At 34.5% G+C, this 62,659-nt stretch overlaps 6 protein-coding genes, 1 long non-coding RNA gene and 1 pseudogene across 9 annotated transcripts; 4 read left to right on the top strand and 4 right to left on the bottom strand.

Annotated features, from left to right (window-relative positions):
* Positions 1 to 4,727: 4,727 nt before the first annotated feature.
* On the bottom strand, positions 4,728 to 7,828 carry LOC114419791 (cytochrome c6, chloroplastic-like). The gene is made up of 6 exons (XM_028385573.1): positions 7,522 to 7,828; positions 7,267 to 7,390; positions 6,058 to 6,155; positions 5,923 to 5,954; positions 5,474 to 5,537; positions 4,728 to 5,052 (listed from the first exon to the last, which is right to left on the bottom strand). The coding sequence occupies exons 1-6, from the start codon at positions 7,579 to 7,581 to the stop codon at positions 4,912 to 4,914; spliced, it is 519 nt and encodes a 172-aa protein (XP_028241374.1). The 5' UTR covers positions 7,582 to 7,828; the 3' UTR covers positions 4,728 to 4,911.
* A 1,280-nt stretch (positions 7,829 to 9,108) lies between these two features.
* LOC114419790 (lecithin-cholesterol acyltransferase-like 4) lies at positions 9,109 to 14,988 on the top strand. The gene is made up of 11 exons (XM_028385572.1): positions 9,109 to 9,552; positions 10,332 to 10,423; positions 10,512 to 10,630; positions 11,083 to 11,218; positions 11,334 to 11,385; positions 11,801 to 11,901; positions 12,577 to 12,759; positions 13,177 to 13,334; positions 13,495 to 13,549; positions 14,052 to 14,105; positions 14,224 to 14,988. The coding sequence occupies exons 1-11, from the start codon at positions 9,306 to 9,308 to the stop codon at positions 14,632 to 14,634; spliced, it is 1,608 nt and encodes a 535-aa protein (XP_028241373.1). The 5' UTR covers positions 9,109 to 9,305; the 3' UTR covers positions 14,635 to 14,988.
* A 5,956-nt stretch (positions 14,989 to 20,944) lies between these two features.
* LOC114419788 lies at positions 20,945 to 26,565 on the bottom strand (annotated as a pseudogene).
* A 766-nt stretch (positions 26,566 to 27,331) lies between these two features.
* LOC114420706 lies at positions 27,332 to 28,177 on the top strand. Its single transcript, XM_028386530.1, has one exon. The coding sequence runs from the start codon at positions 27,332 to 27,334 to the stop codon at positions 28,175 to 28,177; it is 846 nt and encodes a 281-aa protein (XP_028242331.1).
* Positions 28,178 to 32,232: 4,055 nt separating this feature from the next.
* Positions 32,233 to 36,207, bottom strand: LOC114419786 (GPI mannosyltransferase 2). 2 transcript variants are annotated; one of them, XM_028385570.1, is made up of 6 exons: positions 35,619 to 36,207; positions 35,147 to 35,342; positions 34,253 to 34,431; positions 33,815 to 34,059; positions 33,176 to 33,348; positions 32,233 to 32,839 (listed from the first exon to the last, which is right to left on the bottom strand). In XM_028385570.1, the coding sequence occupies exons 1-6, from the start codon at positions 36,149 to 36,151 to the stop codon at positions 32,672 to 32,674; spliced, it is 1,494 nt and encodes a 497-aa protein (XP_028241371.1). In that variant the 5' UTR covers positions 36,152 to 36,207; the 3' UTR covers positions 32,233 to 32,671. The 2 variants fall into 2 exon arrangements, with proteins under 2 accessions (XP_028241371.1, XP_028241370.1); XM_028385569.1 differs by having other exon boundaries at positions 33,176 to 33,351; positions 35,619 to 36,206.
* A 655-nt stretch (positions 36,208 to 36,862) lies between these two features.
* On the top strand, positions 36,863 to 42,078 carry LOC114419785. The gene is made up of 3 exons (XR_003668295.1): positions 36,863 to 37,104; positions 39,511 to 39,599; positions 41,898 to 42,078. It is a non-coding gene; the product is annotated as an uncharacterized LOC114419785 (long non-coding RNA).
* Positions 42,079 to 50,795: 8,717 nt separating this feature from the next.
* LOC114419784 (glycine cleavage system H protein 2, mitochondrial-like) lies at positions 50,796 to 53,499 on the top strand. The gene is made up of 3 exons (XM_028385568.1): positions 50,796 to 50,936; positions 52,638 to 52,897; positions 53,123 to 53,499. Exons 1-3 carry the CDS (start codon positions 50,858 to 50,860, stop codon positions 53,249 to 53,251), a joined length of 468 nt encoding a protein of 155 aa, XP_028241369.1. The 5' UTR covers positions 50,796 to 50,857; the 3' UTR covers positions 53,252 to 53,499.
* A 910-nt stretch (positions 53,500 to 54,409) lies between these two features.
* LOC114419783 (UPF0047 protein YjbQ-like) lies at positions 54,410 to 57,395 on the bottom strand. 2 transcript variants are annotated; one of them, XM_028385567.1, is made up of 7 exons: positions 57,127 to 57,387; positions 56,963 to 57,023; positions 56,596 to 56,690; positions 56,459 to 56,492; positions 56,045 to 56,099; positions 55,907 to 55,949; positions 54,410 to 54,691 (listed from the first exon to the last, which is right to left on the bottom strand). In XM_028385567.1, the coding sequence occupies exons 1-7, from the start codon at positions 57,292 to 57,294 to the stop codon at positions 54,620 to 54,622; spliced, it is 528 nt and encodes a 175-aa protein (XP_028241368.1). In that variant the 5' UTR covers positions 57,295 to 57,387; the 3' UTR covers positions 54,410 to 54,619. The 2 variants fall into 2 exon arrangements, with proteins under 2 accessions (XP_028241368.1, XP_028241367.1); XM_028385566.1 differs by lacking the exon at positions 54,410 to 54,691 and adding an exon at positions 55,157 to 55,637 and having other exon boundaries at positions 57,127 to 57,395.
* Between the last annotated feature and the right edge of the window lie 5,264 nt (positions 57,396 to 62,659).

The following is a 62,659-nucleotide window of genomic DNA, read 5'->3' as shown; positions in this document are numbered from 1 at the left end:
ATCTCAATTTAGTGAATAACTGAAATCATACCTTTCATGTCTTCATTGTTAACAAGTTGAACAACTGTAAATTTCAACATTTCGTGCCTACTACTTGTGGGTATGAGAATGAAATATTGCATACTTGGTCCATGGTTGAAGACAGAGCCTTTCCTAGATTTTTCTTTTCAAGGCCTCGCTTTGTTTCAAAGAACAATGGATGGGGGCTTTGAAACGTATCCCTTTCATTTGTTTTGATTATTTGACCATCGTAGTGCACTAACCATTTGACAGATGAGGAAGACATATTGTGTAATAGACAAAGAATAGAGAAACAAATGTGATAAAAGGTTTGTGTTTGCAAAATTGGAAGAAAGTAATAGACAAAGAAGTGTTGTGGGGAACGGTCAAGATTCCACTGACAAAATCAACAGCCTAGATATCACCGCTTGGAGCAACACACGTTCAACGACCAAGATCCCATTGACAAATTGAACGACCTAGATATCACCGATTGAAGCAATGCACGTTCAACAACCAAGATCCCACACACAAAATAAATGGCCTAGATATCACCGAATGAACTATGTTACTGTTAGATTTTTTTCTTTAAATATAATGCATGTATTGTCATCATATACACTAACTCAAAGACTCATTTTCTCGTGTTCTCATATATCCCTCTTTAACTTCTTCTTGACGTTAGCACCAAAGCCTAAACCATGGCATCTATAGCTGCTTCTCTTCTTTGGAAACAACACCTTTATAGATCTGGAGAAGTATGTAATACATTCTATTTAATTGAATGTTAATTATGTTATGATCCAGAAATGGTGATGTTACTATTATTTTGATTTCTTCAAGTAACAAACAACGTAATCCAATCATATGCTCTGGCAATGCCCTCTCTAGATCCTAAAATTGAATATTTGTTGGTTCAAGCTAGGTTTTTAGATGTTCCAAAGCTCGAGTAAGTTAAAATTGACAAAAATTTAGTGATGTTTTGGTTGAAAGGTGGAAACCTGAGTCACACACGTTTCATTTTCCTGTTGGTGAATGCACAATCACCTTGGAAGATGTTGCTTTTCAACTGGGTTTATGCGTTGATCGTAGACCTCACATTGCTTTTCCCCTTACGATTTGACCTCACATTACTTTTTTGAGACGATGTGACTGAACAATACTTTCTACAAGACGATTTGACTAAACATTGATTTTTTCAAATAGCGCAAACCAAACGTAATTAATTAAGACTGAATCTAAACCATTTATATTGTCAGTGCGATCTCAACCGTCGATATTAGTCATGTGAAGACAATAGATCACCTATTATATATAGAGCAAGAGGGTTTAGATGCAACTCAACACCTTTGTCTGATATTCACCCTATCTCATCATCTTCAAATCATTTTTTTTTTTTACAAAGTTTGATTCATCATGGACAATAATCCATGGGAGTTTCTCGACATTGATGACTTAAACCTCCCATCCTTTGTTCACCCTTTTAATCTCTCATCCTCTAGCTCAACAACACTTATTCCTAGTACCACTGGGTCGTACAAGCTGCCATGATGAATCGACAATCTAGGGAGCCACTTCCAACTCAAGAATTCATAATGCCCGCTCACCAAGTAACCCAACGTGAATTTAACAAAAATCCATGGTTATATGCTTTAGATTTTGTTCGATCACAATGTTAGCTACCATAAAACATTTATTGTATTTGATACACCTAAACATTCAATTGATTGTTGAATTCATATACTTGTAGGGTTGGTAAATGTTGACGACACACCTCACAGAACACCGTTAGGGTTCATTAATTATACTTTTGATTGTGTACCTTTAATGGTTTGAGAAGTATTATTTTTTTCCTTTTACATACAAATCATATATATTTATGAGAGGCAAATTCTCAAAAAAGATCATTATCACAATTTATTCCTTTCACTATTTAATATAATTACATACTAAAACACGAATTTTAAATTATTGATTAAATTAGAATAATTATGATTAGGGGTGTTGATGAGTTTGAGTCAATCTGTGATCCAAACCAATCCAATTATATTGGATTGAGTTTCTAAAGTGTTTGTGTAAAACCTGATCCAACCCGATTAAGATCCGATTATGAACGGATTGGATAATAGGTTCTATTTTTTTTTTAACCTGACCCAACCCATACCATATAATTTAATTTATTATTATTATTATTATTATTATTATTATATATATATATATAAATTTATTATTAAATACAAAACGCATGAGTAATTTTTAACTCACATAGTTTATTAAATTATTGATTTAAATCACCCATGATTTTTTTTCTTTTTTAAGTTGTTTTTATCTCAATCTTGATTTTGTTTATATTTTCACATGCTATATCATACTTTATTTCAATCTAAAATAAAAATATTGTATTAAAATTGAAATCATTAATTCTATTAGTCAAATGTTTTCACAATTTGATCTTTTTTTAGTGTATTTTATCTTTATATACTTCAAAAATCATAGACAAAAACAAATTATTGTTTTAAATTAAAAAAATATATAAAAAAAATTAAATATATAGATCCAATCAGCCTAATCCGACCCAATTCGTTTATGATCAGGTTGGGTTGGATCTATAAAAAATCACACAAACCCAACCCAACCCATAAATTTTTTATCGGATTCAATAATAAGTTTACTCAAATCTAATCCAATCTCTCTTATCAATATTCCTATTATGCAATTAATTCAAGTGTTCAATAATGATTAAAAAGTATTGATTGTTGAATATACATGACAAACACCTATTCAAATATCACTTCATTTTTAAGGCTGAATTTCAAAACAAGCATTGGGGGATAAAGAGAAAAGAAGTATCTCTCTCCCATCAATAGTCTCTTGGAAAAAAAATCGAAACTTGACAATCAATAAATAATTTTCGCAACAGCTGTTTCTAGTATATTAAACATTATCAACAATCAGCTTTTTCAGCTTCAATCCCAAAGAAGAATGTAATTAAAAACACAAGTTGCTTTGTCTAGAAATCTATTTTCAAGATTAATTCATCAAATCGCCCATATGCAAAGGTGAAGAAACCCTTGGCTTGAGGGAAATTCCATGATACCAAGCACAAAGTGGCACATGGCAACAAACTATAAAGTGACAACTTGTACCACCCAATGGCTCTTGATTAGTCTAGATTTTTTACCTTTTATCTCTACATTTACGCATGGGAAAAATGAATAGAGATCTAGTTTGTCCCGTTTTGCTTAAAGGGTTGGCTGTTGAGGCTTGGGAGGACCATTGCTCTAGCTGTGGGAATCTTTAATAATATTTTTATATACTTGAAAGGGCTAAAGTAGAGCACAAAAGGTGGAGCTATATATATAGCTATGGCGTGATTTGTGAGCATTATGCAATTTGTTGTTAAATGTTTTGGGGATCTCTGTTCACGTATTTGATTCAATGTGTCATCATCTTACCTAGGGTTTAGTGAGAATCATCCTTCGAAGTCTTAACCCCCACGCTTGGCTCATTTTGACTCGTAACTTTCTGATAGGTGCTTTATCTAAGTCAAAGTTTTGCTTGAGTTGGTGACCAACTAAATGAGACAGTTAATTATCACTAGCCCCTTTTTGCTATATTCTACGAAAAATATATATTTTTATATAGCTTAGTAGACATTAATTGATATGTATGTTTGGGATTACTACCAAAGGGAACTAAGGAAGCAACACCCTTATATGTGACTGTGTGGAGTAGGTTGCCAGGCCGGTAGGCCCAAGACATAAGGAGTTTGTCATTTGGGGCTGGGAAGTAGGCTCATGGACATGCCATGGTCTTCAGGACTGTCTGTCAAACTTAAACATTAGATTTAGAAAAGAAAAAAAAAAGTTTATCACACTTAAAACGTCTTATTTTAATCCGTATAGTTGTAATTTGTTTATCCTTTCAGTTCTCGTCATCTAAAGTTGCCTGTCGCCATTTGAAATGAATATGGATTAAATAACCTTCGTCACGTTCCTTTCTTGTTATATTAGTTGATACTAAATAACGATAATCAAAAGAGTAAAAATTTGTAACTATGAAGATCTAAATGAGATGTTTTAAGCTATATGGATTAAAAAGAAAGTTGTTACAATTATAAGGACAAAAAAATAATTAAATCCAAAAAAAAGGTCAAATTTGTTATAAAATTTTTTACCTGACACTCAAATATACCCTTAAAAACCAAGCATTTCAGTGAATGCTTTGTTTGTACTCATGCAAAACTTTGGGATGAATTCAAATCTATGAATGGTTAGTTTAATTTATATATTTAAAATATTAATAATCACTTTTACGATCAAGCATGTATATCAATTGATGTAATGTTGTTCTATTAAAATTAGTAATTTTATGTTTGAGTCTTGCAAATGTAATTACTTGAAATATTTAGAAGGAGAACTTTATCGTTTAAAATGGTTATACTTTGCTCGAATATAATTGTTTACAAAAAATAGTTATGGTAATCATTTTATTATAAGCATTTTTTAAAGAAAATTTTGAAAAATAGTTTATGCAAAAGAATTTCATCGATCTGCCTTTAGATCTATAATTTGCTCGGATCAGAGGGCCTGGGTACAAGTATACCTCTAGTAGTAGCTAGGGCTTCTGTTTGCCTTAATTTTTAGTAATTTTAAAAGAATCCAAGCCCAAATCCTATCAAAATTTCCATGCCAACATATGTCTTCGCACAAAATAACTCTGTAAGCTCAAAATAACTGCAAATCAAACATTTATATATTAATGAAACGAAAGTTAATAGCATGTTTGGTTCAGCTAAATTCTACATAAATAATCATTTATTTTCCAAAAGTTCCCTAAAAAATTGAAACAAATAAGCAATTGTTTTTTTTCTTAAATAAATTCATTAAATTGAACCAAATATGTATTAAATCATTCTTCTTTAGTCTCTATACTTGGCCACCCTTGATCAGCCTGTAACTTGACAAACTCGGCCAATATCTGGATATCTTCATCTTCCAAACGAGCTCCAAATGTGCACTGACCCCGTGGCATGCACTCTTTACCAAAGCCCTGCAAGCAAGTGTAAGACATTCTTTGACCAAGTATGTAGGAATCGAAAACAAGTACCAGATCCTCCTTAAACAACTGAATTAGATCCCTTTGGTTGACCAAGTAGAATCTAGATATGGGTACGGATTATTTAAACCAGTAAACATAAATGTGAATGATGAAAGACAAAATGCTAAGGCATTAAGTGAAGGAAATTAACAATGTATATGTATGTGCATTTAGTGAAAGTGAAAGGTTAGAGAAGTTAATTTTAACCATACAAAACTATACATAGATGGTCAAGATTGATTTCACTCAAATACTTGATAATCTATTTATGTTTTTATGATTTGAATTAACTAATGTTCTAATGGGTTGTCTATTTCCCTCTTTCCTACATATCCATTTTAATGCAGAGAGCTCATCTTACAAGATAACTTACTGGCATTCGTCCTTTGCCATAATAGGTGACACCATAGATTGCTTCTTCTGTATCAACTCCATTTCTGTTGAGCAACAACATTTGGATTATTTCAAAGATATACCAAAAAGACTCAGAAGTTTGCTACAACTGTTGCTAGAGGCCAACAAACTGTGACTTTCAAATTCACATTTGTTGATACTCTAAAGAACTTGCTAAGCAAGCAATTTACAAGAAAGATATATTGATTTATGCCTTCAATTTAAGCAAGATGAGTTTGCAACTTGCATTGGAAATAGTTGATACTTGATAGATTATTTTCATTCTTCATTAAGTATGAAAGAAATGAGCTCTGAAATTTTTAGTTGCAACTAAGACTTGAAATGTATCCTTTAAAAATTTCAGTGCTTTCTATTCCATATCTTCAATTCACAGCATGAGGGTGCTTAGGTTTAATTTACTCCATTTACCTCTGTAAATCCTTTGCAAATAGAGTTGCCCCCTGTAAGTTAAAATAGTGGAAAAGAAAAAGGAACAAAGAACAAATTAATTTTAGTTTGCAAGGACATAAAGAGATGCATGTCATTCATAAGGGGATGCCCTACCGGTTGTATTATGTTTCCACCTGCATCGTGGCATCCAATACAAGCTTGACGAAACAATGTGGTTCCTCTCTGAATATCTACGGTTTGAGCACTTGAAACTGTAGAGTAGAAGAAGCTAAACATGAACTACATGTCTCTTTCATGTAAAGATTACCTTTAGAATAGCTTATAAGTCTAGAAGTGCTAGTTAGTTAGTATATCAATAATAAACTTTCTTGTCTTACATCTAATTTAAGTGAGACAAGATAAAGTCGAGGAAGCAACCCAGTTGATCTAATAACTGTAAACTGATTCTAGCCAATTGGCACACACAAATATTTAGCAAGCATGTACACATTTTCAGTCTATAACCCTACGCCACTTTGTTATCATTAACAATTAGAAACAAATCAGAATTCTTGATATAGAGCTATTGTAAATCATTCAACCCTTGAGTGCATGTTCTTTGATCGTTTAGCAACATACAATTATGCAAACATGAGAATCCAAGAAAAAGAGAGAAATTGGGATTCGGTAAAGTGGAGTTAATTGAATCAGAAGAAGATTACATCATGAGTTATATTCAAGAGGGAAATCTACTAACCAAGTAATGTCATAACCAATTTCTTTTTTAATCTCTAACCATCTATATCCAATACATTTCTTCCTCTTCAACTGGGATTTTCTCATATACATACAGTTCCAAGGTGCCACATGGTTAAATTACAAATGCAAGATGGGTTTTTAGTCTTTACATAAAAACCTTGCATTACTTCCAGCCTTCTAGGTGTTTTTCAAGATTTAATAGACAAATGTTTTCATACTGTCAATTAATAAAAAATCATTCTTAGCATGACTTTTGTTTTAATTATTATAAAAATTAATAAATTTATTATATATGATAATTTGTGATTATAACCGGATAAATGGTGCATATATTATTTATTCATTGTTCTATTAGAGGTATCTTTCAAGAAGAATCATGCATCTAAGATTTGGTTCTTGCTTTATGTGAAGCTCTCAAGCTTCATATATCATCAAATAAATTATTTTCGTAATTGTTTTGGCATCAATCCACATCGACAAAAAGAAAAAAAAATGATTTTGAAAAGGAGCCGTATAAAACAAGACTAGGTGTATGGCATCATGTTGGCAGTCATGTCATTTGAATCATAAGCAGGGGCATTTTAGTATTTTAAAAAGAGAACATGGATAAGGAGAGGTACTAACCTGGAGTGCTGCAAATTGGAGATAAGACTAGAAAAGCAGCCACAAGAGGAGGAGCCAAGCTCTTGAAAAACTTCACTTCATTCTTCCTTGTAGGAATTGTCTTCTCTTCCCTCATCACATTGTCCTTTTAATCAACAATTCAATACCCAGAATTCTACTTGTCAGTCTCTCTTTTTCTTTTTCTTTTTCTGGCTTAACACATAACACAAAATTCAAAATCACACAGGAAAAGTGAGATAGAGAGAGGAGTTTTACCTTAATAGAGAGGAGGTGAGTGTAATCAGTGAAACCAGAAATCAAAGAAGCAAGTTTCATTTCGTTTCTTCCTATATAATAAAAAGAAAACCTTAAGCCAACTGAAACAGGATATGTCTACAACGTACGAGTCCAGGAGTGGTTGCTTAACTCCAATCCACTCACTAACACATGTGACACGTATACTTATATTTTATATAGACTAGCTGAAACATTGGGGAGGACAAGGAGTTTAAATATGAATAAGTTTCGATCGGGTGACTGTGTAAGGAGTCAAAACTTGTGAGATTATTTTTCAGTCTCACCACATAATCAAAGACTGCAATTATCGCGGTTATATATATATATATATATATATATATATATATATATATATATATATATATATATTGTGCGGTTGGATTTCTTTCATTAGTTTTTATCTTCAAAGAAAAAATTCATTGGGATTTATTGTGTTTAAAGAAAGTAGTAAGTGGTTTGAGGAATAGACGAAGGTTTAGAGAGGTGGCGCATGAGGCGAAAAAAAAATTAGACTAAAGCTGTGTTTGTTTTAGGAAGAGAGGAGAGAAATATGAGATAAATTATATATTTTTTAGGAGAGATTCACACTTTTTATATTTGACTTTAATTCAATTTTTTTTATATCTTTATCACACTCTTAAGAAGTGAAAAGAGAAATAATAAAGTTGTGTTTGGTTAAGAAAAACTAAATAAAATAGATGAAAATAAAAAAGAGAAAATGAAAATAGATGAACAATAAAATGATAGGTAAATATATTTGATTGAAGGGAAATTGGAAAAGAGATAGAGAAACGATGTATTATCTCACCCATATTATATCTATTTGCTGTTCGAACACATTGTAACCCTCCTATCTCATGTCTTTTTTTTATTATTATTATTTATAAGATTCTCCCTGGAATAACCTTCGGAGAGAGGAACTTCCTCCATTTTTTGTTTAATCTCTATTTGAGATTCTACAATGGAGGTATGCATGTCTTTCCCTTACCGTAAGGAGAACAAAACTAGCTATCTTCTCTAAGGCGGATTTCTGTCCCTATAAGAGGGGGAGGAGTGTGAGGAAATAATGTAGAACTAAAAATTAAATTAAAAGATAGGATGTGATAATAGAAGAAAAACGAGTGAGAATAACAAATCTTTTTCCTAAGCAGGCCTTTAGATTTGAGAATGGACAGACTCAAGCCCATAATTAGAAATAGGCAACCAATTTTTCTTCATCTTGTACACTATTTGCTTGAAGTCAACGATCTAAGAGCCAATTATGAACCTATCCAAACTAATAAGATAACATATATTCCCCATTTATTTGCTTAAACACGTTTATAGCGTAAAATGCTTAATTACTCAATTATTATGGATACTAGTATTTTTCAATCAATTCCCCTGTATCTACTAAATTAAGAAACCGATATGTTATGATTACAAAATTTCAAGAAAAACCAAGTTTATTGATGTAAAAAATAAAAATTACCAACTATATCCACAACTTCCTATTTTTCACATTTTACCTTGGTAAATAGTAAGAAATTATTCGGATGAGGAAAGTTGGTGGCCACAATAAAATCCTCACAAGTGGCAAATAATTAACTTTGTCCATTCCACGTTATCGTCTCTTCCTCAAACTCTGAACCTTCCGTGCAGCGCAGAGCTTTGCTGGCATACCCACCGTGACGAAATTAACCTCTCTACGTAACAGCACACAGCGATTTCCCCAAATCATCGAAACCCTAACTCGCGATTCCCAATCGAAACCCTAACTCGGGATGGCGATTTTGCTGGGCGAAATTCTTCAATCGCTGGAGCTGTGGCTGAAGCTGATCAAGAACCCGCAGCCGCAGCCCTACGTAAACCCTAATCTGGACCCCGTTTTGCTGGTGCCCGGTGTCGGTGGCTCGATGCTGCACGCCGTTGACGAAACCGACGGAAGCCATGAACGCGTCTGGGTTCGCTTCCTCAACGCCGAGTACACGCTGAAGACCAAGCTTTGGTCGCGTTACGATCCTTCCACCGGTAGGACCTAGTTTTCGTTTTACGAAATTAAATAAAGCACGTTGAAAGCTGAAACTCGTGCTATTTTGTTGTTCGTTGATGCTGTCAATGTTCTGAAGATGTTTTCGGATTGAAGAAAAATAAAATTGATATCGAATTAAGTGAAATTGTAGGTTTACATGGTAAAAAGTTAAAATTACAAATTGTTCGTTGCATTTTTTTCCTTGCTTTGCAACAACTTATTAAATAACTAATGATTGAAGTTAGGCAGGGAGCAAACCTTGTGATAATAGCTAATTAATAGTTTATTACATTGAAAGCTTATTTCTTTTGATAAGCTTCGCCGATCACCATGGAAGTTATTAACTGCATGTTTGGTTTACTGTTTATCAGTATTTGATGCACGTGGAGCAAAAGCTACAAATAGTAGTTTCTGTGTTTTAGTTTTACGCTATTGGCATGAAAATGCCACTTGACTCACAAATTTGATGTGCAAACAAACACCAGCTAAGTAAAAGAGCTTATAGGAGCCACTTTCTTAAAGCTTAAAAGTAAATACCTTCAAATTTTAACTTAAGTGCTTGTATGATAAGTCCAAACAAGCTCTGTAGAAGCTATTCCAAATGGCCCTGGATTTGTATTCTTATGTCTTTAATGCTCGTGCTGTATCGAAGCATATGTGCCTGCCTAGTTTATTTCTTTCTTTACTGAAATAATTTGTGTTTTGTGCTGAAGAGTGTGCTGTAAGAAACTTTGAATTTGGTGATCATAACATACCCAATAATCTATTTTGAAACCAGGAAAAACCGAGTCCATGGATCCAAATTCAACAATTATTGTTCCTGAAGATAGGCATGGACTCCATGCAATTGACATTTTGGACCCTGACTTGGTATGCTTGTTTTAAACTGAGTTGCTTGAATTGCAATGCAAATAGCCAAGCAATTTATTCATGAATCCTGTATAATTCTTTTGAGCAGATGTTTGGAAGTGATTCTGTGTATTATTTCCATGACATGATCGTTGAAATGCGTAAGTGGGGGTTTGAAGAGGGAAAGACGCTTTTTGGTTTTGGATACGATTTTCGCCAAAGTAACAGGTACCTAATTAATTTAAAGCTGGAGCAATTTTACAAATCATGGAAAAGGAGTCATTTGCCTTCTCATCGCTAATCCATAATAGTGAAATTAAAAATTTCAAACACCCTACTCTTCAAATATCTACATGTTATGGGATTATTTTATGTCATCTTTCGGCAAGGAAAAACTGATTCTATATTTTTTTTAATAATGAAATTGATTTGTAAAAATTATGCAGAGTATTTTCATAGTTTGTTGTTATTATTATGAAATGATAAGTTTTCTGAGGAAGCTATCAGCTGATTGATGTAATTGTGCAAATGAATTTAATCTGATTGATGTCTCTCCAGTGTATCTTTTGGCTATTGCTTGGTGGTATGATTTCCCACAATCCTAAGGATAAGTTCTCTAAAAAGTATTTAACCAAATGAAAGATATTTTTTTTTACAATTGCTCTGTTTATTTCATTTAGGTTGAAGGAAACAATGGATCGGTTAGCTGCAAAGTTAGAATCAATTTATAATGCTGCAGGAGGGAAGAAGATAAATATTATAACTCATTCTATGGGTGGTCTTTTGGTGAAATGTTTCATGTGCCTGCAAAGCGATGTAACACATCTGTTAAGCTTCTTATATCAGTTTTATTTTATTTTGTAGTTTCAATTTATGGTTTATACACTTCAATCTTGGAATTTATCTACTGCTGAAACATGTCTTTTTTCAGATTTTTGAGAAATATGTTAAGAATTGGGTTGCAATTTGTGCACCATTCCAGGGTAAGTAATTCTATTCTGTATTTATAAGAAGTATGGAATTATAATTAAGGATATCTGATGAATGATTCTTTTAGCTTTTCAATGCAATTTATAATGATGGGTCTGTTAAAAATTTGTTTTCCTTCTTTAATATATTTGAAGAAGCCAATATCATGTTATCTACATAGGCTAAAATAGTTGATGGAAAAAAAATGTGCATAAAAAGCATGATCTTCAAATATCAAAAGAGAAGTGTTAGATCACTCACTGTCATTTCACTTGATGTTGACCAAAATATGATTTGGACTTAATAGTATGCTTTTGTTGCCTTCATATATCATCTGTATTGTTTTAGCTACTTAGAGGTCCCTTAATTTTTTGTTTTACCATGGAAAAGTACATAATGGTGTAGTTGTGCTCGCTCATTGTTCTGCAGGTGCACCGGGAACCATCTATTCTACCTTTTTAAATGGAATGTCATTTGTGGAAGGATGGGAACAAAACTTTTATATTTCCAAATGGAGCATGCACCAGTTGGTACATATCAGTTATTTTTGTCTTCTGGATTTGTGTTTTGAATTTGTTTATCTATAGTTTCCTAATACAAAACTTTATATTTGTGTTTTGAGTTTGTTTCCTAACTGTCTCAGCAATTTACCCTTACCTTTCAGTGAAGGCAACTGACAACTAGTGCAGATAGATTAAGTGTTTATTCACCAGTCTGAAGAAATAGAAAACTACTGATGACAAGATCTTCCCTAAACCAAAGTCAAAAACTTAAATTGCTTAACTAATTGTCACACTTCACAATTATGCTTTTGAACCCTATGGTTATACCAGAAGAAAAAAGAATTCAGTGACATAATACAAAATAATAAAAAATAGTTTTGACTGCTATTATTCATAGTTTTATAAAAAGTTATTTTATTATTGGATTACACTTTCATCTTGTAAGATCTTTTAATATAGACTACATGATTTGGATTTTCCAGTGTATGTATTGTTGGATGGTGTGTTCTCTATTTCTATTGTTTGTGCTACTTCCCTGTGTTTTGATTATTTAAAGAATAATCTTGTGTTTTTTTTTTTTGTATGCATGCATCCTTTTTTTATTCATGTTGTTCTCTCTCTCTCTCCCTCCCTTTCAATTTTTGGTATTTAGATATTTTGATATTGTAGAATTGTTTATTGAAGCTTGTTTCAATGTCACAGCTGATTGAATGTCCATCAATATACGAACTTATGGGTTGTCCTAATTCTCATTGGCAACATATTCCTGTTCTGGAATTGTGGCGTGAGAGACGTGATTCTGATGGGAAATCACATATTGTTCTGGAGTCATATCCACCATGTGATAGCATCGAGGTTTTGAAGCAAGCTCTTTTAAATAACACAGTGAGTTACCAGTGTTAACTTTCTCAGCATGCAAATTAATGGAACTTGTTTAAATTTGAGTATCACTAACATTAACATGAAATTGAATGTGTTATAGTTTTAAATTCTATACTAACAATGATTAATGGATAATTTGAAATGGAAGAAATCGTAATATAAAGATGCTTTGTCTTTTTCATATTTAGAGCTGAACTTGGAACTTGAACATAGTCTCTACTCTCTTTAAGCAAATCTTACTGTGTTTTTTTTTTTTGTGGGGCGGTGGAGTGGAGTGGAGGATTTCTTGCTTTCACATGCCTATTAATGCTGGTTAATTGGGGGGGAGAAGAGTGCAAGTATTTCTATTCAATATCTACTCATCTTGGATGTTTATTGGGCAGCTTAATTAGATTGGTATGATATCTATCTGATATCCAGGTTAATTATAATGGTGTGGATTTGCCCCTGCCCTTCAACTTGGAGATCTTGAAATGGGCAAACAAAACATGGGAGATTCTGTCTTCTGCCAAACTTCCCTCACAAGTTAAATTTTACAACATTTATGGGACCAGTCTTGACACACCTCATAGTGTTTGGTAATGCCTCTATCAATTCTTTGGATGTACCATGGTTACCCTAGAAATGGTATTCTGTGAAGTGTATTAACAATGGACTATTGGATGCAAGTAGGTATTTATAATTCTTTTGGAAATATGTGACCACTGACCATCACTTTACATAACTATTATTCTGCAGCTTTGGAAGTGGGGACAAGCCTGTCACAGATCTGCAACAGCTATGTTATTTCCAGGTCAATACATTTGTGATTGTGTTAAATATGTTTCTTGATTCATGTTACGTATCAAAGGAGAGGGATGGCCATATGCTATGGTGCACGGCTGCATGCAATATTGATTCCCCAAGTTTACAATACAGTTTTCTTTCTTTATACTTGCATAGAATAAAAGTCTGGGCAGTTTTCCGTCTGCATTTTGTTTGTATTTATTTTAGTATTTATTGATTGAATTAGTCAATAAACTGTGTTGATTAATAGAATTAGTAAATGTAAATAATTTCTTTTTGACGGATGCACCACATTTCTCTTTTCCTCCACTTTATATTATTGTTTCAAAATATTTAATTCTATTATTGACAGTGTCTTTTCTCTCTAGTGTAATATCATTGAAGAATAGTTTTAATTGAACATGTTTGATGCTAAATCTGCTTAAATTATTTGCCCCCTCAAGTCATCATTTGGTTACTTTTCTTTGTTTTGGTTGCCAATGCTTACTTTTATCTTTCTTAATATTCAGGCCAAATACGTATGTGTTGATGGAGATGGAACAGTTCCTATAGAATCGGCAAAGGTTTGTTAATTTCCGTATACACGAGTTTTCTTGGTATTGTGTCAATGAAGTAGCATTAGTGTTGGTAGTAATGATTGGGTTAAAGCCCAAAATGTATTTTGATTAAACCTAAATGCAGGCTGATGGTCTCAATGCGGAGGCAAGGGTTGGTGTGCCTGGTGAACATCAGCGTATCCTTCGTGAGCCTCACGTATTCCGGCTTCTCAAGCACTGGCTGAAGGCTGGAGAACCTGATCCCTTTTACAACCCTGTCAATGATTATGTGATTCTACCTACTGCTTTTGAAATGGAGAGGCATAAAGAGAAGGGTGTAGAAGTAGCATCCCTTAAAGAGGAATGGGAAATTATTTCTAAAGTCCAAGATGACCAAAGCTGCACAGCAGATAAAGTGTGCTCCATATCAGTTTCACAAGAAGGAGCCAATCAATCTTATTCCGAGGCGCATGCTACTGTCATTGTTCACCCAAACAATGAGGGTAAACAACACGTTCAACTGAATGCTTTGGCTGTTTCAGTTGACGCCTCATGAATCACATTCTGTTGAAGTATTCGTAACGTGGAGGGAATACTTTCTGTCTTTGGAAAAAGCTAGGGTTCATGGTAACCCACCTTTTTTCCAATCCAGCTGTATAGTTACTTTAACGTTTGCCAATTTGGAACACGTGAATGGATGTCTGGAGCCGTAAAGGGCAAACCAAACACTCACTATATTGTTGATTATGGTTGACATCTCTTGTATATAATGATATTCGTTTGATGTTGCGGTGCCATATCCCTCCCGATTTGTGTATGATATGCGAAGCGTATGTATCAGTTATGAAAATGAATACCATCGTTCTGGCATTCTTGTATATAATGATATTCATTTGATGTTGCTGTGCCATATTCCTCCCTGTTTTATGTTTGATATATGTGAAGCGTATGTATCAGTTATGAAAATCAAATATCATTTTTCTGACATTCTTAACCACGTTAAGAGTGGTATGCTATGTACAAAGTTACTCATTAGACATACTTATACATCTTTTACGTTTTTCTCCTGTATGTTTCTATTTTTTTGTTTTTTGTTTTCAAGGGAATTGCCGTTGCATCAACGAGTCATATAATCATAAATTAAAATAAAATGAAGTACTATTGCATCAAAGAGGAAAACGAGGACCAGCAATGACAAAGAACTTGTTTCCCATGAGTCAGGTTTGTGTCTTAGGAACTAAAAAAAAGACTATTGGGACATTATTTTTTTCTCCTTTAAATGAGGTTGCTTCCTTTATCTTTTACACTGGAATAGGCGGAAAGGTTGCTTGTTTTCTTTCTTTTCGTCTTTTAGATAGATGTCACTGTTAGAAAATAAAATAATAAATGAGAAGAAAATATAAAGCCTTAAATGATAAAATAACAATAGCAATGTAATTTTAGAATATGACAAAACATGAATCAATAATGCAATATAACATAATAAGTATAAAAGAAAATAATTTAAGAGATAAATTTTTAATTAGCTTAGGTTGAAACACGCAAGCGTTATTCTTAGAGAGAAAACATTCCCATTGCACTGATAGGAAAATTTGATTGCGCTCCTCTCTCAAGATAGACAATCCATTGGTTTTGAGATCGTGTGCAACAAATGAATCTCCTAACCTTCTCAACACCAATCTTTTTGCTCTCAAACAAAAAATATTTTTTTATAAAAAAAGAAAGAGAAGAAATTTAGAGAAAAAAAAAATTGGTTTGTCTTGTTGTGTACCCTTGGTTAAAGGAAGAAAGATATATATAGACACAACCCATAATCCGGTTAAGTAACGTTAAAAAAAAAAAAATACAGCATCTTGTATAATGAATGACATAATTAATAGATCCTTTTAAGTATCTAAAAACCCTTTCTAAGGCAATCCAATGAGAATGATCAGGATTATTAGTATACCTTCCTAATCTATCAATTGTATATGCAATGTTAGGCCTAGAAAAATTTGTCAAATTCTACAAAGAACCAATAATTTGAAAATATTTATGAGAATAAATTCATTTACTCAATTTGTTCTTTAGCCTAATGAATGAGCCATAATGCGTAGAAAAAGGTTTCACATCAAAATAATTAAACTTCTTCAATAACTTTTTAACATAATGTGATTGGGTTAAAATCATGTCATCATCTTTTTTTACAAGCTTAATACCCAAAATCACATCTACAGGACCAAGGTCCTTCATATCAAAATTACTAGACAAGAAAGACCTTACATCATTTATGAAATGCATATTATTACCAAATATCAATATGTCATCCACATACATACATAAAATGACACATCCACTATAATCAAATTGTTTCACATACACACATTTATCACTATTATTGATTTGAAAATCATATGAAAGAACAACTTGATCAAACTTTTTGTGCCATTGCTTTGGAGCTTGTTTCAAATCATATAAAGATTTAACAAGTTTGCAAACTTTCTTTTCCATACCTGGTTCTACAAAGCCTTTGGGCTAGCTCATATAAATGTTTTCTTTTAATTCACCATTAAAAAAATAGTTTTTACATTCATTTGATGAATTTCCAAATTAAAAATACAAGCAAGTGCAATTAAAACTCTAATAATAGTAATTTTAGAAATAGGAGAATATGTATCAAAGAAATCTACATCTTATATTTGCTTACAACCAATCACAACAAGTCTTGCCTTAAATTTTTCTATCATCCATCAGTTTTTAATTTCTTTCGAAAAACCCACTTACAACCTTATACTTTTACAATCAGGGGGGAGATCAATAAGAAACCAAGTTTTGTTAGTTTTAAGATAACTCATTTAATCATTAATAGTTTCTTTCCAAAAATGTGCATCAATAGACCTCATGGTCTCACCATAAGTTTTAGGATCATCTTCAAGTAGAAAAGAGCAAAATTCAGAATCAAAATCCTTAACTTTTTTAGATCTTTTACTCCTCTTAGGTTAAAAAACAATGTCCTTATTAACATTACTACAAGATGATAAATTAGAACAAGAAGTATCACAAACAGATTTAGACAATTAATTTTCCAAGGAAAAACATTTTTTAAAAAAAGTGGTATCTCTAGATTCCATAATAGTATCATTAGAAATTTCGGACACTTTTGAATTAATAACTAAGAATCTATAAGTAAAACTATGGAAATAATATCCAACAAAAACAATCAACAATGTTTTGTCCAATTTTTCTTTTCTTATCAATAGGGATGTTAACCTTTGTCAGACACCCTCACATTTTAAGATATTTCAAATTTGGTTTGCTTTTTCTCCATAGCTCATAAGAGGTTTTTTCAAAAAAATTATAAGGTACCATATTAAGAATATAACATACAGAATATAAAGTTTCATCTAAGTATTCATTTTATTGTTTTGTGTGTTGTATATTCACATGTTTATTTTTTTTAGCAAGGAGTTACATATATAGAGACAACCGGTCACCAATGTATAGCAACAAAATACTTACAACAATAACATTAAACAATAGAAAATAATAATCAAACAAAAAGTTTCCTAATTTTAAAGACTTGTAACGTTCACAAAGGAATTTGACCAAGTAAAAGATAACTTCCTAAAATATATAAATAGAAGTAATGAGATGTTTTTTAGTTTTTGACATAAACTAATTCTAAAAGCATTTTATCTTTACAAAACATAATTGATAAAAAAAAGTATTTTAATTTTAAAATTTAAATTATAAGAAAATATTTTCCAACAATCTTCCACTAATCTAAAATTTAAAGAAATGAAATAATATAATAAAAACATTTTTAATAGAGCATAATACATTGTATTTTCATCCATTAATTTTTTAGATTACTAGAAATGGACTCAATCATATCCATGACAGACATTTTTTATAAAACAAAATGCTAAAAATGAAATAATATAATAAAAATATTTTTAATAGAGCATAATACATTGTGTTTTCATCTATTAATTTTTTAGACTTACTAGAAATGGACTCAACCATATCCATGAAAGACATTTTTGATAATACAGAATGCTACTGTATAATAGACTATACAAGAAGAAAATAGATTTTCTCTCTAAAACTGTTAGAAAATAAAATAAATAAATGAGAAGAAAATACAAAGTCTTAAACTAAATAATAAAAAATAACAGCAGCAAAGTAACTTCAAAATATGATAGAACATGAATAATCAATGTAATATAGCATACAATAAACACAAAGGAAAATAATTTAAGGGAGAAATTTTAAATTAGTTTGGATCCTTAGATAGAAAATGCGCCCATGGTATGAAAATCTGATTGCACTCCTCTCCCAAGATACGACAACTCATTGGTTCCGATCGCGTGTAACGAAAGGATTCTCAAACCTTCTGAACACCAATGTTCTTCCTCTCAAACAAAAAATAATTTTTTTTATAAGAAAAGAAAGAGAAGAAATTTAGAGAAAAAACAAATTGTGTTGTCTTCTTGTGTACCCTAGCTAAAGGAGGAGAAAAATATATATACACGACCCAACACGATTTATAATTAACGTAAAAAAAAAAACTGCAGCACCTTGACATATAACAACAACAGTAATTCACATATTTTCTGTTTAAATGCAAATATTTTTATTTTATTTTTATTTCATAAAATTACATAATCATATTATTTAAGGTAATTATAATCAATACTCTTTTGTCCCTAATTATAAGACATAATTGACTAATTTATGCTTATAAAAAAGTCAGTTAACTTAATTATTAGTATTTAATTTATAATACTTTTTTAAATTTATTTTTAACTTTATTCATAGGAGGGAGAAAGAAATATCTTAGGTTATTTTAGTAAAAACATAATTAATGTATAAAAAAGATAAAATGAATTCTTATAATAAGGAAAAAAATTGTTGAACATGTGTGTTATAAATAGGGATAGAGGAAGTATAATTTTTATTTGAACATTTAAATTGATAGCTTGGGTATATATCTATTTTAAACGAATTAATAACACATTCTGATTCAAGTTTATGATAGAACCTGCAAGATTTATTCTAATTTTAGGATCCAACACATATAACGGTGTTAACAATGCATATTTAAAAATTATATATATAAATTATGTATAACAGTACAAATGGCAATTATTTATATTTGATAACATAATTTAATGAATATTTAAAGCTTGCCAATAAGCATCAAAGATCTTATTCATTTGCGAGAGATCACCGTAATTGGGTGCAAGAAGCTCCAGGCTCTACCAGAGCTCCCACCATGCCTGCAATCATTCTGTGTAGCTGACTGCAGATCACTTGAGATTGTTCAAAGTTCAAAGACTGTCTTAATAGAAATAGATATGCATACTATTACTATTGCATAAACTTGAATCAAAATTCACTCAACAGTATCATTGCAGATGCACCCTTTGAGGAAGCTTATACTTCTTTGCAAGAAGGAACACCTCTAGGTCCTCTCATTTCTATTTGTTTGCCAGGAACTGCAATCCCAGACTGGTTCAGCTACCAATCAACAAATTCTTCAGTGGACATGGAAATTCCTCAACAGTGGTTCAATGATTCAAAGTTCTTAGGTTTTTCTCTGTGCCTTGTAATTGGTGGCTTCCAACAAAACAGTTATGAAGGGTATGATCCAGATGTCAAGTTTTATCACTTTGTGAAGTCTGTCTTTAACTCTGACCCCAGTGTTCCCTTTCTTGGTCATTGCACAACTGTAATGCAGGTGCCATGAGGTTTTAATTCAGATCATATGCTTATGCTACTATCCCACTTTTAATGCCTCCATTCTGCAAGATTTCAAGGATATAGGCTTGTACTTTGATGCCAACAACTTAAGGCTCAGAATCATCTTTAAATTTAAGGGTCCATATCAACGGTTGGACATTGTAAAGAAGTGTGGGGTCAGACCTCTGTTGATTGCTAATACTGAAAGGCTTCACATGGAAGTGAACTACAACCTGAATAGAAGGGAGTATGAAAGTGAAACTGAGATTTTGATGAAATATATTATAGCTGTGAGAAGAAAAAGAACCACGAGTACAACCTGAAGCAAAGGAAAAGATTTGTATCCAGTGGTTGCTGAGTAAGAGATCCCTGAAACCGTAGGTACGTCACTCTAAAATCTGCTTCCATACTTATTTTTTATGCATCCATAATCCATTAGCACTGTGAATCCAATAGCCTAGCAACTCCTGATCATATTGAGGGAAGAAGAAAAAAGTACAACTTGAAACTTTTTCCGATAATTATAATCATTCATAATGTCTCGAATGAAAAAATGAATGATACTTTCTTTAAATTCAACTGAACAAAAATCCACTAATTCTAGAACATTTTATATGCAAAGTGTAACACTTTGAATTAACAGATAATTTACTAATTTTTCAGGAGAACTTTGAGGATTCCAGTGATGATCCAGTAAACTGGTCTTATTCCTTGAAGAGGTCCAAAATGGTTTGTAGCCCAAAGATCCGATGATGAGATTCAAACTTAAGACCTAATAATTAATTCAAGTAACGTTAACCATTACGCCAACCTAGTTATGGACTAAACAGTCAAATAACGTTAACTGGATACATACCTTATTATTAAATAATGTTGATTCAAGTCTCGCTTAAAAAATTGAGTTCATTCTCTTTTTAGTGGAACCAACGTGAAATCACCTAATAATAGAGTTTCTCTTCAAAAAAGTAGTCTTGCTTTGTTTCTAACAAGCTACAGAGAAAACGACAGTTCCGATGTCTTGAAGAGTAATGCGCAAATATCAAATGAAGAAATTAATAGTTTAGAGAAGAAAAAAAAAGTGAAGAAATTAATAATAACATACTCTGTTTCTTCACTGACAAATAAAAAGAATCACATACTCATTGTAATTGCACCAAAAACTGTGCAGTGATGACCAATGCATCTCTAATAAATACTATATGGTTAGTTATAATAGTAATACATGATATCATTAGATAACGCTAGTTTTGCTTTACAAAGTTTTCAGTATATCCTAGCTCTCTTTTAGTAGTGGACTTCAACCCAGTATTTCACAAGCTTACTATAAAATTGTACCACTACAAGAACAAGAACCTGCCGATGTCTTCTGGACTGCAATCTGAATGAAATCTCAAGACAAAATTGGTGGAAGATGGCATCCATGGTAATTCTGAGCATTGGATAAAAGCATAATTCAAAAGCTTAGACACGAGGCTATCTGGTTCAGGGATGAGAGAAAATGTCACACTGTTCCAGAAATGAAATGTCAACGAATTGTGCAGGATATTTTCAAGCAGCACATCTTGTAGAGCTTTCTGAGTCTCTGTTGATGGTGCAATGAAGGATCTGTATACAGTTTTTTTTTTATCAGCCAAAATATTTATATTAATGAAGTACCAAAGGTACTAGAAGTACAATATATAACTCAGAAAAGGTCCAGAAACAAATAAAATTTTCACTGGACCAGAACTGATTTTATAGACAAAATAACACAAGCTCTGCTCTGATGAGCTATGTTGCTCTATATAGAAACCCTATCCTGATATTGGAAGATCACTGATTATAGTGGGTAGTGAAATCCTTCTCCAAATTAGTGAGCCACGACCATAATAAGAAGACTGCGTCATCAAGAATTCTGTTGGCATTGAGAGTACCATTGGAGAAGATCATATTATTTCTTTGCATCCAAATGGTCCATGTCAATGCAGCCCACCACCATTTCCATCTGTGAGACCTCATGTCGGCTGTCACTCCATGTATATGTTGGAGAAAGTGTTGCCTTGGGTGATTTGGGAAAAGCACCCATGATGTTCACCCAAGACAAAGACTCCCACCACAATGGAGTTATCTTACTGCAATGAAAGAACAGATGAGCTGCAGTCTCCTCCACGGATCTGCAAAATGGGCACGTTGAGTCGTCTACCTCTATATGTCTCTCCACAAGTTTGATTTGGTTGGTAGCCTGTCTCTAATTAGCCTCCATGCAAATATGGCGATTTTAGGCGGAAGCTTAAGGTTCCACAACTCCTTGAAAGCTCCATCCTGGTGCTCACTAGAGACCTCCCCCCAAGGCACACTATAAGCAGATTTGGCTGTATACTGCCCACTTGGCTCTGCCTTCCACACCCACTGGTCATCACTGTGAGGTTGGATTCTGAAGCGCTCTAGTTCCGTTAGGAATGAGACTGCCATACCCATCTCACTATCAAATAACGGTCTCCTCCACCAAAGGTCCCATTCCCACCCTGTATCTCTGAAAGCCCCTATTTGCTGTATAATTTGGTTTTGCTGGGAAGAAATGATATACAGCCTAGGATATCTTTGTAGTAACGTGTCCTCCCCTCCCAACCATGTATCCTCCCAAAATTTAAACTTATCCCCACTGCCAACCTTCCATAATATTGTATTACTCATTGTCACTCCATGTTGCGGATGTTGAAACATGAGCTTTAAGTCCCTCCACCATATGGATTGTCCCCTTTCACTGGTATCTTCACTCAGGTCCCTCCATCCCCCATATTTCGACTCCAATACCTTGACTCACAACTCCCCCGGACACTGAAATAAATTCCATTTCCATTTACCCAACAATGATAGGTTAAATGAGCTAATGTCTTTAACTCCCATACCCCTATCTTCCTTTGGCATGCACACAGTCTCTCATTTGACCCAGGCTATTTTGTTTTGCCCTTGGTCACCACCCTATAGGAAACTTCTCTGAAGGTTCACTAGCTTGTCCACCACCTTTTTGGGCACCCTGCGATTTGATTTGGTCTTAAGTGATGTATCAGCATTTTTGTTTGATGGTGACTATCACTGGAGCCAAGTTTCTCTAAATAAGTCGGCCCATTCTACCAACAGTGGTTTCTTCCCAATTATTGGTGTTGAGGCAGTGTCTATTATTTCAGGTAAGGTACACAAGCACAAAAAAGTAAACAAAAAAGTGAGGCAGTGTCACTCTGCAAATTAGACTCAAGCAATAAGGCCAACCAGTGAAAAGTGCCAACACATGTATTTCTAATCTAACCTACGTCATAATTTTATTCACAAATCAATTGAGACAAATGTCAATTTACCTTGTTATGTTCTGAGAACTAACAGGGATGAAGATATAAGAGGGTTCTACTTTCAACTCCAAGTGCTTAACAGATTTATTCTCCTCTCCCAAATATTTTCGATCAACCCTTGTCAATGGATCAACACCATTTCCTCTCAAACTGGTATCATCATATGTCATGTTGAACTCTTCCAAACACTCCTTTATGAACAAACTGCATAGAACAGATAGTCAATCTCAAAGAAAGTCCAACACTGCACAGAACAAATTAATTGAACTTGCACCTATGTATCACTCTATCATTCAAATTGATTATGAAAAGGCATGGCAACACACAACATTTCAACCAGAATGTCCATAATTTAATTTTTTTTTAAAATATAGTCATGATATTTCAAATGTATGCATATTTGTAATGAAATTTGCATACAGAATATTACTTTCTGGGCGTCTGCTACTGTTAGGCCTGTGGGTTAAGAGATGAGGCATTCAGTACATCATTGTATTTTGTGAGGATTAACCAAGCAAGTGCTCCATTGTAAAAGGGAAAGCCCTTGGAGGAGAGTTTTCTCCCTTGTTCTCTTCAATTTCAATCAAATCTATCAATAAAATTATCCTTCTTTCTCCATTTCCATAGGGGTCCCAACATTTTGGTTTCCAAGCTTATGCACTGGAGGAGACACATGCTGTTGGAATCCCAAACAAAAAAAGGACAGCCTCCCAATAAATGGGACATTGACAAAGAAAGTATAAAGTTGTGTGCATCTCCATACGACAGTTATAGTGACAACAACAAAATTGAACAGGATAAAAATGTGCACTTTATGCTTACTCATGCATAACAAAATAGTCATGTTCCCAAGAAATACACTAATGGAATGTAAAACCAAATTAAACACAATGGATATTATGGAAAACATATCCAACTACAAGAACCAAGTCTTATCCCATTAAGTGGGTTCGACTACAAGTATAGTTGTGTGCATCTCCATATGACAGTTGTAGTGACAACAGCAAAATTGAACAGGATAAAAATGTCCAGGTTATGCTTACTCATGCATAACAAAACACTCACGTTCTCAAGAAATTCTCTAATAAATATAAAACCGACTTAAACACAATGGATATTATGGAAAGCATATCCAACTACAAGAACCAAGTCTTATCCCATTAAGTGGGTTCGACTACAAGAACAAACTATCGCGATTGGGTTTCATAAAAAGTGATGCAAGAGAATAAACAACAAAAAAAACTATTTTTTATGGCAAGAAAACATAGTCAGCCCACCACAGAACAGAATTTGGACATCCATGACCCCATTTTAATGAGTTCCTTTAAAATCATGTTTCCAAAATGAATGGAAAGATAGAAAGCATGCTAACAATACCTGTGTCTTGGAAAAGACATCACAGCACCATTCAAAGCACTTCCAGCACCATGACCCTCCATACCAACAGAATTAATAAAAAAAATTAATTGGCTTCAACACTATGATATCTGAATCTAGATAGATCCCACCATACCTAACAAAACAGAAGAAAATGTCAATGCAATAATTTTGATCCTTAACACTTTTTCCCACAAAAAAAATAATCAGAAACAGTCAGCTCACAACTTTATCCAATAGATACACAGCAAAATGAAGTAAATACTACAAACTATCAGCATGTTGAATACATCACCAAATTACTATACTAATCCACCTAAGCAATCACCACTAACTACACAAAACAACCAAGAAAACTTACTTGTACAGAGCAGCAAGGTGGATAAGCTCACTGTAATGAGTCGAACAGAACCCTGTCTTCTTCCATTCAAACCACACAGTAGCAAAAATGTGAGCAGGCATATCCTTCAGCAGCTCATCAAGCATTGGCGTAGCAACAGCCACTTTGTACCTTAAAATCGCAACAGCCACTTTGTACCTTAAAATCGCAATTCCTCAATCCTCAGCAACCAACATTCAAACAACGCAGTAACTTGCGCAACAAGGAAGCAAAATCTAGACAAAGAGAGGCAACAATTACCCATCCTTAACAAAGCTTTCCTTGAAGAAATCAAGCTCCACCATCTCAGAGAACACTACAACACAAGCATCGGGGTGATGAAAGAGCAAACTCTCTGAGACCAGGCTGATGCCGAACAGTGTACATCCAAGGCAGCAAATTCCACACCATAAACACCCTGGTGACACATTTCCCCACGAAAAACTCATACAGGAAATCACTGAACGACAATAGCAAGGGCAGTCCAGGATAGTAGCCCCAAGTATCCCCATCCGCACACACATGATTCTTCACAGACACACCCCTAGCATCACCAATGACATTAACATCTTTCTGAATGCTCGATTCACCACCATTGCTACCAGAATTCACAGCTTCCTTAATAATCTCATGATTATTATCATTATCATTATTGTTGTTGTTGTTATGATTCAAAGTTCTGTGTTCTGTGCCAACTTTGGTGAGAGTGTTGGCTTTGACTATATTAAGAGGAACCTTCTTGATACCAGGGAAAGGAACTTTCTTAAACTCGTGGATCCACCACTTCTGGACGATTCTGTCCCCCCTGGTGAGTCCGGTGGCGCCGGTGCCGTTGGGATCCTAAAGCAAGGGGTTATTGAGGGGGTTAAGCACGTCGAAGTTGGATCTGAACATTTTATCCTTCCAAACGCTCTTCTTGTCGAACCAGTCGCTCCATCCTTCTCTGAGGGGGGAGTTTTTGAACAGCAAGGCGTCCTCAATTGTGGCCACGCGCGCCGCCATGGAACGGACGGAGAAGTCCACTGGGACGTCGTCGGAGGCGAAGGCGGTTTTGGAAGGGTCATCATTATCGGAGGAGGAGAATTGGAAGGGGAAGTTGTTGTTGGCGGAGTGATGGTGGTGGTGGAGGGAGGAAGAGGGAGGGGAGAGGAAGGAGCGGCGGATGGAGGCAGAGAGGGGGTCGAAGTATAGGTAGGGGGGAGGGTTGAGGCGAGGGGAAGAGGGGCATAGGGTTTCGTCGCTGAAATCGACCTCGTCGATGGGGTCGTCGAAGGCGGCGGTGGAGATGTCGACGGAGGAGTGGGAGACGAGGGAGGGGCGGGGGAGGTGGTGGGACCTGGAGAGGCGGGAGTGGAGGAGGGAAACGGAGAGGAGGAGGAGCACGACGGAGATCACGGCACAGAGATAGGCGTCGTAAGGGGAGCGCCGCCGTGAACGCAGCATTTGACTCAACTCTGTAACATGTATGTATCTATCATTTATGTTTGACTCTGTCAATTCGTCTCTTCACTGTGACTGGATTTCAATGCTGCAGACAAAATACTACTGTAATAGACAGAGGGAAAAGGAAAAACCACGAAATAATGTTTACTTGAATACTCGTATCCTCATATGGATTTGTTCACCGGGTAAGGAATCAGAATTCAGAACAGTTCAACGAAAATCGGACAGCAGATATTTCTATTAGAATATATGATAATATATTCTGATTTTATATAATTATTATATATAGTAGGTTTATATATAGTTTTATAGTTGTTATATCTATTAGATTTATCTTTAGTCATATATTTAACTATTAGGTTTATTTTTAGTTTTATAGTTGTTATATCTATTAGATTTATTTTTATCCATTCTATTAGATTTATCTTTAATCATATCTTTATCCTGTAATATTGTATATAAGTGAATGTTGTTTAATGAATTATTCAAGGAAGTAATTTCTTTCATGGTATCAGATTGCTTAGGGAAAGATTTTTTAACCTTCCTTAGCATTCCGCACATATGCCTTAACGTCGTTAAGCCCCTTTCTTCTTCTTTTCCCCTTCTTCTCCATCATCATGCCTGACTCAAAATCTACCTTTCACCCTACTCTTGTTGTATCCAACATCAAGAATCATGTCCCTTGAGATGGAAAATGTCCAATACGCAACATGGGCTGAACTTTTCAAAATTCACGCACGATCCCATAGGGTAATTGATCATATAATTCCTCTGCAGGATGGCAAGCAAAAGGCGCCACCAACGGAGGAGGAGACAAAACTCTGGTTGACACTAGACGCACCGTTCTACAATGGATTTATGCCACCATTTCTTAGGATCTTTTAGATACTATTCTTGAACTCGACACCACGGCAATGGAGGCTTGGAATAGGTTGCGTGATATATTCTAAGATAACAAACACTTTCGTGCTGTTACACTTGAGTATGAGTTCTCCCACACAACCATGGAGGCCTTTTCAAGTGTCTTTGCTTACCGTCAACATCTTAAGTCACTGTCGGATCAACTCAAGAACGTCGACTTTCCGGTCGATAACAGTAGGTTGGTTCTGCAATTGGTGTTCAGTCTCACTGAACCCTACAAGAGAGTGGCCACACTTATCCGTCAAAGTGATCCCTTGCCTCAATTTTATCAAGCACGGTTGATACTTGTTCTCGAAGAATTCTGCCTCAAGAAGGCGGCTCAGACCTCGTCCTCCGCCATGGTGGCTCGTGACTTGGACGAATCTCAAGAGATGTCTGATCATTCATCAGCACGCCTCACAAATAATGGTGGAAAACAGTATTCAAACCGTGGCAATTCTAGAAAGAATCGCAACAACACTGGTGGTTGTGATAACTCAGGCGCTGGCAAGGGAGGCTTTGGTGGCGGGGGTAAAAGTGGCGGTGGCAACAATCGTGGGGGTGGACAACAACAGCCCCAGAACAACCCCTGGCCTGCAGGACAGCAATGGCCTTGGCCATGGATGCAGTGGGTTGTTCCTCCTTGTCCGTACCCAGCTGCTCCATGGGCCAGGCCCAATTATCAGCAAACTCCACGCCAACAGCCCGGTATTCTTGGGTCTAGACCTCAGCAGGCATATACAGCCACAGCTCCTACTCCAACAGGCATCGAGGCTGCAATGCACACCCTCGATATTACTCCTCCAGATCTGAATTGGTATATGGACACTAGTGCCACCTCTCATATGACGTCCACCTCAGGTAATCTCACGTCTTATTTTAATATGAGCAATCATCGTGGTATCACTATTGGTAATGGTCAATCAATTCCTATTCGTGGTTATGGATAGACTAACTTGCCTTCCCCACATCCTCCTTTATCCTTGAAAAATGTCTTTGGGTTTTCTGTGAAGGATTTTTAGACAGCGATGCCTCTAATGAGGTGTGAGAGTCGGGGCGTGCTTTATCCTATCATCGAGTCCACCACTCCAGCCACTTCTTCCTCTACTTTTGCTACCTTAGCTCCTTCTCTTTGGCATGAGCAGTTGGGACACCCAGGAGTATCTATCTTGCATTCTCTTAGGAAGAATAAATTTATTGAATGTAATCAAATTAGAGATTCTCGTATTTGTCATTCATGTTCTCTTGAAAAACATATTAAGTTACCATTTGTTTTGTCACATTCTCATACTCTTATGCAATTTGATATTGTTCACACTGATCTTTGGACATCACTTGTTTTGAGTTCCTCAGGGCACCGATATTATATCTTGTTGTTAGATGATTATTCTAAATTTTTGTGGACTTTTCCTTTGTCAAACAAATCAAATGCTTATTCCACATTCATAAATTTTAGAACTTTCATCCAAACTCAATTCGAACGGGAAGTAAAGAATATACAATGTGATAATGGTAAAGAGTTTGATAATAAGTCTTTTTGGGATTTTTGTAAAGTGAATGGTATTTCTTTCCAATTGTCTTGTCCTCATACTTCTCCTCAAAATGGGAAAGCCGAAAGGACAATTCATACAATTAACAATATTGTTCGTACTTCACTTGCCCATGCGTCATTACCTTCTTCCTTTTGGCATCATGCCTTGCAAATGGCGACTTACCTTCTCAATATTCTTCCTCATAAGTTATTGAACTATAAATCTCCTCTTAGGGTTCTTTATCATAAGGATCCGACCTATTCTCATCTTCGGGTTTTTGGGTGTTTATGTTTTCCTCTATTTCCTTCCACTACCATAAATAAACTTCAACCCCACTCTACTCCATGTGTTTTTTTGGGATATCCTTCGAATCACCATGATTATAAATGCTATGACTTATCTTCTGGGAAAATAATTATAAGTCGTCATGTCATTTTCGATGAGACAATTTCCATTTGCTAAATTACATACTCCTCATTTTCAGACTTATGATTTCTTAGATGATGGCCCAAACCCATACGTGGTCCACCATTTAGTGTCTCAATCCACTACTCCTAATGCTCAAACTCCTGGTGTAGTTCCATTTGGGCCCAACTCCCCTAATATTGCAACCGGCCCAACCATTGAGCCAAAGAAGAATATTGTTAATTGTACGAATTGTCCAGCGACTGCTTCCCCTCCTCCTAGTCTAGCCCTTCTTCACGTCCTAGCCCACCTCCTTGGGCTATTACATGCAGCCAACATGGGATAGTTAAGTCAAAGAAGATCTTTAATCTTCATACTGTTGTTGCTAAATCCCCTCTGCCACATAACCCTGTGTCGTCCCTTCGGGACCCGAATTGGAAAAAGGCTATGGATGATGAATTTGATGCTCTTATTAAAAATAAGACGTGTGAGTTGGTGCCCCGTCCACCTGATGTTAATGTAATTCGGTCATTGTGGATTTTTGCTCATAAAGAAAAATCTGATGTTTCTTTTGAGAGGCATAAAGCCTGTCTAGTAGGTGATGACAAAACTCAACAGGTTGGCGTAGATTGTGGTGACACATTTAGTCCAGTGGTCAAACTAGCAACTATTCGCATAGTTCTGAGTCTAGCTTTGTCTAAGGCATGGCCCATTCATCAACTTGATGTCAAAAATGTCTTCTTACATGGTGAACTTAATGAGACTGTCTACATGCATCAGCCTATGGGTTTTAGGGACCCGCAAAAACCAAATCATGTTTGTCTATTAAAGAAGTCTCTATACGGGCTTAAACAGGCACCACGAGCTTGGTATAAGAGATTTGCTGATTTTGTGCATACACTTGGGTTCTCTCATAGCACTTCAGATCATTCTCTTTTCATCTATTGACAAGGTACTTCTATGGCTTATATTTTGTTATATGTGGATGACATCATTTTGACTGTTTCCTCTGATGAGCTTCATAAGTCCATTATTACCCTTCTTAGCTCGAAATTTGCTATGAAGGACTTGGGATAGTTGAGCTATTTTTTGGGCATTGTTGTAACTCATCATGCAGGTGGTTTGTTTTTATCTCAAAAGAAATAAGCCATGGAGATTATTGATCGTGCTGGCATGTCTTCTTATATGTCATCACCTACCCCTGTTGAGACTAAACCAAAGCTTAGTGTTACATCAAGCACTCCATTTGAGGATTCGACTCTCTACAGGAGCCTTGCTGGGGCTCTACAATACCTTATTTTTACCAGACCCGACATTACATATGCAGTGCAACAGGTGTGCTTATGCATGTATGACCCAAAGGATGAACACATGCACGCTCTCAAGCGCATATTGCGCTACATTCGGGGTACTATAGACCATGGTCTTCATCTTTATCCATCATCTACATCCACTCTTGTTTCTTATACAGATGCTGATTGGGGTGGATGCCCGGATACGAGACGGTCTACTTTTGGGTATTGTGTATTTCTTGGTGATAATTTGATCTCTTGGTCAGCTAAACGATAGGCTACTTTGTCCAGGTCTAGTGCAGAGGCTGAATATCGAGGGGTTGCCAATGTAGTTTCAGAGTTATGTTGGTTGCGAAATCTGCTTTTGGAGCTTCATTGTCCGATCCAGAAGGCTACATTGGTTTATTGTGATAATGTAAGTGCGATATATCTTGCGGGCAATCCGGTTCAACATCAACGCACTAAACACATTGAGATGGATATACATTTTGTTCGTGAAAAGGTTGCCCGTGGTCAAGTTCGAGTTTTACATGTCCCGTCTCGTTATCAGATTGCAAACATATTTACCAAAGGACTTCCTTTGACGTTATTTGAGGATTTTCGAGATAGTCTTAGTGTCCATCGACCTCCCGCTTTGACTGTCGGGGTGTGTTAGAATATATGATAATATATTCTGATTTTATATAGTTATTATATCTATTGGGTTTATCTATAGCTTTATAGTTATTATATCTGTTAAATTTATCTTTAGTCATATCTTTAACTATTAGGTTCATCTTTAGTTTTATAGTTGTTATATTTATTAGATTTATCTTTAGCCATTCTATTAGATTTATCTTTAACCATATCTTTATCTTGTAATCTTGTATATAAACAAATGGTGCTTAATGAATTATTCAAGGAAATAATTTCTTTCAATTTCAATCCATAAATTTAACTTAACAAAAGTATTAAAATTTAAGTGATTTTCATTCGATAAGAGTTAATTAAGGTTAAATTACTAAGTAACTTTCTAAAATTAGTTATTTTTGGTACAGTTTCTAAAGTTGGTTTGTGATAACTTAAAATTATAAGAAAATAATAATTTATGATAGTCTTAAAAATTATAAAAACTCGGTTAAAAAAAATACATGATAAGAATTAGATTAAAAATAATTTAAGGACCTATTTAATAATTTAACCTTCAATTCAAATCCAAAACTTAATTTTCCTAGACTTTTTGTTATATAGAAATTAATTAAAATACATTTTCTACTGAGAAATTATTCATAGAACAAATTTTATAGAAAATAACAAACTTACGGTGTTTCTAATTGGGGTTGGATGAAAATTCCAACTACAAAAATCCACTTTCCAAATTTCATCCCCCGAGCCTTATTTGTCCGACGTAATGTATGTTTTAAAAAGTTACAATACATTCTTTAACATTTCATATAGTCTTATTGTTTAAAATATGTTAAAAATTACAAAAAAAATCATTAAATTCTGAAATTTTCAATAAATTTTAACTAATGAGAAAAAAGTATATTCAAAAGTGTGTTAGAGAAAGTCATCAAACATTTCTCTTTGTTTTATTCTTACACTTATCTTTCACGAGATATTTACATAATAAAATCAGTTCAATTCTGAAGAGGAAAATGAATTTCATCTATGGCTATGTTTCTAAGATTTCAGATTTCAGATTTCAATTTTCCTATGATAGAGTTCTATTATAGAAATACTTTTCTATTGTAAAATACAAGAAAATTGGCTTCGATACTAAACATAAAATATATATCTATAGAGATAGATGATAATTTGAAACTAGATAAATTCAAATATGGAAAAGGTACTCTAGGGGGATTATTTGTCTTTTCCTAGAGTCCGATTCACTTTGGCACTCATTGGAAACAAAGTGGTCTTGAACTTCAACTAAAGCCATCGAACAGAAAGAAAAATAATAGACAAAAATGAAAATTACAACAAAGGAAAAGGATTTCTATTAGTTTACTCATCTAGATGATAAGAATCCCGGTTGACCAACGTAAAAAAAAATTGCTAATTTGAGGGAGGGAAGGGGGCATTTTCTCCACTACTCAGGCGTGTAAAGATCAAACAGCAACCAGCAGAAATCTGAAATTCAGCAGCAACGCTTCAGGGTGGATAGTTATGCCTTTGTGCATTGCATGGAATAAGAAGACCAACAGCTTTCAAGAACCATCTACCTTTCTTCTCGTTAAGTAAAAGGATAGAAGTTTGAAAACAGCAAACTGCCAAGAAAAATATATGCTATAGAGTATGCCCACATCACGTATCCCCATCTAGAGTATTTTCCAGGATATGCCATTATATATGAAGCAAACCAATAAAGTGGAGGGCTGGCAGACAAGAAACGAGTTGAAACCTGTTAAATGTCAATTACCAAAAATTCCCATTAGCAAACACTTTTCGCCATTCTTAAGCAACAAATGGATATGATAGAAATTGATTAAAGGTGCAATGGGTGAGAGTAAAGTGGGATAGCAGAAAATGAAGGGTGCATATATACTTGTGGCCAAATACTATGTCAATTTTCATTACCCATTTTTCACCAAGTACAAACTCGATAACCAAGTTTAGAACATTTAAGCAATATTCAGGACCAGGTCTTAAAACATGATTACAAAAGTTCAAGATCACACTGGCTAGTTTTCTTAACATGATAAATAGAAGCAGAAGAAAACAAGACAGTTGACACTACCTGTACATGCATGATGAAGAAAGCAGTGCATGCCATGAATCCCAAGTGTAACACAAATGGAAGAACAGAAGCAGACAAGTATCCTGGCCAAATTGCTGCTGGCTCAGATTCTAGGTGAACATTAGCAGCATCTCCCTTGCTCACATTCTTTCTTCTCCTAAGATTGGAATGTTCTGCTGCAGGAGTGAGTAGTGTTATGGTTGCAATGATAAGATATAACGTTTTATTGTATATCCCAAGTCACAAGATTATACATGCTGTATAGAACAATGAATGAAGGAATTAAGCATTCACTATTATCACCAGGCAGGAATGACCTGACAATTGAGTTATGCTGTGTAATACTGTAATTGATTATATGTGTATAATCAATTATACAGCATAACAACGAATGAAGTAATTAATTATAACTGTACATATATCAATTATCACCAAGCAGGAATGACCAGACAAACAATAAAATGGCTGAACCACAAATGTGAAAGAATGAAAAAATAGCGCCACCACAAAAAAACTGTTGGTGGATGATTTAATTGTTATACCCAAGTCAGTGAATTACTTATCACCATTCCTCACAAACCAATGTACTTCCAACTAATGCAAAATAATTCTAAAACACAATCTGTTTCAGAACCATACCTTCTACCCTAACAGAGGATTTCTTCACACTTCGGGCTTCTTTGGACCTTGAGAGTTCATCTAATAAAAACACAACTCCACAGCTCTTTTCTTCCATAGGAGCTAAAAAACCCAGTGAGAGAAAGTTTTGAGGCCTTGACTTAGCATAATGGACAACTGAGCAAAGTGCCAGAGACAGTATTGGGGAAGCAAGAAGAAAGTTAGGCAACTGTTTCAGCTGAAAATATCTCAAGAAACCTACACCCCTGGCCAATCAGAAATTAACCTTCACTGAAAAATCTGATTATTTAAATTTTAAACATACAAGTTCCAACTTTATAGACTACAGAGAAAATACATCATAATAGGTTGCATAGACTAGAGTATAATAATTCAGCCAATAAGATAGCATTGGCAAAATAAATCAACAAAACTATTGTAACTTAAAAATAAACTTACCAATAATGACTTTGGATGTAATTGTAAAGTAATGGTATTCTTGCCTTGCACCATGGCCTTATTTCATCAGGAGAACGTCCAACACACATATTGTAGTAGCCATAAGCCTGGAAAGCTACAAATGGAGCAAAAATACATGCAGTACGTAAAGCTCCAGCAATAACAATCTGCAAAGCCAACTGGTACAATGACAAAGAATCAATCAAGTATTCTAGTTGATAATTCAAACTAACAGCATTTGAAATCTTTTTTCTTTTCAGCTGACATGGAAATCAATCCTAGAACATCTACTCTAACTACTTGAGTTACATCTATATGTCAGTTTACAAATGTTCCCATACCACATAGTTAAAAAACAAAATTCATCAGGAAAAGAAAAATTATTAGTTCTATGCATATTTACTTTCTACTCTACTCTATGACCTATCACGTGAAAAATCCACAACAGCCAAAAAAAAGACTCAAACTTATTTTTTTAGGATACAATATGTCACCCTCACCAGTCTCACACCCCCCAACTTCCACACCTAATATCATAAGCATCCATACTCGGTCAATAAAATTAGCCATCAAACACTCCAAATAAAAAAGAAAAAAAAAAACTTATTTCTTCAGACAGTAAGAGCTAGAGCTAGCAGCCATGTTCATAGAATTCACCCTCTCTTTTACCATAAAGCAGCAATGACTATATTCATAATTTCGCAAGTGCTTGAGACAGTTGCTTCAAATTCACAAGCACAGAAAACCGATTCTAATATTAACAATCACAGTCATGTGAGACTGAACGCAATCGACATTTTCCAAATTCCAACCCACTTCCATCAAGGGCAAAATAATTAATATAGATACTCTCACATGACAATGTAGGAAAGAAGAAAGAGTGAAGAAACTAACAGTAACACGCTTTTCTTGAAACATAGCATGATAAGCGCGATGCATAGTCTGAAAGCAGAGATAGCCAGCATTCAGCACCCCATTAGACCTAGCACAACCGGAGAGCGCAAAGAAAAGAACAGCCAAATTGTTCCCACCAGACATGAAGTGGTACATTCCTCCGAAACACAGAAGCGCGTACAAACTCTCCGAGTATCTGCCATCACACAAACCAAACACCAAGTCACAAAGAAACATAAATATGAATTCAGTCCCTGTAAGTTCGCGTTTTTTTTTCTTTTCAATTTTAGTCCTTGTAAGATCGTGTTTTTCCAACTTTAGTCCCTGCACAAACTTAGAAGCACTAAACACACTTAAAAGACCAAAATTGAAAAGGCACACAAACTTACAAGCACTAAACAAAACACTTACGGGGACCAAAATTGAAAAGGCGCAAACTTTTGTTGTTTTCAAATGGAGAAAAGAGCATTACATGGATGAATAAAATATAGAGGCAGGATTAAAGCAGAAGAAAACGGTGGCCCGAAGCGCTATTTGGGGGTCCTTCAAGACGGTGAGGGAGAGCTTGTAGAAGTAGAGAGCGGCGAGAACGAAAGCCATGTTGTTGATGACGTAAGCGGAGAGAGCGAGGAGGGGCCTTTGGTTTAGAAAGGGAGAGAGAAAGGCGAAGAGGGTGTGAGAAGAGAGGGAGAGAGAGAGAGGAAGGAGGGGTAAGAAGGCGAAGGTTTGTTCGTACTCGTAGCCGCATTGGGCGATGCGGAGGAAGTAGACGGAGTCCCAAACGACGCCGTTTTCGAGGGGGGAAGGGTGGGTGGTGGAGTTGGGGTTGGGGGTGGAGAGGCATGGAGGGTTTAAGGATGCGGATGTGTCGTAGGGGGAAACGAGGGTTCGGAAGAGGATGATTAGGGTTACGAGGAGGAGTCTCGAACATATTGCAGATTTTAGAACCAAGACTTGGTGATGGTTAGGAGGAGGAGGAGTATGGTGTGGTAATGTTTCCACCATTTTGGAATGAAATGAGCCCTGCTAACTGCAGGGCGTCCACTCCAATATGTATTTCTTATTTTTGTTTTTCTAGTAGATCGATTATGTATTTCAAACACACAAAAAAAATGCTTTATTTAACGAAATATACAGTTTAATTTTTAATTTATTTTTGGGTACACCATGGAGGGAATGGTAAAAGCAAATAAAGGAGTATGCTTGAAAATCAAATGAAAAATTACTTTTAAGATAAAAGTACTTTTGTAAAAAGATTAGGACTTCTTGTTTTTATTTTTATTTTTATTTTTATTTATTAGATCTACATTGAAATGCATAATGCAAAAATAATTTCAACTGTAGAACAAACATGTACTAAGAAAGTAAGTGCTTCTATTAATTAATGGATATAAAAAGTATAAAAAGTTATGCTATCAACCATTATTATAAATAAATTTTGGTGTACTTTCTAGGATAATTTATCAAAGTCAAATATATCATTTTTTTTTTTTGGAAGGAAGGTATTCCATATTTAAAAGTATGAGACTAACGCTTAATACGTAAAGATCATCGAAGGAATCAAATTTTTATCGCTCGTTTGGATACGTCAATTCAATCGGATGATTCATTTTTATTGGACAATTTGCTTTGAAAAAAATATTTAAAAGGAAATTAAAATATTGGTATTTTTATGGGGAAATTAATTATACTAAATCAATGGAATTTAAAATACTCCCAAAAATAAAGAATTTAAAATTCCACGCTGAACTCACTCTCACCGTCTCGCAACTTCATGCTTAGAACCCTAGCAACACTGTGACCCACTCTACTCTCGTGTGATGGTTCAGAGTGTGTTTTCACACTCTCATGCAGCGGTTCACGCTCTCACTCTCTCTCACGGTGGTTCACACTCGCATTGTGGTTCAGAGTGTGTTCTCATTCTCTCTCACACGATGGTTCACGCTCTCACTCTCACGGTGAGTTCATATGTTCATATCTTGTCTCTGATTTTTGTTAATTTGTGTTTTGTTATTTAACTTTATTGATTTCGTTTTTTTATCTAGGGTTTGGTTTTTTTATTTTGTGTTTGATTTGTTTGTCTCTTTCTTTTCATCTCTCATCTCTATACCAAAATATGTTATTTAAGGGAGAATAATATTTCCAATTTATAGCTCCCTTGCATTTGTGCATGTTGATATTCTACAAAACGACTTTGGAGAGATCCTTTGCGTATAAATGTTGTAGATTATTGCAGAGGGCCATGCTAAACAAAGTTTATTGTTGTTGTGCATTCCCCAGTTACTAAACAATGCTTTGACGGGATTCAAAGGATAAGTAAGGTTCCTAAAATGCTAACCATGTAGATTTATTCTATAATTCCAGTAGTGATTGTTCAATGATAGAGTTGCATATTGTTACTGCAAATTGAGGACTTTGCAAAGCTCAATTTAGCTTCACAAACCAAGTTTATCTTCTAGTCCGTTCTTGTTATTCCTATTTTTGCTAGAGAATAGTTTTTATGTTTCCGCCAATTATGAAGGAAACAATAGGCATTGAAGAGAGCTTTCCACAGTCGACGGATAATTGTCCCATTTTTATGCTAGTTACACCACAAAAAATGTTTGGGGTTCTGCCAACTGTGGTTAGCAGTGTAAAAGGAAATGTTTCACTTGAAAATAAGATACTAGCTAGTTTTAGTCCCATGTTTGTAAATTTTCACAGTTGCACTTGTCTTGGATGATTGCTTTTCACAATTGTACTTGTCTTGGATGATTCTAACTTTTAATCTGCAAAAGCACCACTAGTTGATACTTGTGTTACTGGATAGATATGAACTCGTGGCACACGTTTTCATTTGTCCTCTTGGAACTTGGAAGCATACAAGATATTGAAAACAAATCTAAATACTCAGCTTATGCTTCACGTATGCTCCTTAGGCCTCTATTTCAGAAAACTGGGTTTCTCTGATTACATTTTGCATGCACGACGCACCAAATATAATTATCTATTTTTTTCTTATTATCTAAGGGACCATTTTGTTTGAGAAAATGCTTGTTGTTTTCATTTTCAATTCTTACTCTGTTTCTTGTATTTTGAAGTTTGTGCAGGAAAAAAGTGAAAATGAAAAACAATAAAAAGTTGTTTTCACTGTTTCTACACTAAAGGTTTAGCATTAGAAACTGGTTAGTGTGTATCATTATAAAGGTTCCCAAAATTTAACATTATTAAATTATTAAATTACGATACATTAGGATTATACCGTTGTATACCAGCTTCTGATAGAAACTTAGCTAATACATCAGTGTCAAACATTATTTGTCCATAATATACTTGTTCCTTTATTCTTGGAGTCTCATCATAGCATAGAAATAAGCAGAGGAAAAATTTATTCTACTAACACTCTGATTAATACATCATCGTTATACAAGACAAAGAAAAATTAGGCACAACGCACCTTCAACTAAAGTTGGGCACATGCAAAATATTCAAAGTTAAACAACACACAAAGGCATACTACAACAATTTGGATAAGTGCAAGTAATCAACCAATGATAAGTATATGAAGGGGATTTTACAAATTCATAGATAGATATGAGTTTGTTTGTGCATTGTAAGAGACTTATCTGCATGTTACTACATAAAGTGTACCTTATGCTATTTATGTTATTTTGCCATCATTAAGAAAAAGCACATACAAAAAACAAAGAGAAAGAACTCATTTTACAAAGAAGCCCACAATATTACTGTTAGATATGATTATAGAAAGTAGTATTAGAGATCAACTCTCATGCTTGCACTGTACTTTTCCTTCTTTTTTTCTATTTGGGCTTTAGTTAGTGGTCTGGGTCAAGCTTATCAGCTAGCCCATAGTCAACTTCTATCAGTTGTAACTTACTTTTACAAGAATAAAAAATACAATTTATTTTCAGTTACACAAATCTTTTTCTCTTTGTCTAAATTCTATTAGAATTAATGTAAACCAAGTGATTATAGGTTGATTATGTAATTAGTGATATCATGCAATTATGGTATTCATGTAACTATAAATCCTTGTATGATATAGTTTGGGTGTTAAATTGTGATATAGTCTTATTCCTTATTTTGATTTGGAAGTTAAATTGTGATAGCTGCATAAATCTGATGTAGACCACGAATTAGGAATTTCATATCCAAATCTTGAATTATTTTAGTCTATCTTGTTTCTTTATCTTTTTCTATCTTAATAAGATCTTGATATCAGAATCTTGATTCAGATCAGATCATTATTTTATCCATTTGGATAATTGTTCGGGATATCTTTGTAGCTAGCCTATTTAAAGGGGAAACTTGATTGAAATTTCATCAATGAGAAATAACATTCTGAAAAACTTGTGTTGGTTTAGGAGGTGCTCTATCAAGGTCGAGTTTACTTCTCACTTTAGTCGAAAGAAGGACTCTTTTGTATCTAGCAGTGTCTCGAGCCTACCCAAAGGTTCATTCTACTCATTTTTCTGTTTAATTTTCTATGCCTCAAGAATATTTTTTTAATCTTTTGTGCATTCTGATGATGCATTATTCTTCTTGTTGAGTGAAGTGCATTATTCTTCTTGTTGAGTGAAGTTCCCTCTTCTGACATTAGGCCTTAGATAATTCATCACTATATTAAATCAATGCACAAAATAATTAATAAACTTTTTCTGCCATGACTATATTAAATCCTCACTAATTAATTGGAATAGTTAGTTAATTTGGACAAGTGTTCAAGTATATATATACCTACACACATAGGAACTTGCCTGTAATTACTAATTTTTTTAGAAACTTCATATTTGACAATTTCACAAGGGTTTGGATTGGGAAGAAATTGATGCTAACATAGTTGACACCGCAATTACTTCAAGAAAACCTAAAAGAGAGGAATTTAAGAAGATAATTAAAATTGCTTTTGTTTGTGTCGTTTATATGATTATGGGTGTAGTAGCATGGCATGATAACAGTCATTTTGTTAAGGAACCAATCCGTAAATGGGAATTGGAACGACGCAGTCACCTTAACCGTCTCATTAGAGGGTTAGAAATAGATTGTTTTGAACAACTAAGGGTTAGTAAGAGTGTGTTTTTCAAGCTTTGTAGAAATTTACAAGAAGGCGATGGATTAGTAAGAACAAGAAATGTTCCAATAACTCAAGCGATGGTGATGTTTTTACACATCGTTGCTCACAACCTTGAGTATAGAGTTGTGCATTTGGATTATTACAGATCTAAAGAAACAATAAGCAGTCAATTCAATAATGTCTTGAGAGATGTAATGAAAGTGAGCGAGGACTATTTGAAGTTTCATACATATAATCTAGAAGGTTTAGAGACAATTAAATGGAGTTGGTTTGAGGTAAGTTGATCAATAGTTAGGCTAGATTAACTAACTATAAAGATTTTTCAAAAACTAAATATATTAATAAAATTGGGTTGTTTGTAGAATTGCGTTGTAGCACTTGATGGAACACATACAACAACAACAACGCCTTATCCCACTAGGTGGGGTCGGCTACATGGATCAACTTCCGCCATAATGTTCTATCAAGTACCATACTTCTATTCAAACCATTAATTTCGAGATCCTTTTTGATAACCTCTCTTATAGTCTTTTTGGGTCTTCCTCTGCCTCGAATTGTTTGTCTTCTCTCCATCTGGTCTACTCTCCTCACTACAGAGTCTACCGGTCTTCTCTCTACATGCCCAAACCACCTAAGTCTATATTCCACCATCTTCTCTATAATAGGCGCTGATGGAACACATATTCCGGTATTAGTTTTTCTTGAAGATAGGCCTAAATATCGTAATAGAAAAAGTAATGTCTCTACAAATGTGTTAGCAGCTTGTGGTCCAGATTTAAGGTTTATTTATGTGTTGCCTGGGTGGGAAAGGTCTGTTGGAGATTCTCAAGTATTATGAGATGTTTTATGTGGTTAAAATAAACTTGAAATTCCAACTGGTAATATCTCTTGCAAATAAAATTTTATTTAACTTGTGTAGTTCAAGCCTATAATTTTTTTTAAACCATTATAGATAAGTACTTTCTTATGGGTGCTGGATATACCAATGGTCTTGGATTTTGAGCACCATATCGAGGGACTAGATATCATCTTAATGAGTGAACTAGAAACACCCCTCAAAATTACAAGGAGTTATTTAATTTTCATCATGCAAGTGCACGAAATGCAGTAGAAAGGTCGTTCGGGATATTGAAAGAAAAAAGATGGAATATATTAAGAACACCTTCATCTTTCGATATAAAGACACAAATAAGAATCATCAATGCTTGTTTTGTGTTACACAATCTTATAAGAGATGAGAAACAAATTGATTAACTTTTAGAGGCTGGAGATTTAGAGCTTTTATTCATTGTTGATCAAGTGTTAACTCGACCAACGGAAAGAGTTCAAAACAATGTGACAAATGATGTCACAACTATTCAAGTCACTGAAGAGTGGACAAGATTTCGAGATACATTAGCAACGAACATGTTTGCTAATCATCAAGTTAGAAGAAACTTTGCATAAGGAGTGTTTTATTATGTAGTTTTTTTATTGAAGAGAGACTTTTTTATGTACTTGGTTTAATTACATACTGTAATTTGCTACTTTAAGAAAAAACTTTTGGTGGCTGCCATGTGTTTCTTCAGAAAAAAGTATTTATTCATACACTCTATAATTGTGCATTGTATGTGATATCTGTTATGTGCGGGTTAATCAAGTTAATAATGTGTTGTATGTGATATTTGTTATGTGCAGGTTAATAGGTAGTATTAACTTCAATGGAGCCATCCAAAGGAAACATCAAAGGGAGAAGAAAGGTGACAGAAAAAAAAAAAATAGGAAACAAGAAGTTATCTTAGATGGAACTTGGACATGAAACGCGTGTTGGTTGAAGTACTAAGAGATCAAAGAAATCTGGGCAATAAGAGCGGCAAAATATTTTTTGGTAGAATAATATAAAACTTTAATTTTTTTTTTTCATTTGTTGATAGAAAAAATATTTTTTATTTTATCAATTAATTACAAACTATTATAAAACTATTTTTTCATAAATATTATAAAGCTACATAGTAATTTATTATTAAATAGTGTACTATAAATAAATAAATAAAAAGGCTTCTATTGAACAAAACTTTAACCTTTAACTTAAGTTGCATATCAAGGCTTTCGAGCTTGAAAGGAAAATCGAGAAATTGCAATCGTTTCCAACATTTGAACTAAGACCCACATGCGTACCAAACATGACTTCAACCTTTGTCCTACTAACAGTAGCCTTCCCAAAATAAGGTCTACCGCAATTGTTAGAACATTCTTTAGATCTTTCTATACTTTCCATTTTCCAACTATACCATCATAGAGAATGGCATGTGTGAGCCATAAGTAAATGCTCAAGCCTTAAGCCATTTTTTTTTGTGGACAATGGAAACTAATTAAAAGAAGAAGAAGCAGGCTAGAAACCCCAGAAACCCCAGCATTGTCAACTAACAAAGCCAAGTCCACAAAATCAGGGGGAACATGGAAGATCATCTCTATGGTTTGCAAACTCAAACCATCGGAGGGGGAACATAAAAGATCATCTCTATGGTTTGAAAACTCATGATTTGCAAAAACTCAACAACTTGATTTGCCTCTTAGTAAGCATGAATCCAATGAATGTGACCAAAATGATGAGACACCCAACTGATGAGACACCAAAATGATACACGGAGGAGCCACACCTCTTTGAAATGACGTTTCAATCTATTTTAGAATTAGGCTCAAGCCATCTTGTGTAGTTCACAAGGAGTAATTGGAGCATTATCTTCTTTATGGTTAGAACCAGAGGATTGCGTCGAGTTTTAAGTAGAGTTTTAGGAAGAGCCTTAAATAGACAGGTTGTTGATGATGAGGAAGAAGCCCCCTCAACGTTGAAGGTCGACAACATCAGCAACATAGACAAGGGCAACTGCTTTTGTTTTTGAGTGAGCATGTGGATCATGATGCTAACAAGGTTCATGAGAAGCCTTAGGAGCCAATTACGAATCATGTAGGTGTTGATACTGTAACATCCCAATTTTCATAAACTAGATTAAAAACAATTGTTATTTATAAATAAATAGAATTTTAAAAATAATGATGAGATTTTATAAATAAATAAATAAGGAGATATAATTATTAATTAAAATAATGATTTGAGAGAAAATAAAAAGAGTATTTTATTTATTTGTTTGATAGAGAATAAAATAAAGTTTTTTTTTATAAAATAATAAATAATAAATAAATAAATAGAGTAAATAATAGGTCGAAAATGCCCCTAGCTATAAATAGCAACATGATAGGTGAGTTTCAGACTGACTCCTCAGCCTCCTCTGCCTTACAATTTCATTTTTTTTTCTCTTTTCTTCCAAAACTCTCTCTTTTTTCCGTAGGCCACCTAACCTATCTCAGAAAAATGACGATCTCGGACTCATTCACCGTTGGATCGTCGTGAAATTTGGGCACCACGTTCGCAACCCAATTCCGAGCATTCTCACTGTTGGGAATTTCGATATTGTGTCTGAGCTAAGAGAAATACCCCTCACATTGTAGTATTTTCCTTTCCCGCAGAAACCCAGAGCTGTCTCGGAAAAACTACGATCCCGGTTTCGTTAACCGTTGGATTTTCATGAAATTTGTATATGTTGTTCGAAATTCAGTTTCGCACGCTTTCACCGTTGGGATTTGCGAGATAATATTTGTGGAGGGAGAAAAATAAATCGCATTATGACAGTACAAGTGGAGACTTCAATCCCTTCTCTGTCTCTTTGACGTTTGGGAACTCTATCGGAGCAATTAGGAAAAAAAATTGGAGGAATGTCACGGAACCGCTAGAGATGCTGCTATCGCTGGCTGAAGACACGTGAGCCCGCTTAGAGGTAAGGGATGAGTTATTCACAATTGGGAATTAGTGAGAACATGTGTAGGGATCCTTAGAGATATCAATTGGAATGAGTTTTTGGGTGTTTTTGCAATTTTCATTTTATCCTTTTAATTATTACAGTGAATTATATATGTTTGATGAATCAGTTGATGTCCCAATGAGAAATTGTTATGAAATTGATGTGTTTTTGTGTTGAGTGTGAACTCCTTGGAAAAATTAAGCTCTTTTTATTAACGTAAACTATATTTTAAATAATATTATTCAATGACTTGTTTTATATAAATTATTATCTTGCTCTAATTTTTCTACGACGATGATCAACATGTTATGTGTATATAATTATTGTAATACTAGAATAATAAATTAAAGAAAATGGTAAGGTTAATGTCTAGTGATAATTTCTTTTGACGTAATATTAAATTAATTGTTATAGAAATCCTTTGATAAAAAACAATGTAGTTTAATTTACTATATACATATACATATATATGTTTTGTATCATGCAAATATTATTATTGTGTGATGTGTATGAGTTATAAGGTGTAATAAGTTATTATAATGATATTATAATATTATAGTGAAAATTGAGTAGTACAAAGTTGAATGTGTCAATTTGCGAGATACATATAAAAATAAGATGATTGATGTGATGTTATGAGATGTTAAATTGTGGGCATGATATTTGATTGTGAATAAGTGTGTGTGTTTGACACTTGATGTGACAATAATTATATTGTGAGCTATGAATTATACAATAACCCGACCAGTGTTATCTTGAGAAAAGCGTTGACGCGCAGTGTTTAAGAGAAAATGTAGGTTTCCTAGTTAGGAACCAGTGTTAAATTGTAGTGCAATTGTGTTAAACATGTTTGAAACATGAGTATGAGGTCGTGATATTGTATAATTCATGAGCAGTGTTTATAAATGAAATATGTGATGAATTATGGAATAATATGTTGCCTTGAGATTATAATATTGTTATTGAGATTGAGTAAAAGTGTAAAGTAGAACATGTGTTGAATTGTGAGATATGTGAAAACATGTGATGGTGGATTGTGACATTATGAGATGTGAAATTGTGAATGAGTTTTGGTTGTGAATAAGTGTGTGATTAACTCTTGATGTGACATTATTTGTGTTGTAAGCTGTAAATTGTACAATAACCCGACCAGTGTTATCTTGAGAAAAGTGTAAATGCGCAGTGTTAAAGAGAAAATGTAGGTTTCCTATTTAGGAACCAGTGTTAAAGAGAAAGGGTAGGTTCCTATTTAGAAACCAGTGTTAAATTGTAGCGCAATATGTTGTACGTGCTTAAGACACGAATGTGAGATCGTGGGTATTGTATAATTCACTAGCAGTGTCTGTGTGCTAAAATGATTTTAGGGGTTGGACCTGAATCAGGAGGGAGAGGCCCTCACGGACTCTTCGGAGTGTAGGCCTTGGGGGCCACCGGGTTTGAGTGCTCCTTTAAGCCTATGTTGATCCCATATGGTTGGAGCATTCTCGCAAAACATCGTGACCCTGACTGGTCTCCCTATGATCTTACTTAGTGAGAGTGACCTGACAAACCCATTGTATGGTGTGTCTTGTTATGTACTCCTAAGCACCCCAGGGTGGTTTTTCACTGACATGGTACCACATTGCATGTAGGCTTGAGTCTTAGCATAATTGTCTCATGCGCTTGTTAATTGTTTATTATGAAATTGAGGTGTTATTATGTCTTGATTAGAACATGTGATTCTTGTGTAATGTGATTGATGATTGAAAAGTGTGATTGATGGATGAAAAGTGAATTTTGAATGACAAAGTGATAAAATAATGTGAGATATGCTAAGTAAATTGTATTTGGCTACTATATGTTGTTTTGTTTCTCTCTAATAGTTAGGAATGTGATAGCTCACTCCCAGTTTGCTGTTTGCGTTTGGATACTGTGATAATCTTGAACCTTGTGTTCGGGGGAGTAGATGACTAGGTGAAGTGCTTAAAGGAATCTTGTGCTGAAGGACGTTGGGACACAATGCTCTGATAGGATGTGACAGTGAGACATAAGTTTTAAATTAATTGCATAATGTTAGTCTATTTTATTTTATCTCACTGATTTAACAAAATATTTTTTTAAATTTTGAAGGTCTTGTTTCGAGCCGAATATATTTTTAATAAGTTTTAATTGATAATAGTGAAGTGAACGTGAACCTTTTACCCGTGTGAATTTGGTTACCGATATTTTTATATATTTTATTTATTTATATGTCAGGGTAGAGGGTGTCACATTTAGTGGTATCAGAGCAGGTCGAACCTTTCGGCCAGTGTGTTATGTGCTTATCATATTCTGGTGTGCACTCTGTGTGATTACTTATGACTAGTTTTGTTGAATATGCTTGAATTATTATTTTTATTTTCTCCTACATGATTAAATGAGACTTAATAATAATGCTTATATGTGTCTTGCATCCTTAATGTTTGTTATACCATAAATCCACTGTTGAGTCATGAGTTATGAGCATCTCAGACAAAACTAGTCACGCAACACTTGTAGGCCTGATTCCTCCATGTTTGAGCATCTCAGACAGATCAATGAGTTGGGATCCTTCACAAGAGTGTCTAATTTTATTAACTTCAAGATTTTTTTCAGGCCCAAATAAGCCTGTTATTTTCTAAAGATATATATAATTTTGATTGTGGGTCCTCATGTATTTATGATAATAACTAGTCAATGAATTGACCTTTTCTATTTATTCAGAGTGATCTTATTTTGATGGGAGCTATTCAACCCCTATGCTGTTTGAGAAGCTGCCAGAAATAAATCAGGAGGGGTCTCAGTAGACAAACTGTGAAATAAGAGATGTTATCAATTCAATTTATCAAAATTTAGACAAGGTAGATTCATACATATCTTTTGTTGTAAAAGCTTCTTTATTATGTTATTTCATTAATTTTGGAGACGGTGGCTGTCTAAATTTTTACCTATATCATGTCACTACTGGATCAATTAACTTGTTCAAATAGTCAAACTATAGATGGACTGCGTTTAGAGTTCAAATATTATTAGCCAAACTATATATATGTAGTCACATGACTAGCTAATTAAAATAATGAAGGTAGTAGTCAAAATTATGTGATAAAAGATTATTCACTGCCTTGGAATGGAAAACCATATTTTGATAAGTCAGAGAGAGAGAGCAAAACTTCTTGAATTTAATTGGAAGAAGTTAATTTTTTTTATAAAAAAAAAACATTCTAAGATGGTTTTTTGGAAAAACCATTTTAGAATACTCAATGTATTTTAATTTTTTTTAAATAAAAAACATTCTAAGACAGTTCTTCAGAGAACCGTCTTAGAATGATGACATTTAAAGACGAGTTTTAGCTAAAAACCATTTTTGAATGCTACCATTAAAAACCGTTTTTGAATGCTACCATTCTAAGATGGTTCTTATACGATTGTTAGATAAGAATCGTCTTAGAAGAATCGTTAGATAAGAATCATCTTAGAAAGATACGTTTTTCTAAAACGGTTTTTATGAAACTGTCGTAGAAAGCTGAGACTTTCTACGATGTTGCCTATGACGACGGTTAATAACCAATGTCGAATGTGTAAATTAACCAACGTAAATAGCGCTTTTTCCAGTAGTGTGTTCTGTTAGACAAGTGACCTCAATAACTTAATAGGGGGGATGAATTAAGTTTCAAAATTTTCCCATTAACAAACTTTTAATCTCCTTCTAAATGATAACCTCATAACGCAGAAGAAGAAGCAGCAATCAATTTAATAATGTTCTTTAAACATGCAAGACAAAATTGATTGCAATAACATAAATGAGATAAGGGAAGAGAGAAATGCAAACTCGATTTATACTGGTTCGGCCATTTCCCGTGCCTACGTCCAGTCCTCAAGCAACCCACTTAAAATTTTCCACTATCTTTGTAAAAAATCCTGTTTTTTGTTTTGAGGCAACGCTTGATCTTTATTGAATCTTGAAACAAGGCTTTGTTTGTTGAAACAATCTTGTATTAATCTTGAAGCATTGTTTATCTTTTGAAGCAACCTTGTTTGATTCTTCTTTGGCATCATCAAAATCATGTATGCATACATTCACATTCTCCCCCTTTTTGATGATGACACTCATTATCAAGCAAATTCTTTTTGACATCATCAATACCTGCATGATTTACATTCTCTCCCTTTTTTATGATGACAACCACCTGTAGGTTAGGAACAACAACAAAAAATATTTATTTGTATGTAGTTTACTCTCCCTTGGTTTTGCAATGATAGCTTATATGAGACAGTTGAAGATTTCATAGATTCATATATAAAAAAGTTGTCTCATAAAGAATAGATAAATTATCTTACTCTCTTATCTTTTATCTATCTCTCCCCTTTTGTCAACATAAAAAACAAATCATGAGCAGAGAGGAAGTATGAGATTAATCAATCAATTATTACATACCTCTTGTAAGGAAGTATGAGATTAATCAATCAATTATGATATTTAACCAGATTATAGGCATGTTTTTCATGCATGGGATATGCAGTAGCACAATCAATACAATGTACAACATATGATAATAATCAAATATCAAAGATGTGTATCAATTGCAAACAAAACAACTAAAACAAGGACCTAATTATTCTTGTGGTTCTGATTTATCTATCTTAAAACTGAAACATAAGCCCACGATCTTGTGGTTCTGATTCTAACTCATGGGAGGAGTGTTATATTGGGGTCACTGAAATTTAACTTTTCCAAGGACCTAATTATTCTTGTGGTTCTAATCTTTTTTAGGCACATGACAAGACAGCCTCAAAATTAACCCTAAACCCTAATTTAATATCATTTTCATAAATAATAAACTAATTTTTATTTTTAAAAATTAAAATACATTCATGCGGATCAAGTTGATCCGCAAGCTTCATGCGAATCAACTTGATCCGCATAAAGCTCGCGGATCAACTTGATCCGCATGAAGGAACTTCATCGAAAATACTCATGCGGATCATATACCTTGTACTTGATCCGTATGCTAAACCATGAATCTGGCGGATCAACTTGATCCGCATTCAGCCTCAGAGAACCCTACCAGCTGCGGATCAAGTTGATTCGCATAAAACTTGCGGATCAACTTGATCCGCCTTAAGCTTCACATAATCCTACCAAATGCGGATCACCTAAAAACTACGCGGATCATCTACATCCCTAGCATTACTGCGGATAAACTATAACGCAAACACGAAACACCTAAATGCATACGCGGATCAACTACCCTAAGCACTACACAAAGCAACAATGGAAACGAAACGATAGCGACGGAGGAGTGCTTACCTCGACAATGGCGACGTGCTGAAGAAGAAGAAGAAGAAGAAGAAGAAACAAACAATGGCGCTGCGGAGGGAGAAGACAACGATGGAGAACGGAGAGTTGCGGATCAACTTGTTGGGTCGCACACGGTTGCAGAAGAAGGAGTCGCGGGAAGAAGAGAAGCCAATTGCTGGGTGCAAATGTTTTAAATAAATAAGCAGGGGCATTTTGGTCTTTTGTGCTTAAGTGCTGGGTGCACCTAGCATGAGCCCTCTACTGCAGATGACCTAAATCCCTATGTGGATCAACTAAATCCCTACAAACTACACTACACCAGCAAAAATGGAAGCACAAACACAAAGGAAAGGGAGAAGAGGCTTACCTCGACGTCGATGAAGCAACACGAACAAAAGAAGAACGTGCACAGCCGAGGTGAAAAGCACCACGAACACGCCAACAATAATGCTGAAGAAGAACGTGTAGTAGAAGAACGGGCTCAAGAAGAACACGCAGAAGAAGAACTCGCAATCGCAGAAAGAAGAAGAAGGGGCTCATGAATGCAGCGCGGAAGGAAAAAGAATGTGCTGAATGCACAACTGTTTTTAAAAATAGGGCTGGGGTATTTTAGTCTTTTTCCAATAAGTGCCGGATGCACTAGCGATAATGTTGAATGCACCTAGCATCACCCACCATTCTTCACCACTATGGCCCTATGGGTCTTTCTGCTCATGTTGGGACTGTTTAAGATTCCTTCGGCTGAAAAATATTAATCAAAGACTCGCATAGCACTTATTTCCTAACGAAACACAAAGACCCACATAGCACTTAGTTCCTATCTTCTGTAAATATAATAACAATTTGCTTATGATGCATAAAAAAGTAACAATAACAGAAAAATATACGTTCAGTTTTTCTATATTCTAATTCTATATGAAAATAATATCATTTTAGAAGTATTCCGTATATGTTTGATTAATATAAGTATATGTAAAATGTGAAACTGTATATATTTTAAAAATATTTAAAGAAAAAAAAACTATTAATACTAAAAATACAAATTAAAATATAAAAATATAAGTATTTAAATTTAAAATTTACAAAAAAAAATTAAAAAGTGTTTTCAATGATAGTATTTACATGTAAATATTGATTAATATACTTATATTTTGATTAAAATGATTGAAAAGTAAAATTAATTTTATTGAATAATTAATTTAATATAAACTTTACAAAATACATGTCATAAAATAAAAATATGTAATTCTATAAGAAAGAAAAATTATATGTAAAATATTGCATCAAAGACTCAATGAATCGATTTGATTGTGACTCATTAAACAATAATAAAAACAGAAAGAATTTTTTTTTTTGTATTAAAAGGGATAAAATATTTTTGAAGGAATAAAAAAAGAACAAAAACTTTCACCAACCCCCTCAATATAAATAAATGGATGCTCAGCATGACCACAGCATAAGTGTAGAGAGAGAGAGAGAGAGAGAGAGAGAGAGAGAGAGAAATGGCTTGCAGGCAATTGTGGGCTTCAAGAGCTGCCTCTTACCTGAGGATCTCTGTGTTTCACAGAGGCTTTTCTAATGGTAACATCTCCTTCTCCTTCATCCTCTTCTTCTCTCTGTGATCTGCTTTTCATATGTTTTGTTTCATTGATTGATCACTTACGATTGAGTTGTTGTCATGTCATGTCATATGTTATGTTGTGGATCTTGATCCGTGTCCTTTGAACGTTTCATTTTAAATCTCAGGTCTCTTCTCTTCTGGATGGGAAATTCACATTTCTTATGTTTTCTGATGTATAATATGATGCATCATAGTGCTAACATATAGTGTTGTTTCAGCCATGCATAGAGATCTCTCAGTGTCATGGTCTTGTTGACATTGCTCTTTCCACCTTTATCTATCTATCTATATATATTTTAATGCCAAGGAGCTTTCTAAGAGGTGGTGGGAAGGCAAAGTGCATCACCCAGTCACCTACCCCCCAACAAAATAGCTCTAAAAATGCTATGTGTCCAATTTCTTATGATTTTTTAACCTTTATTAGTGCTCCACATTCTTAATGGCATGTACTATCTGTGATCTACTTAATGGACTGCATTCTGAACCTAGTGAACCTTATTGGCCCAATTAGTTACATTAATCTAACAGCAGAATGACAAGGGTGGAGCTGGTAATGGATAGTGATAGAAGGAAGAAAAAAAAAAGAGATTTTTTTAATACTAAATGTATAGAAGAAACTAGGATAAATTCCTAACTTAAAATTGAAAATATTTCATGTTTGTATACGTTTTACAGAGAGTTTGTTTCTGAAAGTTTGAATCTCGGGCTGTAGCTATGCCGTTTGTTACATTTTCAATGTTGAAGCTTCAGTATTACTACATCAGAACAAAAGTCTGTTTCTCGTTTTCTAGTGCATATTTGGAAATTTGGTGGAGAATTCTTTTATGTGTTTTGGTCTTTTATAGCAAATTTTACATCAAATAAACTATTACTTTTCATTGCCGTTTTTACATAACTTTTATCAATTGCTTCTCATTAAGTTTTTTTTTTTTTTAAAGATATGCTTCTCATTGAGTTATACATTAAATTTTGCCTAATTCAATACAAATAATACTCGTTAATTGGCTGGGTAAACATTACTTAACAGTTAACACACAACTCATTGCTTCGAGGTAATTTTTCCAAATTAGATTCTGCTCAAAAGTAATTCTCCTCCTTGAACCAAACAAGCCCTTTAGTATTCCACTATTCACTATCCAGATCTGATGGGATCTTGAAGTTGCTTAAATTCTGTTCTTTCCTGAACTAATATTAGGTACATTACATTGGAGCTTTATATGTTAAAATTTATGTAAAATCAAATTCTTGGATTATCAATGTCATTGTTTGCTAGTAAACATTTTGGGAAAGAAGTAAACAAAATTGCAATTTGTAGGAGGAAAATTATCTTGGTATGAGCTTGCCTGATTGAAAATGCCTCCTGAGTCCTATGTGCCTATTTAGTTTTATATCTTGAATTTAAACATCTTATGGGTTTTGGTGATTTTCTGATTCATTGCATATTCACATCTCCAATTATATGCTAAATGTAAATGTGCATTTGAACATGTAGGATATGAAAATTATTGTTTTTGTAGTTGTTGCAACTAACATTTCTGAAGTTAATCTACATAATGGCTTCAAAATGTGAAAAGAACACTTTGCTTAAAGAGATTAAGATCATTGTGTTTTAGTTATCCCTCTAACATGCCTTCTTGGCTTCTTCTATGTTGTACCTCTAGTTGTTAAAGATTTGAAGTATGCTGATTCTCATGAGTGGGTGAAAGTTGATGAAAATTCTGCAACCGTCGGCATAACTGATCATGCCCAAGATCATTTAGGTGATGTTGTATATGTTGAATTGCCAGAAGTGGGAGCAGCTGTAACACAAGGAGGTAGTTTTGGTGCAGTTGAAAGTGTGAAGGCAACTAGTGACATTAACTCTCCTGTTTCAGGAAAAGTTGTTGAAGTTAATGAAGCGCTTAACAGCTCTCCTGCTTTGGTGAGTTTTATTGCCTAATTCTTAAAGAACTTTTTACATGAAATACAAGTTGTGTATGCTGAGTTTATGTGCATTAACTATTTTTTTCTCCTTTAAGTACTTTGTAGTTTCTACATGCTACATCTTGGATCAGTATGCCTATGCAATGCTGAAGTATTGCAATGAATTCTTTTTTTTTTTATGAACACCAAGTGTTTTCATGTTGTCCTACATTTCTGCATACAGATCAATTCAAGCCCTTATAAAGATGGATGGATAATTAAAGTTGAAATAAGTGACAATGGTGAACTAAACAACTTGATGGATTCAGATCAATACTCCAAATTCTGTGAAGAAGAAGATTCCAAGCACTGATGATCTTGGCAAGATCTTTCAGCACTCTTCAATCTCCATGGTGTAGATCATGTTTTAATTGGGAAAGCTCAATTGCTTATTCCATTTTCTCCTTGTGTTATGTCTTGACTGCTCTATTTTTATTTTTCGAGGGCTTATGATTCAGTGGAATGATATTTTTCACTCTTTGCAATGGAAAAATGAATTTGACAACGTGGCAAATTGATGATGATAATAATAATAACTTAAATAGTTTTATTTTAAAGTTATGCTATTGTTGTTAGATGACGGCTATAATAGTTTGATAAATAAGATGGACAGTAGTTATCAAGAATTGAGATTTCAAGTTTCCATATTCTTTACACAAGATAGACATCATTTGCGTATGTTGCATATAACAAATTATTCTTATTGTTAGTTTAGAAGCCGATGATCTTGTCACTAAACTCCGTGGATTCTAAGCAATTTCTTCGATGATCATGTAGAGGTATCGTTCCTTAAAATTTCAGAAAGAATTTAATGGGAAAAAACATGACTATTTGATGTAATATATATATATATATATATATATATATATATAAATTTACTTGATGACGCTAAACTGAGTTTAATTCATGAAATTATTCTTAAGTCCGTGCTACGTTTCTTTCTTCACATCAGCCACTAGTCAATTTATGGTGCCCTGTCAGTCTCATCTTTCACGCCTCAGATCCACCTATTGTGCGCCATATTCATTCATAATTTTGGATACTCTAATCTTATGGTGTCTCCATAATGGTAGTGCAAAACTTTCGAGCCATTGGTGATTGATTGTATATGGAAAGCAAAATTTGCTGAAAGGTAACATCTTTATGAAATGAAGGATCCATCTTGTGAAAGAAATTAAAGGCTCAACGGCCCTGTTTTTCTTTTTTTTTTTTCCAAGTAGAATAATGCCATATTATTCAAGTGAAAGGATAAATGTAGTACATCAGCGGCTAAAAGGGGTTCCAATTGGTAAAATAAAAAAAAATTAGGTAAAATATATTTCAACATGTATAACGATATAACAATACAAGTCATGGAAGGTTTCTGTTAATGGAAGTATATAGTATTACGTTATATTGAGGGAGGTTTGTAAACGTTAAAAATGGGAAGGGCATCATGTATAAGTGTTACCTTGTTGAATCTTAGAGGATGTTAATGTAATTAGCCCTCATAATGATTATTTGGAATACTTATATGCATTAAAGGGTCATAATGCTATCTGCAGTTGTGTCCATATCATATCAAGGCACTCAAATTACATTGGCAAAAAAGGTAGATCTGTAGCACACATCCTGTTATAAATTACAAAGCGAGATTGTCTTCATCACGAAGGTGAGGTATAGCAAACAGATCTTAGCACTCTCATATTCCATTAAGAGTGACAACAACTCTTCGTGAGGTAGGATGATCCCGATGCTCGCAGAGCCATATACCCTTGAACATAAAAGAAGAAATAAATTATTATTAACTTGGATGCAACAACTGAATGCAGTGCTAACATCTGCAGAGAGTAACTAAATAGTTATTCGTGTCAACCAAACCAACTCCTTTATCACATATCCTATCATAAATATAGTAAACCAACACCAATGCTAGATACTAAACACTACCATATTAAAATTTTATTTTTCAATTTATAAAGATCAATTTTATTGAAGAAAACCCCAGTACACAACATATGAAATTTAATACTTCATTTCCTCAAAACCTACAAAGCATAAATGGCTCATAAGCAAATCAAATACAGAGTTATTTATATTGTTCACACACACTCAACACGCTCAACTCCTGTGAAAATCATTTTTTCATCTGTTCTTACGAGAATGAATGGCATGTCTTGTTAGTTGTGCACGGTTAAGTTCAGGCATCATGTAGCAAATATACTCTTCCAAGTCAAAATGGATGAAATGTCATACAGTGATATATAAACTTCAAATATGCAATGTGAGAACTACAGATCCTGAAGGACAGTATTGTGAGATTTTAAATTTGTTCGTGAAATAATAGGTTTGTCCTAATCACAAATAGTATATAGAGTATTATGTATCAATCATTATGAAATAATGAAATATATATATATATATATATATATATATATCCCTCTCCCAGTATATGGCATCACTAGTGAATTACTGGAGACCAGTGTTATCAATGACAGATGGCAGAATATAGCGGAAGGCCAAAATTCCACCATATAAACACACCATTGCGGCCTATGGCACCAGCATAGCAGGCCTCCCTTCACAAATTGCCTATGGCGGTCTGGAAAAATCCACCACACTATTCCGCCATGGTGCTGCCATTTAACAACATTGCTGGAGACAACTACTTTTGGAACACTATCGACAATGGAAGCATTGATTGAACTCCTTGAATGTGCCTGTGCATAAGATAAACATGGGTAGCTGCTGACTTTTCATGCAAGGCCATGATTCTTTTAAGAATTGGTCAGCAACAGGAGTGTTCATGGATGGATTCAAAAAAATTCCAAAAAGTGCAGTGAAAATTAATTCGTTATCACAGAGCACTTAAAAGGAGTTCTCCCCCCTCCCCTAGTCTCTACATATATCTGTGCTCGTGTGCATGTGGGGTAACAATATAAATATTAATAAAGATCATTTTGGATAGATCATTGCAAAGATGAATTACCTGCCATGTCCCCATGTTAAGCTTGCCATTTGTAATCGGTATCCTAAAAAAGTAAAAATATAAGATGCCAGTAGTTCATAACATTACCATAACTTTTCAGCATGATAAATCAAACTGAAAAATGGAAGTATTGCTCACGTGAGTGTACAACCAAACATCGATGATTTAATATGAGCTGGCATGTCATCTGGCCCTGCAAAATTTCAAATCCAAATCAGAAAAATATGTATATTATAATGGAAAACTAACAGCCTAACAGCAGCATTACACTTAATAAGTAACAACTGACTTATGATGTTATGAGTTATAACAAATACAATATATTAGCACATAAACTTCAATTAGAATTTCAGCAGCTAAAAGAAACATGTTCAGGTGAGAGGTTAAGAATGGACTATAAAATTCATCTAATCACAGAGGCTTTCTGGTGAATATATTAAAGTATAATAATGAGTCAAAAACAGAATCACATTATTGAAGCTAGATCAGCTTCATTTTATTCAAAAATTAAAAAAAACGATCACACATATTGAGAAATCACCAAGTACTAACCCTCTAGAGTATGCTTCCATGGCGCAGATGACCCCTGCCCGAGACATTAACACACGAAAACTTGATATAAGGACATGTTGTGACACCAGAGAACAGTAATAATGAATACATCAAATTGGTGATAGAAAGAAAGAAACCTCGGGAACTATCCGATTGAGGAAGGTTTCGGTATCCTCGCGAACATCTGAGTCATAATTCTCATTGATGGTAAGAGAAGCACTGGTGTGCTGCACTGTCGTTTTAATTTCACATCACAATTTCCAAGTTCAATGAATTGAAAACAACTTAATTATTCATGTACCTATGCATGGTTTTAAATTGCTATTGCGGTCGCGGTAACTCAAAAATCCTTCACGTTGGGGGCAATTGCGGCCGCCGTGCGGTTGTGGTGAATCAAAATATCTTTATTTGCGGCCGCAATTGCGGTTGCGGACCGCAATTTAAAACCTTGTTAATTAACCTATGTATGTGTATAGTGTATAGTGTATAGTGTAGTATACTCACAGAAGAGATGAGCTAGGCCACACTTGAAGCCGGAGAGGTCTTGCTCAATTTCCTTCACTATCTGATTTGGACCAAATCAATCCCAAAATAAATGATTAGGGTTTTGCCAAAATTATTAAAGAAAAGAGAGAGAGAGAGAGAGGAGGAGGAAATGGAAATGGGACCTTGGAAGTGACAAGATGACAGCCGCGCCGGAGAGGGGGCAAGCTGACGGTTTTTTGGGCCCACTTGGGGACGGTGGACTCGGCCATGGAGTCTCTCTTCACGGTTGGGTGCTGCTGCGCCCTTACGCCAAATGGAAACTTGGCTACCCAGAACGACGTCGCTTGCATGCTTATGATGCTTTCCAGTGTTAGCCAAAAACCCGAGTGGGTTATGCAACAGCACGAGCCTGAATGAACCGGGTCTAGTCTCGTCCTCACGCAGACATTTACTTTCTCCACTTTATCATATGCTTCATACACTTCTCTTTTTTGGTTGTGTGGACATAAGTACCCTTAATGAGCTTAGTATTTCCTTCATCAAAATAGGCTAATGCTAGGTGCATCCGGCATTATTGCCTATGCACCCAGCATTTTTTAAAAATGTCAAAATTATCCCTTCGTTGTCTTCTTCTTTTAAAAGTTGTTATTTTAAAAAGGTTGTAGGGTGCGTAGTGCTTTGCCATATTTTCTTCGTTTTCTCTCTAGGTTGTGTTTTTTTCTTGCGATCGGTGAGCTTCAGTGAAGGTGAAGGGGTCGGTGTTCATTGTTGCAATGGTTGGTTCGTCGACGATGACATATGAGGTACGCATTTGTGCTGGATGTGCGTGAGTGGGTGGTCCGTAAATCGTACGGATCAAGTTGATCCGTAAGGTTGATACGGATCAAGTTGATCCATATGTTGATATTAAGCATACGGATCAAGTTGGTCCATAAGCTTATACGGATTTTGTATTTGTAACATTTAGTTAAGTTTAAATTTTTTTTAGTTATTACCTTATTTGTATTATCATTTTAAATAATAATTTAATTGTTTATATGTGTAGAATGATATAGGATTTTTGCATTTTACTAATCATGAGTTATTGTGACTGACAGTAAAAGATGGACGAAGTTATTATGTAGTGTTTTCTATTATATATAGTGTGTGGTTAGGTGTTGTATGTTTGTGTTGAAATTTATGATTTATTGTTAAGATGGACGAAGATCAAAATGAAGAAGAATATGGTGTGAATGAATCACATGTTGATTGTTCGGATGCGTTCAATATTTCTCAAGTAATAATGTTCATTATTGTGAGTGATTTAATAAAGTGAATGTGTTGTAGAAAACTGAAATTGTTTGGATTACTTTGTAGGTGTTTGACAATCGAGACGATGTTTTGCAGTGGGCTCGATCCGTTGTTCATGCAAACGGATTTGTGGCGATCATTATAAGGTTTGACACAAACACTAATAGTAGAGGAAGGACTTTGTTTGTGTTAATTGGTTGTGAAAGGAGTGGCAAGTATAGGTGTAGGAAGAAAAAATTTGTTAGAAGAGATACTTGGACTAGGAAATGAGGGTGTCCCTTCAAGCTTCATGGTAAACCAGTGGTTGGAGGACAAGGTTGAATGGTAAAGTTGATGTGTGAGATTCATAATCATGAATTGGTCAAGTCATTAGTTGGACATCCATACGTTGGGCGATTGACTAAAGCTGAAAATACACTTATTGCTGATATGACCAAGTCAATGGTGAAACCAAGAAATATCCTGCTAACTCTGAAGGAGCACAATGTCAACAGTTGTACAACCATCAAACAAATATACAATGCAAGAAGTGCATATTGTTCCCCCATTAGAGGAAGTGATACTAAAATACAACATCTAATGAAACTTCTTGAATGAGATCAATATATTCATTGACATAGATTAAAGTATGAAGATGTAGTACGTGATATCTTTTGGTGTCACCCGGATGCTGTGAAGTTAGTCAATGCATGTAATTTGGTGTTTTTGATAGACAATATCTACAAAACAAACAGGTACAGACTCCCACTGCTCAATTTTGTTGGGGTGACACCAACTGGCATGACATTCTCTGTTAGTTTTGCATATCTAGAAGGTGAACGTCTTAATAATGTGATTTGGGCTTTAGAACGATTCCGAGTTATATTTTTAAGATGTGATGCCCTCCCTAGAGTTATTGTGACTGGCAGAGACCTAGCATTGATGAATGCAATGAAAACTGTATTTCCTGAGTGTACAAATTTGTTGTGCAGCTTTCACATAAACAAGAATGTCAAGGCCAAATGTAAATCATTAATTGGTTAAAGAAATGATTAGGAGTATGTCATGGATGTCTCTAGTTGATTGTCCTTCAGAGCAGCAGTTTGATGAGTGCTTGAAGAAGTTTAAAATGGTTTGTTCACCTTGACCAATGTTTGTTGACTATGTCATGGAAACATGGATAATCCCACACAAGGAAAAATTTGTTACCGCCTAGACGAATAAGGTGATGCACTTAGGAAACACAACAACAAACAGGTATGAAATTGTTCAATTATTTCTATTAACTTTGATGAATTGATGGAATTTTATTGTTGTATATGTTTATTGTTATTTGTGTATTTGAAATGTAGGGTTGAATCTGCTCATTGGGCTTTAAAAAGAGTGTTACATAATAGCCTTGGAGACTTATGCAATATCTGGGATGCCATGAACAACATGATGATGCTACAACACATGGAAATTAAAGCATCATTTGAAACAAGTACATATGTGGTTGGACATGTGTTTAAAAAAACCTTATACAAGAGGCTTCTTGGAATGATTTCAAGGTATGCTTTAAATCAGATTGTAATTGAATTTGAGCGTGTTCATTATGCTAGAAAAAATCCTTCCACTTGTGGTTGTGTCATGAGAACCGCGCATGGTCTTTCTTGTGCTTATGAGCTATCTAAATATGGTGTTGGTTGCATCCCACTGGATTCAATCCATATGTTCTGGAGGAGACTCATTTTTTCAGACCAAGGGTTATCTGAGCCCGAAATAAGCATCAAGGAAGAGATGGAAACCATATCCAAAAGATTTGAAGAACTTGATGTTTGTGGTAAGTTTACTCTGAAGAGTAAACTTCAGGAAATTGCATACCTTGATCGAAATTCGATGTGTCCTCCTCCAGCAAAGGTTAACACAAAAGGTGCACCGAAGAAACCGATGAACAGAAACCCAAGGTCAACAAAGCGTGATCCATCTTACTAGAAGTATGTAGATGCTTTTCATTTTGTGCAAAATAGCAATTCGCCAGTGAGGCATAGTGCATCATCTTCTCAGCAGCCCAATCCAAGAAGGATCATGCCTATGTTGGATCAATTTCAGTCATTTATCCACGACTTTATTGATAACATTGTTGATGTCAAAGCTGATGGAAACTGTGGATATCGGTCGGTTGCCAGTTTATTAGGTATGGGTGAAGACTCTTGGTCGTTGGTCCGCAACCATCTGCTTAAAGAACTTGGCAAATTCTCAGATAACTATATCAAACTCTTTGGTGGCACGGACAGATTTGAGGAATTAAGGATGTCACTACTTGTTGATGGGTTAACCAAGGTATGTAATTTATGTTTTGATTTTTAAGACTTAACTTTAAAATTAGCTTTAAGGTTTATATTTGTTTCATTCAGGTGACTATGGATAAGTGGATGGATATAACCAACATGGGATATGTCATGGCATCAAGGTATAATGTAATCCTTGTATCCTTGTTTCAACAACAAAGCATGCCGTTCTTTCCTCTTAGAAGTCAACCATCGCCAGATTCTTCAGTGCATCGCATAATTTGTATTGGTCACGTGTATGTCAATCATTTTATTCAGGTACATTCTAGATATAAAGTGTTTTTTTTATTTATGCAATCAGTTGTGTACAATTGAGTTAATATTTTTTTTGCATGTACAACAATTTATTTAAAAGACCGTTGTCCTTTACCGCCTGTAGCATTGTTATGGTATAACAATTGTCATCCTTAAGCGAAGTAGTGGTCAACTCCATATATTAGTAAAATGCAGCATTACAGAAGCTTCATGATGTTCAAAAGAAACTATATTGACATAAATGATGATTGAACATGTACCTTTTAATGACTGATCGTTATGAATTTGAATCTCAAATTAGAGTTATCTATCTTTGTATATTTGTTGCGTTAACAAAAAAATTATTACTTAATTCTTGTGTTAAGAAAAAAATTAATCGGTGCAACTAAAATAGAGTACGCATGTATGATAAATCGTTGTCTGAGTTGACAATACATTGTGAAATGCATGCTTGTTAACATAAAGCGTGACAGGACATTGTAAGACTTGACTGCACATTCTGATCTGATGCAAGATAAAGCATGTCACGTCATTGGTGTAGTTGACAACACAAACAGAAACCATGTGCACGTGTATGTATTTATTTTAAAAAATTAAAGCAATGATACTAAACTCATCTATATATATGACACAACCGAACACTTTAAAAAATCACACGTTCTCTCCTAACCCAATTCTTAGAACAAAGTATGACATTCTTGGGAGAAATAAGCAGTCAGACAATTGTGAACTCGACATTAGGTTTTATTTTTCCAAATGGATCCATTGTTCACAACGACAGTGGTGTTTATTTTCAAACTTCCACTCCAGTACCCATTCGAGTACCTAACGCTTATGATTTTCAAACATTAAAAACCAGAATACACAATATCCTTCAGCTAATTGACAAAAAATATTTGGATGAAATTTACTACTAGCAGTCATTCAAGATACAGGTAACCAATTTCACTTTCAATATATGCAACTGAAAAATTATGATGATGTTAACACAATGTTAATGTGTAATCATCAATTTTCATGTGTTGGTCCGATTGAGTTATTATGCACCATTGGTAGAACACACTAGATGATATATTAAACGTACTTGAAGCCACTATGACCCCTACTCATGATGCCCTACTATATTACAATGGGAGATGGAACATGCCACACTAAAATGAGTTTGTTGGTTACTCGTTCGCAGGAAAAAATCTCAAAAAGTTTGACATTCCTTCTAGATGTACCATGGATGAACTGAAGGATTTGATCAAGCAAGTTGCGCCTCATGGGATTTCCCTTTATGGTATTCATGAAACACAAACGGTAAGGTGATTGTTTTTTTGACAACCAAGCCACTTTGAGTATTCAGATAAAATTATCAAATTCAAAATTATTGAACTGAAAACCAACGATGACGTGCAAAAGATGTTAGTGCAGTCTAACTACTGGAAAAAATTTGGCCCAATAGAAATTTTAGCTGTTTTTAGTAAACATGTAGTAGAAATGGAAGACGACATGTCATTGTCGCAAAATTAGCATGACTTAGTTGTAGTATTTCATGCAAAATTTATTTCTTTCCACTATGTTGAAGTTAATGTAATGTTTGAATTCATGTCCTTTACCGTATGATGATTATTTTATGTTCATGGTTTACCTAAATCAACAAATTCATTAAACTAAAATGATAACAATGGGACCAGAAAATAATTTTGTTGGTAAATAAAAAAGTATAGAAAGATAAAAAAAACAAAGAGAGTAAATATAAAATAAAAAAATAACTCCCCATCTATGAACTAAATAAAAAACAAAGAGAGTAAATAAAAAATAAAGAACAAAGAGACTAAATAATAAATAAAAAAATCTATGATCATACTACTTGTAT

The sequence above is a fragment of the Glycine soja genome, chromosome 7 (genome assembly GCF_004193775.1).
Source record: "Glycine soja cultivar W05 chromosome 7, ASM419377v2, whole genome shotgun sequence".
Lineage (NCBI taxonomy): Eukaryota > Viridiplantae > Streptophyta > Magnoliopsida > Fabales > Fabaceae > Glycine > Glycine soja.
Note: the sequence above shows the minus strand (reverse complement) of the source record. Positions and strands in the feature narration are given on the sequence as shown.

Coding starts and splice junctions, on each gene's coding strand:
- LOC114419791 (XM_028385573.1), bottom strand. CDS start 7,581: ATGAAACTTGCTTCTTTGATTTCTGGTTTCACTGATTACACTCACCTC. Junction 5,538..5,922: donor TTTGCAAAGGATTTACAGAG/GTAAATGGAGTA, acceptor GTTGCTCAACAG/AAATGGAGTTGATACAGAAG. Junction 5,053..5,473: donor ATGGCAAAGGACGAATGCCA/GTAAGTTATCTT, acceptor ACTTGCTTGCAG/GGCTTTGGTAAAGAGTGCAT.
- LOC114419790 (XM_028385572.1), top strand. CDS start 9,306: ATGGCGATTTTGCTGGGCGAAATTCTTCAATCGCTGGAGCTGTGGCTG. Junction 9,553..10,331: donor GCGTTACGATCCTTCCACCG/GTAGGACCTAGT, acceptor TTTTGAAACCAG/GAAAAACCGAGTCCATGGAT. Junction 11,902..12,576: donor AATGGAGCATGCACCAGTTG/GTACATATCAGT, acceptor TCAATGTCACAG/CTGATTGAATGTCCATCAAT.
- LOC114420706 (XM_028386530.1), top strand. CDS start 27,332: ATGGAGGCCTTTTCAAGTGTCTTTGCTTACCGTCAACATCTTAAGTCA.
- LOC114419786 (XM_028385569.1), bottom strand. CDS start 36,151: ATGGTGGAAACATTACCACACCATACTCCTCCTCCTCCTAACCATCAC. Junction 33,352..33,814: donor ATCCTCTGTTAGGGTAGAAG/GTATGGTTCTGA, acceptor TCACTCCTGCAG/CAGAACATTCCAATCTTAGG. Junction 32,840..33,175: donor TCTTCATCATGCATGTACAG/GTAGTGTCAACT, acceptor GACATTTAACAG/GTTTCAACTCGTTTCTTGTC.
- LOC114419784 (XM_028385568.1), top strand. CDS start 50,858: ATGGCTTGCAGGCAATTGTGGGCTTCAAGAGCTGCCTCTTACCTGAGG. Junction 50,937..52,637: donor TCACAGAGGCTTTTCTAATG/GTAACATCTCCT, acceptor TTGTACCTCTAG/TTGTTAAAGATTTGAAGTAT. Junction 52,898..53,122: donor TTAACAGCTCTCCTGCTTTG/GTGAGTTTTATT, acceptor TTCTGCATACAG/ATCAATTCAAGCCCTTATAA.
- LOC114419783 (XM_028385566.1), bottom strand. CDS start 57,294: ATGCAAGCGACGTCGTTCTGGGTAGCCAAGTTTCCATTTGGCGTAAGG. Junction 57,024..57,126: donor GTCATCTTGTCACTTCCAAG/GTCCCATTTCCA, acceptor GGTCCAAATCAG/ATAGTGAAGGAAATTGAGCA. Junction 56,100..56,458: donor ATGGAAGCATACTCTAGAGG/GTTAGTACTTGG, acceptor GAAATTTTGCAG/GGCCAGATGACATGCCAGCT.